At 43.4% G+C, this 71,384-nt stretch overlaps 5 protein-coding genes and 1 non-coding gene across 8 annotated transcripts in view; 3 read left to right on the top strand and 3 right to left on the bottom strand.

Moving 5' to 3' along the window:
* LOC133930877 (probable sulfate transporter 3.4) overlaps window positions 1–1,326 on the bottom strand; it is a 5,566-nt gene extending 4,240 nt beyond the window's left edge. The window contains exons 1-4 of the mRNA XM_062377646.1: window positions 797–1,326; window positions 569–617; window positions 245–452; window positions 1–149 (exon numbers count right to left, since the gene is read on the bottom strand). The exon at window positions 1–149 is cut by the window's left edge and continues 23 nt beyond it. Coding sequence (XP_062233630.1) covers window positions 1–149; window positions 245–452; window positions 569–617; window positions 797–1,171 — 781 coding nt within the window. The 5' untranslated portion in view covers window positions 1,172–1,326. The remainder of the gene's footprint in view (window positions 150–244; window positions 453–568; window positions 618–796) is intronic.
* A 39,446-nt stretch (window positions 1,327–40,772) lies between these two features.
* On the bottom strand, window positions 40,773–47,880 carry LOC133930876 (carboxypeptidase SOL1). Of its 3 annotated transcripts, none has more exons than XM_062377643.1 (15): window positions 47,620–47,880; window positions 46,784–46,844; window positions 46,587–46,682; window positions 46,022–46,052; window positions 45,877–45,933; window positions 45,047–45,142; window positions 44,555–44,677; window positions 44,339–44,443; window positions 44,206–44,252; window positions 43,335–43,460; window positions 43,116–43,218; window positions 42,956–43,018; window positions 41,801–41,884; window positions 41,600–41,663; window positions 40,773–41,201 (listed from the first exon to the last, which is right to left on the bottom strand). In XM_062377643.1, exons 1-15 carry the CDS (start codon window positions 47,720–47,722, stop codon window positions 40,900–40,902), a joined length of 1,461 nt encoding a protein of 486 aa, XP_062233627.1. In that variant the 5' UTR covers window positions 47,723–47,880; the 3' UTR covers window positions 40,773–40,899. The 3 variants fall into 3 exon arrangements, with proteins under 3 accessions (XP_062233627.1, XP_062233628.1, XP_062233629.1); XM_062377644.1 differs by having other exon boundaries at window positions 40,773–41,198; XM_062377645.1 differs by lacking the exon at window positions 46,784–46,844.
* A 38-nt stretch (window positions 47,881–47,918) lies between these two features.
* On the top strand, window positions 47,919–47,989 carry TRNAG-GCC (transfer RNA glycine (anticodon GCC)). The gene has a single exon. It is a non-coding gene; the product is annotated as a tRNA-Gly (tRNA).
* Window positions 47,990–48,483: 494 nt separating this feature from the next.
* LOC133930874 (translation factor GUF1 homolog, mitochondrial) lies at window positions 48,484–55,514 on the bottom strand. Its single transcript, XM_062377642.1, has 12 exons — window positions 55,105–55,514; window positions 52,449–53,187; window positions 52,118–52,274; window positions 51,953–52,007; window positions 51,424–51,491; window positions 51,239–51,343; window positions 51,074–51,145; window positions 50,874–50,987; window positions 50,252–50,392; window positions 49,855–49,914; window positions 49,069–49,337; window positions 48,484–48,977 (listed from the first exon to the last, which is right to left on the bottom strand). Exons 1-11 carry the CDS (start codon window positions 55,411–55,413, stop codon window positions 49,163–49,165), a joined length of 1,995 nt encoding a protein of 664 aa, XP_062233626.1. The 5' UTR covers window positions 55,414–55,514; the 3' UTR covers window positions 48,484–48,977; window positions 49,069–49,162.
* A 4,450-nt stretch (window positions 55,515–59,964) lies between these two features.
* Window positions 59,965–61,669, top strand: LOC133883254 (pectate lyase-like). The gene is made up of 3 exons (XM_062322527.1): window positions 59,965–60,217; window positions 60,324–60,969; window positions 61,077–61,669. The coding sequence occupies exons 1-3, from the start codon at window positions 60,018–60,020 to the stop codon at window positions 61,539–61,541; spliced, it is 1,311 nt and encodes a 436-aa protein (XP_062178511.1). The 5' UTR covers window positions 59,965–60,017; the 3' UTR covers window positions 61,542–61,669.
* Window positions 61,670–64,804: 3,135 nt separating this feature from the next.
* On the top strand, window positions 64,805–66,323 carry LOC133883335 (pectate lyase-like). The gene is made up of 2 exons (XM_062322631.1): window positions 64,805–65,129; window positions 65,225–66,323. Exons 1-2 carry the CDS (start codon window positions 64,918–64,920, stop codon window positions 66,321–66,323), a joined length of 1,311 nt encoding a protein of 436 aa, XP_062178615.1. The 5' UTR covers window positions 64,805–64,917.
* The last annotated feature ends 5,061 nt before the right edge of the window (window positions 66,324–71,384 follow it).

Here is a 71,384-nt window from a genome sequence, read left to right as displayed (position 1 = left end):
ATCGCATGACGTCAACGAAGCCCATGTGGGAGGTGAAGTGGACGATGCCCAGTAAGCCCTTGAGCTGCTGCAGCGACACGATGATGGCGGCGCCGCCCATGAACCCCGTCAGCGTCGCCTTGGACAGGAAATCCACGATGAAACCCAGCCTGCATGCATGCGTGCATGTGTAAGCCGGTGATCAAGATCAATATTGGAATGGAACATTGGGGAAAGATTTTTTTTGTTGTTGAAGAATTCATACCTCAGGAATCCGAGGGACGCCTGGAAGACGCCGGCGAAGAAGGTGGCGGTGAAGGCGAGCTGGAGGTAGAGGATGGGCTGGTCGTCCGGCGAGACGGCCTCCCGGAGCATGGACCCCATCACCAGCGACGCAATCGACACCGGCCCAACCGCCAGGTCTCGCGAGCTCCCCAGCAGCGAGTAGATCAGCGGCGGCACGAAGCTAGAATCTGTTTGCATGTGCACGCCGGCGAGCCAGTGAAGATTAATTCATCGACCGAACAATTAGCTTCCCAATTAATTCTGCTAGCGCACGAGATGACGAGACACGGCACGAGCAACTCACATAGGCCGATGATTGGAGGCAGGTTGGCGAGCTTGGCGTAGCTGATTCCCTGCACGGCAAGGACATGACTCGATCAATGGCAGCTAAAAGATTTACGCCGCCCATATTTGTGTACTGGGAGTAATTAGGATGGCTAAAAGTAGCTAGGAATGGAACGAAGGCAAGGGAGGGGGAAGATCGAAGCAGGGGAGGGAGAAGAGAACAGAGCACGTGCCTACTAGTCTATACCTGCGGGATGGCGAGGCTGGCAATGGTGAGCCCGGCGACGACGTCGGAGCGGAGGAGGCGGGCGTTGTACTCGGACCCCCACTGGAAGATGGGGAAGAAGTACTGCAGCGCCAGCACCAGCCGCCGCGCTGAGGACTGGTTCTTGAACTGATGCAGCGGGTCGTCGGGGAAGAACACCTCTGCGAGCCTCTGCCGCAGCGCCATAACCGTCGTCCGGCGCTCCGGCAGCGAGACCTTGCGCAGCTCCAGCACCACCGCCTCCTCCCGGCGCTGCATCACGGGCGCCGGGGCATGTGCCGGCGCCGGCAGAGGAGCGGAGGCCGGGGGCGCCTCGACGTCGTACGAGAGGCTCTCCACCTTGTTGTTCACCACCATGGTCACGACTCACGAGTACGACGAGCGACGCGGCTGTTGCTTGTATTTGTGGGCTTGTGCCCCCTCTGCAACGGCGGGAGCTGTAGGGGACTGAGGAAGGTGGGTTGCCTTGCTCGATGGATTCGGCGGAGGAGGAGGAGGAGCGACCTTTTATAGGGAGGGAGCGGAAGGGCGGGAGAACCAAGGGGGTTTGGCCGTTTGGATGAATGAAGAAGAGAAGAAGAGAGAGACTGGCGGTTAATTTGGGCGCGGCTATTACTGGGTGCCTTGCCTTTTGTAATTGGCCTAGTTGGATTAGTGGCACATCGCACATGGGGAATTAACTGGTCGGATTATTAGAGCTAAACTTTTTAATCTTTCAACAGGTCGACCACCTATATCTTGTCAGCTAGGTCGCGCACCGCGTCAAGAGGATATTGATCAGCGACGACCACTACTGTAGAAAAAGACATTTTATCATCTTTTTATTATCGGTTCGGTAATATATTATCATTATCGATAGTGATATATTATCACTGTCGATTCGTACGCTCTAGGTGTATATAAAAAATTAAGTAATAAGAATCAACTGTAATAATAATTATCATTGTTAGTTTGTATTATAAACAAGTAGTAGTGATATATTGGTAATAGTAAAAAAAAACACCTTAAAAACTAGTACTATTAAGAGTATAAACTCCTTATTAGTACACTAAGAGAACTAGTAGTAATGAGGAGTATAAACTCCTTATTACTTCTAATTATTACAGTTGGTTTTTAAAGAGATGTGTCTTTAATAACCGACAGTGATAATATTTAGCTCAATCGGTTCGTATTCTAAACTGGCAGTGATAATATTTATCACTATCGGTTCAATAATTCAAACTGATGGAATAATAATTGATGAAAACGAACCGATAGTGATAGTCAAATTATCATTGACGGTTAAAAAAGATGTGCATAAAAAAACGTGTTTTTAATAACTAACAGTGATAAATATTTAGCTTAATCGGTTTGTATTCCAAACCAGTAGTGATAATTCTTCTATAAGTAGTACTTGTCTCCCTCAGCCGCTCCTCAGAGGTAGTAACGGTCGAAGTGGTGTAGTGATCACCGTCTCCACTGAGGCCGCTTCTACCCCTTGTGCATGACTTCAATTAGTAGTGGACGTGCATTCCTAATAAACTAGAGCTACCTTAAACATGGGATACAAGAGGTTCTAATGTTCCTTTGTGTTTCCAGCCATCGCTGATGTGCGTAACTCATGTAACTAGCCTCTCTTACGTTGATGGCGCGGCTCATCCTGCCTTTTGTATTATGAACCCTCTTAATTTAACGACAGAGCTCATGCCCTTTTTGTTAAAAAAAATTGTTTGTTGGGTCGCCAATTATTCTTCCCCGATGATGAACTTTTTCCTGCTATGCCTTATCTGAAATTTGGGAATTTTTGTTACCAATTTCGGTGAGTTCGTGGTGAAATTCCTATTAGAAACTTCTACTTCTACGGTCTATATAAGGAGTTGTTTGGCAGAGTTTCAGCTTAGAAATTTTTGGAGCTAAATATTTGTGGTTCTAGAAATTCGTGAAGCCAGAGTTGAGTGTACACTAGGATATTTGGATTAGTCATCTTATTTACATTCTAGACTAAAAATATATACTTAAATTATTTTATATTTATATATAAATACCAGATCCAAGGTGAATCTGAAAACTGGATCTTTACCGAACAAAATCTAAATAAGAGGATATTTGAGGTAGCCTAATCTATTATGGCCAAAATTATCGATTTTTGTGGCTTGTGGTATATAGCAGTACCACCAATGCCGTACTTATAACCTGGACAGCAGTTCTATTTTTATTGAAGTTGTCCGAAAAGGATTCCATTCAAGGTTTATTGAATCTGATACTATATTAAGATGCATACATCTGCTATGTTACCCAACAACTTTACCGATGATGAAATATAGAGAACTCACCCAACGATGACGGAAACAAATTGGTTAGGGTGGCTAATTTTTGAACCTATATGACCATAAGATACATTTTTTACTTAGCCATAAAATTGGTCAATCAGCTTCACTAGGACATCTAGAGAGAGAGAGATAGACAAAAATATGCCAGGATTTTTAATCTCACCTTTGTAGGAATTATTGGGTGCTGGGCGGCTTCTTTTCTGAATTCGAATCTGCATGGTGAATTATAAAACATCTCTGCTCTGGAATCTATCATGAATCCACTGCCATCCCTAGTTTCAAAAGTAACCGAGAGGCAGATTCACCATCACTCGTGTAAAACTAAAAAAAGTGACACCTGGGTGGATGGTGGATATCTTTTTCCCTAGCTGGATGATGGCTGCTGCAGTGGTTGCACGTAATTGGTGGGATAAATTCTCTGCATCACTTGCACTCAGTGGAGTGTGCCCAATTTTAACGATGGAGATCCCTTAATTCTTCTGAGCTCAACTTTGATTAGTACTAGTACTAGTATTATCTAAGCGTGAGGGAAGGATTCTGACGGGCCATGTCTGTGCCACGTGTGCACTTGTAGGCCCAGGCAAGTAACATGTGTAGGCGTGCCGATTGGAGCACACCTCATCCATGGGAAGTGATACTAACCTAATTTTATCGTGACGTGAATGTAACCGTTAGTGGCTCTCGTGTATCAGCGATAAAGTCATCTTGTACAGTTAAAGTTATCTCATGCAGTTATCTCAGAAGAATCACTTATATCCCTAGGTATTGTGAGATATATAGGGTTTTCTTATTCAACAAAGCAAAATGAAGGCACTAGTTCTTCAAATCTGAATAAATAAATTGAAAATGGATGCTAAAATTATTGGCAGATCCAATCATTCATGAGAGCTCATTATTCTGTTATACTGCTTAATCAGAAGGTTTTTTTAGTAGGTTTATGGATGCATGCAAAGTTAGAAACTCTAGTAATTGTTTCATTTTACAGCTCCATTTTTGGTCATGTTAAATGATAATACTATGATACCATAATATTTACAGGTACAGTAGACATACATATTTATCGGAATCGTTGAGGCCTTGTAGATCTCAACTAGATTCCACGGCACACCGTGCCATACTCCACCATTTTTTTTTTGAAAAGATAGCACTAGTGATTCCGATGTTATTAAAGAAGAATAGAGTTAATTTTGTTTATAAGGAAAGCTAGGTTCAAAAACCTTGTAACCCAGAGACAACAAATGACATCAACTCAGAATGACACTCACACCAAATAGCACAACCAAGCAACAGACAAGTCCAACTTAACTCAACTCGTGCGCTAACCAATCAAAACAACCACCTCCCACACAACTTAGATCGGCGAAGCTCTACTCTCACGCCGCAACTCGGTCGGCAAGCCCTGCTCCCACACCGCACCTCTCAGACACACAAGTCGGCAGCATATCGCTTTGGAGGAGCGCACATTGGACCACATCACTGTCATGAAGCGCTAATCCAGAATAAAGAGCCGTTGCGAAAAGCGAACAAATAGGCCAATCTACAGGAGAGAGCAGGGCTTCTCGAAGCTACACCCTTAGGAAGGTAATGACATCAATATCACCATCGCCCATCTGGAGACCTGGATAGGGATTCCACCCTAAGAAGCAGCTAGGGCGGATGAGCCATGATAATGTCGTCTCCAAGGAGGGAATAACATCTAAAGGTGTCAACGACATTGGCACCAGTAAATCGGGTAGAGCTTTCGCTCGTAGCTCCCCGCCCTGGAAACCTGCATAAAAAGGTGGAAATGGGTAGCCCGCACAAGGGCCATGACCAAAGCAATAGCATCGCAGCCTCCTTGCAGCTGCGCCATCCCACGACCATTCCAGCATCATGAAGCTTCCCACAGGCCTAACCTGCAGACTAGGAGGATGCTGGGCAAGGGAAGGAGAAACTCAGAACATCAGGGGCTAGGACTAACATAGATGAAATGCCGAGGGAGCGCACAAGCAGCAGAGGCACCACGGTAGCACAGCACACGACAAGCACCACCGCAAGCATGACAGCACACAGCGGCAATGCAAATAGCAAGCGCGGCAAATGAGCGTAGCGCACAATAGCACGACACCACCACTAGCAGGAGCACGGTGAGCGCCACCACTAGCACGTTGAGCACCACCACCAGCACATAGAAGCACAGCGCATGGTGTGGCACACGACAAGCATCACCACCCATGACAACAATGGCACGACATAGCACGGAGATGACAGGGCGACAACACGGCAGGTGAAGACTGCAGCTGATGCGGGGTAAGGGACGGTGGCCAAAGGGGAGCAACAAGTCACCACACCACCGGGCAGCTGCGCCACACCATGTCACTGGGCAGAGATAGAGCAAGCCACCATCCACCCCTAGGCGCCACCCCGCTAGGCCACCGAGGAGCCAGAGTGAGTCCAGACGGAGAGCAGCACCAGTGTGGTGAATGTCCGCCTGCCACACTGGATGACAGCTGAGGAGAGGGAGCGCAACCGCCGACCATGCCAGACCACCGCACGGCAAGGTCGAGCAGTGGCAACATCGCGGAACCGGCCACACCGGGTTACATAGCATCATGGGCAGCAATAACCACGTCGGGCAGCATAGCACCACAAGCAACAATAGCCACAGCCCAGATGGAGCACAAAACCACGAGCAGCAACAGAGTTCACCACCCACGCTCGAAGTTCCAACCCGCCAAGATGCCACACAGAGCCACCCAGGCCAGAAGAAACCGGATTCGGCCATCACCAACCGGACCAGCCACCCTCGTGTAGAGAGGAGGCGACGTTGCGCCGTTGGACCATCGCCGTCCAAGACCCTGTGGAAACCCATAGATTCGGCCGCCACCAAAAAGAATACATCGAACGTTGAGTGCTAACATCGCGTTGGAGGCACAACTGCCATCGCAACTGCAGCCCGACATGTCCACGGCGGTGCAGAGCCCCACCGCCCAAATAGAGGCACAAGCCAAGATAGGCGCCGGTGACGGCACCCAAGACTCTACAGATGTAGCATGAGATCAGCATCGGGATCTGCGCTGAGCGGAGCATTGGCCCAATGGAGCTAGCCGGAGTGAGCAAGATACAAGCCCAACACGGTCGGATCTGGCTAGCAGCCAGCGTCCAACGCCCAAACAGAGGCAACACGGAAAAACGCAGACTGTCGCAAGAACCAGGAAAAGAGAGAAAGGAAGGAAGAGAGAGAAGAGAAGAGAGGGGGGAGGGAGCCACGACCAACACCACTTGGTGTGCCCACTGACCGCCACCGACGACGGCGGCGGCGGCCGACGAAGGGTGTGGACGGTGGTAGTTTGGCTCTGGTTTGTTGTCGCCCCGAGTCACCCGACGCGAGCGACTCTATATCCCCTCTTCTTCTTCTCTTGTAAAAAATGGAGGGGGCTGGGGCTCAAGCTGTCACTCCCCTGTGCTGCTTTGAATTCTTGGTGTAGCAGTTATACGAAGTCTGGAAAATTACATATACGAATGACTTTGACAATTTCCATTATCATGCATAACCAAGTCCAATACCTGCATCAGTATTGCAATTAGTTGGCTCAGCATATTTGCTCAGAGCCCACACTCCACCAAATGAGAGTGGTTATTTAGTGCAATAATGCATTCACATTCTTGACACATGTTGAGCTAGCAGCTTCTGAGCCGTCAGTTGTGACAGGAGCACCAAGAAGCTAGCCATGATACTAGAGCAGCTATATTTTCATGGTCATAAAGCAAGTCTAGCACTAACAACATAGAGTGGAACCTCCAAGTTCCCATGGAGTCAATAGCCTATGCATAGCTTCCTTCCAAAGGTGCCCTACTACGTTCTACATTTTCTTGCAGATCCTGAGAAACATTTTGAACAGATTGAAAGAAAGATGATCAACCGGATGGCCATGTGGTGCATGCATATATATAGCACCTATTGCCTGCCCTAATTGTGCAGATGATGTGATATTGGAGGCCAATTTGGCATCATGAAACTGTTGGCCAGCAAACGCACCCTCAAATAGATACAAGAGTGGAGCACCAAAACTAGCAAATGCTCATAGAGTAGCAGGCATTCTCCATGTGATGTGTTCCTTTGCTGAAATTTTCATCTGTGAAAAAAAGTCTATACAAATCAGATTTGTACAGACGGTTTTATTTGTACAAACGGCTCGTTAGACGGCTTGTTATTGGAATCGTATGTACAAATAATTTGCATAAACGGCTCGTTATTGGTACCGTCTGTACTGAATTTTCTGGAGCTAAAAAAAATCTAAAAAAGTAATTTTTCTACCCACAGCATCCCCCTATATTATTATGTAGGTATGGTCGCAAGTCTCACGATTTTTTACGCGAAATACCATGAGTACGTTTTCTAGAGTCGAAAAAACACAACCTCTAACTTCGCACGAAACTTCCTTACCGTCTTACCTGGCGGTCATTGCTAACCATTGTATGAAAATAATCCATATAAGATATATATACTCAAAATGAGTTGAACACTATTAGTACAAACGATTCTAAACTAGAACCGTCTGTATTGTTCCTTTTTGTCTAGACAGTTCTAATTTGGAACCATCTGTACTGTAGTATTAGTACAGACAATTGTAGTTAGTAACCGTCTGTACAGTAATGTTCCGCTTTGTTGTAACTATTCGTTATCATTTTTTCAGACGGTTTTAGTTTGGAGTCATCTATGGTATCCTTTATATTAGATGGTTTTATAGATCTATCTATACAATGATATTTTACTAAATAGATTTTGTAGTAGTAGTGAGTTGATATGTATGTTTCAGTAGCTAAACAGCCTTCCTAAATTCTAGTCTTTGCATTCACACGCGCACCATCTTGGTGCCTCGTTAGTTGCATTATTATGGCTGTCGTCACCTCATCGATCCCTCGTCTATGAAGAATTGAAGCTACAAACACACATAACGGCCGTCCATCATCATATATTATATTTGACTCGAAATTTGGAAGTTGCAGATTTCTCTTTGGTCAGTTGAAAGAAAAAAAAAATCAGGTCGATGTCTATGTCATTCAATTAAAAGTTTCGATTTCTGGTTAAAAGTCTCCCAGATGGAACTTGAAAGTTTTTTTTTTCTGTTTGAAAGTTTAAATCTTGGCTGAAGAAAGAAAGGAAGAATTCTGTTGTTTCAGTTCATAGCAGATAGCAATACTCGAACTTTGTCCTAGTCAGCAAATCAACTCTGAATTACACAGATCGTGGTGTACAAGCTATATATGTACCGATCGTTTCGGCTTCCTGGGATGGATTCTAAGATATGTATCAGCCTTAGCCAGTACGCCACGCGTGTCTCTGCACATGTACAACTTCAAAGTGATATTTCAGTGGGGGTTCTAAAAGCTACTATCATTGGCTCTTGCAGTTGATCTTAGTACCTGTTTGGGAAAGGATCAGGGATTTTAGCTATTAATTCCTCCGGCGGTATGGTCAACTCAGGTTCCTTGCTAATTTTGCAGCTACTATAACAGAAATAATTATTGGTATCACCCAATCAGTACCGGTTATGATAAAAACAGTATTGATAAAGTATTAGTGCCGGTTCAGAATTTCTTGTGCTTGATCAAACGATCGAACCAAGTTAAACCGATATTGATACTAAGTATCAATATCGACTCTTAGAATAAACCGGCATTGATATTTTAGTGTCGATTGGTAAAAAGCTAACACTGATAATAGGTATCAGTGCAAGTTCGTATTATGAGGCGGTACATAAGTCTACTGTCTATAAAATGCGTCATCCTCTTCCCCAAGTTTCCTCGACGTCTGGCATCCTTTTCTGTCCCTCTCTGAAGGTATATTTCTTGTACTATATGAAGATACTCTAGTTAATTTTTACTTTCTCCATATTTTACTGAAGCTTGAGTTTAAGCACTGAGATTTTGAACAATGATTCATTTCTTGAGTGGTTGTATGGTAGTTATAGATGTAATTCATATCTACTAAGAATATACAATAAATTATAGATGTAATTAATTTATATTAAGTAAAAAGCTTTAGTTACTTAATATATAATAAATTAAAAACCTAAATATACAATAAATTAATTCTTGCTAAAAATAATGATCAAGTACTACTTATATAGGTCTAATATAAACCTGAATATAAAATAAATTATAGACCTAGATATACAATAAAATATTTTGTCAAAAAAGAAAGACAATATCAGTATCGGTTCTTAAAAAAACCAATACTAATAGTCCAACTATCAGAGTCGGCTGAAGTTTAACACCGCCACTTGGTTGGGGGTTCAAAACCAGCATTGATAGTATAATTATAAGTGTCGGTTGGATTATACAAGCGGTACTAATTCTACTATCAGTGCTGATTGTAGACCACATTTGGCACTGATACTCTATCACTCTACAAGCAGGATTTAGCCGCAACCTCTTCATTCCTCCCTTGCACGCATGCTGATTCCCGCTGTCTCACCAACGTAGTCGTCCCCAAAGCTGACGTCATCCTTGGAGCCCCACTATCCTCATCCTTGTCACTATCCCCAGAGCTGATGCCGCTTCCCTGCCATCGTCATCCCCAGAGCCAACACCGCCTCCACGCCGTCGCTGTCCCTGGAGCATTAGTTTCATTGTGCCATTGAATTGTTGAAGAACGAGAGCGAGCATTTTTGATGTTGATGAACTCATTATTATATGTGGATGTGGATGAACTATTTGTGATCTATGTGTATATATCTTCTTGTGACAAATGCCTACATATATTTGAATACAAATTTGAAATCAAATTTTGAATATTGTATTATTGAATTCATAATTTATTTATGCCTATAAAAGTATTAGTGTCAGCTTATCACACTAGCCGGTACTAATACTCAGACTATCAGTGCCAGTTCGTTCTTATGGATAGGCATTGATAGTCTGAGCATCAGTGACACACTACTAAAGAACAACGCCCCCATCGGTATCGATTTAATAGTAACTGCAACAGAAAGTGTATCAGTGTCGGTTCTTAATCTCCCGAACGTGAAAAATGAGAAAGATGCTAAGAATAGGCACTGATAGTCACTATCAATGTCAATTCTTAACACAAACCGACACTAATAGTATCAGTGCCGATTGTTAATAAGAACCGGCACTGGTACTTGCTCTAGATCTGAAATTTAAATTAACTCCCATTTTGGCTCGTTCCCTTACGCCCGGCTCGAACTCCACTTCTCTCTTCGTTATCCTCAACCTCACCCGTCCAGACCTCACTTGACACCACTCGTCCAGAACTCTACTCATCCACTCCAGACCTCTCTCTTCCTCTCTCCCTCTCTCTTCTTCTCTCTTCCCATCCAAATCCTCAAGAGACCTCATTCGACTCCACTCGTCCAGCACTCCACTCGTCCAGACCTCTCTCTTCCTCTCTCTTCACGTCGGAGGGGAGCACCGGAGGGCGGCCGTGAGGAGCGCCAGAGGGCCGTGGCAGCTGCGATTGCGCTTGGGCGGTGGGATCTGTGGCGAGGTCACCGGATCCGCATCGGGGTGGGATTTTGTTTTGATTTTTGGACTGTAATGTCTCTTGTTTGTGTATGTGGAGCTCGGTGTGGTGGGTTTGAGCTTGGTAGAGAAGAAGAGGCATGAGGAGGTGTGGAGGAGGGCATTGAGGAAGAAGGGGAGCTCGACGGTGGCAGTGACGGCGAGAGTGGTATCCGAGCTGGCTCAAAGAAGGGGAGCTCGACGGTGACAGTGGCGGCGGGCGCGACATCTGAGCTGGCTCGATTCCGAGCCAGCTCGGATGCCACTCCCGCTACCGCCCATTTTCTCTTTTTTTTTTCTAGAAAACCACATCAGTACCGATTATGGTCTCCGACCATCAGTACCACTTATGGAGTCCCGGTTTTAAAATCGGCGTTGATGAGGTGTTTTAGTGTAGTGTTGATTATTTGTTATAGACCAACACTAATACTCACTATCGATGCCGATTCATAATGCAACATTGATAGCATGTACCTATGAGTGCTGGTTCAAAAATCGTTATTGATGACGTTTTTGAGCCGGCACTGATGACAATTTTGTAGCAGTGAGTATAAAGCAAATAAATCAAACTTACGATTTTATACTATTCGTTTGCAACATTCTATCATAAGTAGGATTTTAAAAATGAATGTTGCCCATATATATGTTTCTTAACAAACTAAATTGCGCACTTTAAAATTCACTTGCTACCCTTCTGGAGCTAGCGTAAGCCCTCGAGGCCTCTAAAGAAGTACAAACTTTCGCGGCGACAGCAAAATCCACTCTAGACAGATTCTTCTAGACAGGGCGCCTAACTAGCAAAATCCACTTGCAAAATTCAAAAGTTCTTACAGGGATTATGTATCTACTTTGTTTCCTTTCTGTTCTAGTCGTTTCCTTGACCATTTGAACACCCTTTTATTTATGTTACTTTGTAAAAAGATAACTAAAACGTCGGGAGAAAGAAGGATTGCACGCGGTGCTTACGTCTAAAGCTCACAGATTCTTCTATTTTCCATTTCTTTTTAGAACTCGCGCTCTTTTGCTTTCTCGTACTGACATGGCACGAGATCGAGTTCGTGACATGCATGCGAGATTGGACTACCGACTAACTATTCTGTATGATTTGGTACTGTTGGAGTGAGTGATGTGTATGGTGTTGTTGGTTTACATTGCACCAAGTGCGTTAAATATATGTCGAATATACGTATGATATTAAGATTTGGAGTTATAATTAGTAGTATAGGGTAGAATTGGTATTGGACTCTTATAACCGGTATTCTCATAAATATAAGGATGCGTTTGTTTCGACGGATGAAGCGAAGCGGGAGATGGCCATCGACAAAATGGTTCTATTTGGTTGAGAGTCTGAGTGGACGGGGTGACCAGGTTTCCATAATATTCGGTGAAGATGTTGGATGGCTTGGTCCGGCTAAATCGGCCGAACCTAGCCATCTAGCTGCGCTCTCGTCTCGGACGTGCGTTGTGATTTTTTATTTAAATCACAATTTTATTTGAAAATATAAAAGTAGTCTAATTTTTTTAAATATTTTTATGAGCAAACTAGACCTCACTAGCAACCTATTTTAATTAGTTTGATAAAAAAATAAGTCAATATTTAATTAAAATTCTTCAAAAAACCCCTACTTTTATAATTTCTAGCAATTTTTAATACCTCTAATAAATCCTAAAAATCTAGAAATATTCACTAATATTCTTCTCATGTGATGTATTGTAAATATGAATAGATCATTCTATCCACTCTAATCCCACCAGTCAAATAAAAAACTAGCTCAACCTATTCACTTTTATCCTACTAATCAAACAGAAAACTGATTTATCCTATTCATCCTAACCAAATAAAAAATTGAATCATTCTATCTAGAAAAACATAAATAACCCTATCCTATCCAACTTCACCTTCCAACCATACATACCATAGAGGATCACAGTTCTAACTGGCATGATGAGAGGCTCACAGGGTGAGGCAGTGATTCTGCTATGATCCTTGAGCATTTAGTATTACAATTATAAGGAGGAGCATTCATAATTATACTTTGAGAATGTAGATTTCGGGTAAACCTTGTTAATAAACATCTATCTCCGGTGTTATCTGTGGTTTTAATTACATGGTTCGCGCCGAGGTAGATCAAGTGGTTATGCGGGCTAAATTTTCTAACAAGGTGCGCGAAGAGAAGAACAATTAACTAGGTGTGCACAGCAGAAATGCGAGGCTGGATTAGCTGCGCGCGTGCAAAGATGAAGACCAGCCTCAAGTACGGTTTGGATAGGTATGCGATAAAGAGATAGTATAAAGTGCATAGAAGATTTGCGACTAAATGCATGCGGGTAGAGTCAAAAGCCAGCTTAATTATATATGTCGGAGTACCAGGGCACTAGCTCACGGTTTGGCAGTCCGATAGTCAGGGGCAGATACAGCCCAGATTTGAGCGGGGTCTGCTAGCTATTAAACTTCTATAGCTACAGTAAAAACAGTCTATAGTTTATTAAACAAATAAAAATGAGTAAGGGTCATGTCTCCGCTCAGTATATGCTGGATCCGCCCTTGCCGATAGTAGTTTGAGGAAATTAAGGAACGTATATAATCGCAAATTCCGTTTGTTTCTCTTACTTGGTTGCATTTGTCACAAAGTCGATCTTCTAGTCAGGAAAACAAAAAGAAAAGATGGCCTGAATTTTTTTTCCTACTAGGAAGGTACTCTCTCGAGTTTGTGCGTGCCCTCGTGCATGCATGCCTTTTTCCTTGGCACGAGCCAGGACATGTGTTGCCTTGCCCACTACTGTGCTGCCCACTCTCTTTGAAAAAATAAAATCTATAGAGCGGTGCTGCAGAGTGTGTCCGCATGTAGAGATCTCAAACCTAGCGAGCCGACTCAAACAAGTCGGGTGACCATTCCTAACTATATTTTCTTCATTTCTTTTATTTTCCAATTTTCTTCTATGTTCTTATTTACTTTATTTTCTCTTATCTCCAACAACTTTCCTTCGAAGAATTTGTGAAAAAAAAGAGAATCTCGTTTTGAAGAGAATAATCTTAGAAATCATTTCATGATAAAAATCATAAAAATAAATCCGTTAGAACGCTAAAGAAAATAAAATCTCTTCATGAAGGAATTTTAAATTCTGACAGAAATCAATTAGGGATGATCTTAACCTCCAAAGGTAGCAATTAGGGATGATCTTAACCTCCAAAGGTAGCGATGCGATGGGGCCATCACAGTCCAGCACTGTGTAAAGTGTAAACCTGTAATCCTGCGAGCCATGCAGACACGCAGGGTCAGGGTGCACCACACTCATGCATGGTCTTCAACTCCTTTTTACGTACCCTGCCTCTGAACCACCCAATGCAAAGCCCAAATCTGTCGGTTCTTAATTCTTCAACCCCATCAGATGTACCGGCCACAGAACATGCACAAACCATATTCGATCGTTCTGACTCGCCTCTTCCATCACCCTCCCCATGTCAACCATTCCGATCCATCGATCTCTTCCATAACTCCAGGTGAAATGGTTGAAAGGTTCTCTGGTGCGTCAATGCAATCAGCTGCCCGGCCACTACGGACCGGCTGACGATGATGGGTGAGGTCAACGACGGTGAATGATCATGGACGCAGCAGCGGCCTGGTGGTTGTGTGTACTTCTCGTTAGGATCAGCACCGGTTGATCACTGTGCACTGAGCTCAAATGATTGGAGCCACTCAGAGCACGCAGAGCGAGTCAAAAGGAATCAGCTCCGGTTTATCTATCGTGCATTGGAGTATTGTTTTTGGAAAAAGGAATGTCTTTATTCTTATCTCTGCATAAGTTATACATTTAACCATATATTATTATAAAGTCTAGCTGTGACAGTAGATGAAGGACCAACAAATAGCCCAAACTTTGGATGGCAAATGGATCGGCGTACTCGTGCCCCATGCGACTGTCGTTAATTCTATCTCTCACAAATTGTTTGCGTCCGAATGTTGACTGATTGTTCCAAAAAGCATGTGATGTGTGTGAGCGTCATATACAGACTATAATATAAAGTATAACTGATGCTTAACCATGAAGTGTCACGGGTGATGTATCATTTTCTTTTGAGAATACGGTTCTAGGAGGACAGCCCCCCACAGAACAAATAATCGCAGAATACGGTTCTAGGAGGACAGCCCCCCCCCCCCCCCCCACAGAACAAATAATCGCAGGTCATGATCCTGTGCCAGATTGCAGGTATTATCTGGATCCTTTCTCTTCCCTGAATCAGCGCACCACACATTAGCACTCAACATATATATGATATTCCTTTCGTCAGAAACAAGTGACAACTGTTACGCATCAATCATCATCTCGAGTCTTGTAGCAAAGCTCATCGTGTGAGGAGTAACGAAATGACTACAATGTTAGCTAGGCATGAGCAACTCTACAAGATCATTGATCTTCCACGGCCGGCCTTGACTTGGATGCATGGGAGGAAAACATCTTTGTTGGAGCGGTAGAAAAGGAGAGGCTGAGCGCGTTGACACATGCACCATGGACGCACTACCCCACATAAAGTATCATCTTTACCACTCTATCATTATCACTTTAGTAATAACTGATAATAATAAAGTATCAGTATCAGTTCTTAAACTACAGATATATATCAAAAGTAAAATTGATAAAAATCTATAGTGGTAGTATTTATCACTGTCGGTTCTTATTACAAACTAGTCGTGATAATCTTATTATTACTACTGATTCTTTAAAAGACGAGTATAAAAAGACATGTCATTAATAACTGGTGGTGGTAATTTTTATCTCTGCCAGTTCGTATTCTAAACCGATAGTGATAATAACTGGTGGTGGTAATTTTTATCTCTGCCAGTTCGTATTCTAAACCGATAGTGATAATATTTATCACTGCTGGTTTTTAAAAAGATGTGTATAAAAAGACGTGCCATTAATAATCGATTGTGATATAGCATCTATGTCTCTAGATAAGTGGTAAGCGTTTCGGTGATTAATAACAACTATATTATAGTGACTAATAAGTTTATTTTGAAGAGAAATTAAAACATTAGTTTATAATATTGTTAGGTGATCTTGATCTCTTAATTGAATAGTTGAGCGATCCAAGAATGTGAACATCAAGATTAAAGACCTTCTAGTTTTAAGTGTCACAAAGAGATAAATGACACTTAGATTAGCATATGTTCTCTTTTGTTCTTTAACTGTACTATAAAGAGTGGTTAAGAGTAGTAACTTGACTATTGGAGCAAGAGTACAGTGAGAGTTTCTTCTAAGGAGGAGACTCAAGCTTGGAGACGAAGTTTAAGAGGAAGGAACACCACGAATGTATTGATGGTAAAAAAAATAGATCGTTCTAGGAGGAGTATCATAGCGTGACTTGGTGTGTTTCCACCTTTGTGTCATTTTTAGCTATCTTGCCTGTCGTCATCTACCCAGAGGACCATGACCTCCTATTTATTTGGCCGTACGTAGCTTGACGTACAAGTTATCATAATGTACAAATATCTGGGATATGACCGAATTATTGGGCATTATCTCGGATAACTACCTTCTACCCTATCGGGGAGATAAATATCCACTGTGATAATTATCGTGGTACCTTTCAGGGGGCGAGCCGGTCGCCGATTGCAGCCCGACGCCGCACTATCAGGGGTGTCAGGATAGCCTCCATCACGCCGGGATGTTAGAGCAGCGTCTATAAGCCTAGGCTTCTAATGCCGGTCACTTCCTTGCAGGCAAAGCACGACCGGTGCTCCCCTTCCGGAAGATCTTTCCTGAGGGCTGATGACTCACCCAGTAGCCTCCAGGAAACCGGCCCGGGCAGCGGGAGGCCAATCCCTCGGGAGATCGAGCCTTTGGGAGGCTGAGCCTTCGAGAGGCGGGACTCCGGAAGGCGGGGGCTTCGGGAGGTTGAGGCTTTGGGAGACCGAGCTTTTGGGAGGCTGAGCCTTCGGGAGGCAGGGCTCCGAAAGGCCGGGGCTTCGGAAGGGGAAGGCTTTGGGAGACCGAGCCTTTGGGAGGCTGAGCCTTCGGGAGGCAGGGCTCCGGAAGGCCGGGGCTTCGAAAGGCGGAGGCTTCGAGAGGCCGAGCCTTAGGGAGGCCGGGCTGATTAAGCCAAGGGGCCATCGGGGGTCCTTGATAATGACCCACAATAGTAGCCCCTCGCGAGGGCGGCTAGCGGAGCGGTCGGGCCCGTGATTCCTTTAGAGCAGGGCCTCCGGCGGTCCCTGGCTTGTGGTTGATGGCTCGTGGTCCATGTATTGCTTGGCTTGCCTGGGATGGTTTGACCCGAGTGACTGAACGACATGCTAGATGATGTCGGCGACAGGGGGCATTGAATGCGCCCTGGGGAAAAGTGCGGTCCTGCCCTGTCAGGCGGGCGTGGGACGCATGTCGTCTTGTCGTTGGGGGGTCAAGGGAGTCGGTTTCGCTCCCCCATGATTTTGGCCTGGCAAGCGAAAGGACTGCGCGTGCGCCCACCGCCCGGGGGGGGGGGCAAGTTGCTCCCTATTTGTAGCAAGAGGGGGATTGCCCAGAGCGACCTTTTTGCCGACTCCTCGTTCTTATCTGCCTTTGTCTTCATCGCCTTTTGCTTTACGTGAGTCGTCCTTTGATTCCTGCTCTTCTTTCTCTTGTAATCCAACGCCTTTCACCATCCTCATGTGGTTCGTATGGCTGGCTTAAGTACCACGAGTGAAGCTGGAACTCGGGCGACGGGGGAGATTGCCAGAGTAGCCGCGGCAGGGGACCCTCAGGTGGCGCCGGCTATCCCGTCGCTGATGGGGCCGCCGCCAAGAGTGGGGCTCCAGCGCGTCAGCAAAAGTCACTCCCAGCAAACCATCGCGCTGGGGGCATCTGTCATCGATGACGGGGAGCTCGACCGGATGATTAGGGAGGAGAAGATTCCCTCCCGAGCTGTTGCTCGACCTCCGCTGGGTGAGGAGGTCCCGAAGCCCCTGGCCCATGAGGTCGTGGTGTTTGAGTCCTTCTTCGAGGCGGGCCTGGGTTTTCCCTCGGTGCCGTTGCTCGAGGAGGTGCTCCGCCACTTCTACGTGGAGCTTCCGTAGCTCCACACCAATGCTATTGCCCGCTTGGCCACCTTTGAGTGGGCCATGCGGGTGGAGTGGTGCGAAGGGAGGGCGGATTTCTTCGCGGCCCTCCACTTTGCTAGCTGCGAGCCGAAGCTGATTAAGGTCGGGGGGACGAATAGGCCCCTTAGCTTCGGGATGGTCTGGTGCTAAGGAGCTTGTACACGACGGAGTATTTGTTCAGAAGTGGGTCTCAATGCTTGTACATGCAGGATATCCGACAAGGTTAAGCTGGTTGTGCCAGAGTATTTTTCAGAAGAGAGATTTTAAGTTGTACATATCAGACGATCCGACAAGGTTAAGTTGGCTGCACTGGAGTATTTTTTTTTCAGAAGATAGATTTCAAGTTGTCGGATGGTCCGACGCGCACATCGGAGGTATTAACGGAGTGAAGTCCAAAGTATTTTCCTTCAGTTCAATGGAAATTTGACTCATACATGTCGGATGATCCGGCATATATATATCGGAGGCTTCACCAGAGGATTCAATGCTTGCAACGACTAGTAATATCTAGTTTTGGTGGACTGTTCACACTAGATGGTATGGAGTTTGGAGCCTGTACACACCGGATCATCCGATATTCATAAAAAATATGGGTGGTTGAGCAACGGCTAGTTTTGAACCTCTAGCCTATAGTCTAGGCTTGATTTAGGTCAAGTGAAGTTATTGGCGTGTTACTCTTGTTAGTTGGCAATACCTAGTCAGTCTTGACGATTGGAGGTGTCTTTATGAGCTTTTGAAGTTCTTGTGGGAGCCATAAGAAGAAGCTTTGTGCTTGGTTTGAAGCCTGCCAATCTGGAGATAGAGAAGTGGCTATCACTAGAGAGTACTTGAGACTTGGTAACTCGAGGGGGAGCGATATCCTTAGTGGATGCTCTAACGAGGATTAGAGGGGAGTGTCAAATCCTTGATACATTAGAAAGAAAATTCGGTGTCTTCTTGCATATCTCTTTATTTTCCATCATTTACTTTGAGCATTTACTTTCTTGCAAGCTTATATTTCACAATTCACCTTTTGTTATAGCTTGCATATTTCTTGCTTAGCATTCTATCAAATTTGGTGATTGTAGTTGCTTTACTATTTGTTTAGGATAAGGTTGTACTCTTGTTGTAGAGTTCAGTTAAAATAGTTTTAATTAGGACCCAATTCACGCCCCCTTGGACATTCGATCATTTCAATTGTTATCAGAGTCTCGTGCTCTTGTTAGAATTCACATCCTAGAGAAATGGCCGTTGAGATTGGTGGTAGCGTGCCAAGGTTCGAGGGAAAGAATTCTGCTTATTAAAAAGTTCGCATGGTGAGCTATCTTAAGGCTATTTTCCTCGAAGTTTGGCTAGCCACCTCTATTGGTTTGAAAAATATTTTACTGAACAAAAAGTTAGATGAAATGCTAAGTCTAGAAATACTTTTTTGAGGGAATTAGTAAAGAAATATTTTCTAAGTAAGAAGTAAGGAGTTAGCACATGATATTTGGACCGGTCTATGTGAAATTCATGAGGGCTCAAGGAAAATCCGGGAGAAAATATATAATGTGCTAATGAATAATTTTTAATCAAGTTATATTAAGATGCATCCTAATGAATTATACAATGATATATATTTTCGCATGAACATGCTTATTGAGAAAATTAACTCACTTGAGCTTACTCAATTGTCTCAAGGGGACATCATTCGTCATATCTTGATGGTGCTTCCTAAGTCATAATACAACATCGTCATCTCTCTACTTCATGAGAAAGACTTCAATAAGATGACTGTCACTGATGCCATGAGCAAGGTCCATGCTCATGAGATGTTCTTGTTTGGGGATCAAAATGAAGAATCTTACTCTCAAGACTAATATGGTTGAGAAAGACAAGAAGAAGAATAAGATGAAGCTTCCATCATCAAGTGAAAGGGATAAAGATGATGATAATGACTCTGACACCGAGCTTGCCCACCTCATGAGAAGAACCATAAAGATGATATCCAAGAGTTGCGCAAGAATGGCTACATCTATGGTCCCAAGAAGAACAAATTTTGCTCAACAAAATTTGACAAGTCCGATAATGGAGAACAAAATAAGTGTTACAATTACGGTGACTATGGTCACATATCATATGATTGCTCTCATCCCAACAAGAGAAACAAGAACAAGTCAAATAATTCAAGTAATGATGAGTGCTAACACAAGAAGAAGGGTCAAGACAAGAAGAAAAATAAGAAGCTTCTCAACAAAAGGGTGGAGGCCATAAAGCTTACATTGTTGGTGAATAGGTCTCTGATAAGAGCTCAAGTGATGATAAAGACAAGAAATTCATGGGCTTCACCATCATTAATGAACATCCACCACATATGTGCCTCATGACAAAAGATAACTACAAGGTGAGTAGCGAGGAAGATGATAGCAGTAGTGATGATGAGTGTCTTTAACCTAACGAACTATCCAAGCTCATAAATAATTATGCTACTATCGTCAAGAAGCAAAAAGCTAAACTCAAATCCTTTGAAAATGTGCATTCTAAACTTAGCTCTAGCAATAATAAGTTACTTGCTAAATACAATGATTTACTCAAAAAGCATGATGAAGTAGTTGTATTTAGCAAGTCACTTGAAGAAAAGCAAAAAGAAGTTTAAACTTGAACATGTAGATTTGAAGCACAAGTACCAAGAACTTGAGTTTTCTTATGATGCCACTGATTCTAGCTATAATAAGTTGGCTAACATTGATATTGTTAAAGTTTAAAGTCAATGCATCTACTTTGTGAAGATCTTCTAGATGTACCATGCTCTCCTTCATGTCATATTATGGCATCTTCTAAGGCAAACCATGCAAGAGAGCAAGAGCTCAAAGATGAGGTTGCACGACTCAATTTTTATGTGGATCGGTTGATCAAGGAGAATACAATCACAAGAAAATTCTCATGAAGAATGCGATGTACTTCAACAAGAGAGGCATTGAGTGCTTTCCTAACCCAGTGAAAAATACCACCAAGTTACCAGAAATTAAGAATTACTTTGTCAAGAAAGTTAGTTCATATTGCCAATATTGTGAGATTACCGACCATCACACAAGGGAGTGTATAATTCCTACTCAATCCCTCTCTACTTTGCCTCCTAACTACACATTACTTGTTGTATAATCTTAAGAGTGGCAAAGTTATGGCAAAGTTTATTAGCACTCAAGCTAAGGGCAAGCTTCTTAGGCTATTTTAGGTGTCTAAAGCTCTTATGTCTCACATCAAGGGTACTAAACTTGTTTGGATACCCAAACAACAAGCTTGATCTTTTATATGTAGGTGAGCTACATAGCTGGTGATAAGTATTAGGTGCTTGATAGTGGATGCACACAACATATGACCAGAAAATATAGTAGATTTGGGGAATTCGAGATGTCGATGATTGGCGAGTTCAACTACTACCTTGGGTTTCAAATCAAGAAATTGAAGAAAATGACATTCATCCATCAAGAAAAGTACACGAAGGGCATCCTTAATAATTTCATGATGGATGATATGATGGATGATTACAAACCAATCAAGACTCTTATGCCTACAAATAGACATCTCTACATGGATGAAAAGGGTGAACCGGTTGATCAATAGCTTTATTATTCTATATTAGGTTACTTCTTTATCTTACCGTATCTAGGCCCGATATTATATTTAGTGTGTTCATACGCCTTCGTTTTCAAGCTAATCCTATAGAGTCTCATCTTAGAGTAGTTAAGAAGATCCTTAGATACCTAAATCATACATCTAGCATAGGCGTTCTCGTCTAGAGAAGGTTCCACTCCTTTGGGATAGATGCTTCAAACGTCATATGATGCCTTGTCATATAGATGCATTTCATATAGGTGCTTGTCTAACCATCTTAAGATAGTGGTGAATATGAGTTTTGCTTGAGTTGGTGGCCCCTTCGTTTCACTTAAGGAATGTAGTTGGGCTCACCATGAATAAGCTTGAGAGGGAAGTAATATGACAAGATAGATTTGATTTGTGTTATGCATTTACTTGTCATATAGCTTGCACTTATGTCTACCTTTATGCATTTGTTTTGCATTGCATGTGCATTCGGTAGTAAGATCACAAAGGAGGATATCACTCTTTGAGAATATTGTTTGCCCTCAATGTGAACATACAACTCTAGAAGTGTGCTTAAATCAATGATTGTGCTTAATGCCAATTGAGTTATGTTCTAGCAAATTTAGAGCTTTGATCAAGCAATATGACTCGTATATTTCCTCGGAGTTTTCCCCTCCCCTCTAGTCCTAATTGCTTAGATGATTTCCTTTTTGGTGCTTTGATGCCAAAAGGGGAGAGAGTTAGGGGGAGTTGATTTAGGGGGAGTGGGAGTAGAGACAGGGGGGCTTGGGAGTATGTTGGATCTTTACGATTTTTGATGTAATGACAAGCCTTTTGGTTATCTCTTTTGGTATATTTTGCTTGCCATATCACTGTGGTTTAATTCATGCTTGGTTTAATTCTATTTCAAAGTAGCATGATAGATTGTTTTAGTGCTAGGCTTTCCCTTAATTATTTTTATATGTTGTTGTATGCCTAGTATGATATGATGTATTTTATTCCAATCTCTCTATTCATTTGTGTTGTCATCAATCACAAAAAATGAGGAGATTATACCATATGCCTAGGTAAGTGGTAAGTGTTTCGATGATTCATAACAATCATATCATTGTGACTAACAAGTTTGTTTTGAAGGGAAATTAAAAGATAGTTTACAATGTTGTTGAGTGATTTTGGTCCCTTAATTGAATGGTCTAGCGATCAAAGGATGTGAATGTCAAGATTAAGGACCTTCTAGTTCTAAGTGTCACAAGTAGATGAAAGACACTTAGAGTAGCATATGTTCTCTTTTATTCTTTGATTGTACTATAAAGGTGAGCTAAGAGTAATAGCTTGACCTAGTTACGTCTAGATTTGGTTGGATGCACACTCGTGAAATTTTTAGCACTACGTAGCTCACAGAAGCCCATGGATGAGTTGAAAAGAAGATTGAACTTAAATAAGTTTGAATTGGACAAGTTCTGAAAAACCTATATACACCGGATGTATTGGGGAACAGGTTGACTACGCTAGCCTAAAAATAAAAAATTTCTACCGTATTTACCCAGAAAATCATTCAAGTAGGAGATCTTAGATCGTTACCACTTGACGCGTAGTGTAGCGAAAGAAGAGTTGGAGTAGACCAATCTAATGTTATTCTTGTCAAACTCCTCCAGCAGCTTCTTGATCATATCTGTGACCAGCCCCGCGCAGGTGGTCACGCTTCTCGAACAGCTCCGAGCAAGTGGTTGTGCTTCTTGACCAGTTCCTCGAGCAGGTTTGTCACATCCTCGATAAGCTCCGAATGGTCATGTCGACCGGTCAAGTAGGTCCTCGACTAGCCGAACAGAAGCGTCGCAATCTTCACGCCAAGGAGATCAGCATCGCAATAGCAGCAGCGCCTCTACGATATCCACACGTACTAGGTAGGATCGCCAAGCACCGATGTGCTAGCACCGCGCACGCAGCTAGGGTTTTGGGAGATCGTGTGGAGAGTTGCAGCTATGGTTTTAGAGTGGATCACCTCTCCATGGCCCACCCCACATCTCTCCTTATATAGAACTCGCTAATGGGCTCTCATGTTAGAAGCCTTTTAGGACCTTAACGCCTTATGGATCATAATCCAATCAAACCCATATACGAATTCAATTCGTATGTTTTGTTCCAACCCGTTAAGAGTGTGACATGTTAAGTTCATGTATAAACAGTTACGACTCGGAAACCCTTTCCAAACCAAAATCAATAGCGGTCTCTAGCAGGACATGTTGACTCTGAGTATACACAATGATCATATCAGCTGAACCTTGATATACACATGTACTGATCCCTTTTCCTCACGATACCAGTCAAACTCAAGACGAGATACGTGTCACCCTTGGAATAGCTCGACCATTGACTCCATCAAGTAGTGTATTCATCATAATTAACTCTTTAATCATTTTGGCATGATCAATTCGCAAAAAAATTCATATTAGTATTGTCATACACTTTCTCAATCCAACTACCTCGATGGGACTAGAGATATCTCTCGTTATCAGGAGGGAAAATTCCATCTTGATCGCTCACACCCCACGACATATTTCATGACAAACCTAAAAACTACCTTTATAACTATATAGTTACGGAATAATGTTTGACAGCCCCAAATTATGTCCCTATACATTCTGAAAATCAATAACGATCTTACGTCTAAAGATCTTGCAGTTACACCATCTAACATAACAACTCATAGTACATCATAAATAACAATCACAACAGTATCTCAAGATGAGTCTATCCAACATCATATTCTCTAACGTAAATATCCATATTATTGACCTGTTATATCTATATATATGATCCATGAAATATGATCATCAATCAATACATGTCCTGGTCTTATAAATCATTACGATAATATGTGACCATGAATCAATTTTGACTAACGTAATGATACAAACAAAAGAGTTACACAAACAAGTCATATATTTGCCAATCAATATTAATGATAGTTATTTTTAGAATAGCACATTATTCAAAAGTACATAAACATATAAACGTGATACAATCATCTTTATGATCATCTCTAGTGTATATCACATTTAATTTACACTTTGGATCTAAGCACGGCCAGCGCTTTTCCTCAGTATCAAAATCTTAGCTTGTCGAGGAAAGAGAACCAAGAGAAATCGACATGCTAAAATCTTTCACTAACCAATTGTCACCGGCGCCACTTACATATGATTCTCTTCTATCTGTTTTGTACAACTGTGGGGTGGGTTCAAGACTAATAGAATCAGGAGAAGGTAACTTACTAAGAGTGTGAACACATAGGTTATCTCGATCATTTATCTTTCTCATCTGATACTTATTTATATGTTAATTCTATCACCTATCTTATTTTTTTCACGTACCTCTTTAACATAAATCTTAAAATAGATAAACAGTTTTCATAGGTTATATGTTCATATCACATAGTAAAATTTTCCGTTCCGATAGAACCGGTTCGGAACTCGAAATTTTTTCAGCCGAGTCCACGAGTGGGTGAATTCCCAAGGCACAGAAACCCTTTTTTGCTTCGAATGAGGCGCCGGCATCACGAGCTTCGATATAATCTTCGTGTAACAATGATGGAAACTGAAGAGATGAGACGGCACGTCCGTTGACGACGCGAGCAGCGCGCGTGCTCGACCGCCTGACCCGTCACGCTCACGCTCCGGCCCCGTGGCCCTCTTGTCCAGTGCTCACGCACGTTCGCGCTGCTCTCCTGTTCTCGCATGCGACGCACGGGTTTGTGCTCACGTACGCGCGTCCCCCGGCCCGATCCCACACGCGCTAACGCGGCGCGGTGGCTGCCTGCCTTTGACTCCGAATTGAAACCCCCCGCCGGAAAGGCGAGGACGGCACCACGAGAGCCAACGTCGGGGTGGAAGGCGCGCTGGCACTGGCCGCGCCACGCTATAGTGCTACGAGTCAAAAGCAGATAAGATCCTGTTCTATAAAAAATTATCTCTCATGATAATATATTTTTATTTTTTCTCTATTTTAGTTCAATTATTAAATCATATGATGAATAATGTGAATAAAATCTCACGAGAGTCTTTCTAATTAGAATCTTATAAAATTTGCTTCCATCGCTGACGCCTAATACGCTCCCGATAATAAATACGTTCATTCTAAATAGTACCTTATAAAATTTGCTTCTATCACTACCGCCTAATGCACTCTACGATGGATGCTGGACCATACAATCTAGAGAGAAGCATGCTCTCACTCTCACACACTCGGCTCTTTAACCTGTCACCTGTCGGCTGTCTATACCGCGGCAGCTAGCGCGTGGGAGGTCGACGGGTTTCTGATCTCATCTGATCTGACGCGATCTTCTCACGTGATGTAAATTAGGCCGGATTGCATGCCCTGCCCACTCGCAGGTTTCTTTCTATCCGGCACCCGACGGATGGACGGACATGCGACGGGCCACGCGCTCTCGCTTCTGCACTGCCGCGCGCGCTGCAATGCATCGCACTGACGTGTTGGGAGACCGGGAGGATTGGCATGGCATGTGCTTGCAGTAGTGTACCAGTTGATCGATCACCTTTTCGCAAAGCTTCGTTCGGCTCTGGCCGCAAGCTCCCGATCTCGCCGATCGCGGCAGGAGATTTCGCGTATGGGTATGAATAGTTTTGTTCTGGAGAATAATGTACCAAAATTCGGTACGCCGGGTCAACCAAATGTATGCAGTTACTTTTCTCAAAATGTAAGTATGTCGTCGTCCTAAGAGCTTTTGGGCATATTTTTCTTTTCTTTTTCCTTCCCTGCCATTGCTAAAAAAATACTATCATCTCTTCGACTCTTCCAAATGCGACATAAATAAAGAGCAACAAAGTTATTGGACCTACTTTCTTAATGCCTGTACTGCCGAACTCTCTAAAACTTCATACATTGGAATCAGATGTAGTATTGTCCGTTTTACCGTGCTTCGTGAGAAATCCAAGTCCAGCGCCAATCGGTCTATCGAACGGTTGGGTAAAAATGAGTCGTGCTTGAACATACAACATAAACACCACTCATTTTGTACGTGATGTATTCCTTAGATAGAACAAACACTGTCGGTTAGGGATGCAAGTTTCACTTCTTCTTTTTTTGTCATTGTGTCGACTCATCACAATTTACTGCATCCGATCCAAAATATAAGTCCATTTTGACTTAGGCAGAAGAAATAAGGTGACAGGTACCATCACTCTATTGCCCATCAGTTATTGCTAGAGTTAAAATAAGTCATAAATTTATTGTATTGATTAACGTGTATTTAAGTAGAGGTAGACAAAGAAGAATGGGGCAACTGGTTGTATTGGAGTTAGGATAGACTTATATTTAGTGCATTTGAGAGAATATTATATGGACTACTTTTTTAAAAGCTTTAATACTGGAGTATAAATTGTAGTATAAATACTATATGGACTTATATTTGGGATCGGAAGGAGTACTCAATTGAACTAAATATAACATGCCACCTAATTGCTATGTGGAGAGATATAAACTGAAGTCCAAACTAGCCATTGAGTTGCATCATATCGATCCCTACTGTCTGTTGATTAAACTCGTGGATATCTAGCTTGTTTGTGTTGGCTGCATGCATGCATTTTGTTACTCGCACCATAGCCGCCTATAATTGCCAATTGAGCGAATGCCGGACGAGAACATAAAATCATGACAGACCTCTAGCTTTCTTTTTGGTTCATGCATGGCGCATTTGTTCCATGAACAAGAGCCATCCAATTGGTGGGCCAATGATTACCCACATATGCAAGAGCTCCGACTTTTTTTGTGTGGTCTTGCTTGGTGAGTGATAAACCCTAGGCGCAGAGAATGTACCAAAGAACATTCCACACGATCGAGCCAAGTACTACTAACTACTGCTAGGCATAGCAATCCAATAAAGGCAAGATCTATCAGTCCATCAAGCACAGAGCATATATGTAGGCATATTTTGAAATAAAAAAGTCTTCAAAAATAGATTTTGATTTTCAATTTCTCTTTTGATATACTATCAATTGCTACAAAATTAACATTATATCAAAATTATTTTGAAATATGAATCTATTGATGTAACTTTTGTAAACTAAATATAAATGCGCCTTCCATAGGTGGATGGATAGAGTATTAGTTTACACATACATGCCATATTCGTTTGACCCGAGTTGAAGTGCTGACAACAAATGGGAATTCTATGGAGATAGCTGTACTTTAACAAGGTTCAATATATATAATGCTTCTTTTCATTAACAAATAGATTAATGGAGTTAGAGAATTAGCTAGCGGAAGAAGAAATATTCCATGGAGTATGCAATCACTGGAGTAAATATTCTTTTGGTCGTTCACAAAGTACGAACAAATATATACTTCCCGAGATCGAGCTAACTGCAGGTAGCTAGTTCAACTGGTGTGGCACCGTATCGTATTATATGTGACTGAAAGCTAAGTCTCAAAGGCACGCATGTGAGGACTTTCTTTTTCTAAATAACAACCAGACTTTCAAAATTCTTTTTTCACAAATACAGTTTTTGCACAATATATCTTCTACACGTTTTTGTTTAGATGAATTAATAGTCCACGAAAATGAAATGAACCCCGCCTTACCGTGCGGTGTCGGACAAGATGTATGTATGGTATATATATTGGTTCCTTTGGCCATTCTTGCCTAAGCCTTGCCGAGGTGAGTAAGTTTGAATTTAGGCGCGGACTTGATCATTTTGCTCTTTTGGTCCAGCAAGAGTTTCTCTAGACGTGCAAGGGAACCAGTTCAGCATGCACGTCGCCAATGAAAGTAGTAACCATCTCCAATCATATCTTCTTCATTTTATTCCCTTCCTAATTCCCTTTTTCGTTCCTATTCTCTTTATTTTCTCTCATCTCCAACAGCTTTCCTTTGAAGAGATTCGTGAAGAAAAAAAAGAGAATCCTGTCCTGAATGAAATAACCCTAAGAATCTTTTCATGACGAAAACCGTAAAAAAAAATCGTTGGAGCGCTGAATAGAACGAAAACCTCTTAATAAAAAAAATTTAGACTTTGAAAGAAACTGTTAAAGATAATCTTAAGAGTTGTCCCCTACTTTCAAATCGAAGGAGCTTTATGATATGCTTAGATGCTGCCACCTATGGGTTGTCGCGAGGACCAAGGAACATGCATGAGAAAGCTACCGTTTGTAAGGACGGCGTACGTCTCCACGGCGGACCTGTCACTCAGCTCGCGAGCCGAATATCCAACGCCGAACGAAGCGGTCAAGGCCACTCGCGTGCCTACCACTCGACTCGCGATCGCCGCTTCCCCCAAAAGCAAATTAAAGGGATTATTGGAACAGTAAAGGAGATTCTCCATTCCAGCACCATTGGTCGCCGCTGCACTGGCCTGCTCTTCTCGATCTGCACCGTCACATCGAATGGAACTCCACTGGCTAGCTCACTAGCTCCTTTGGTCTTCGTTAATACAGAAAATATCATCACTATCAATTTAAAATATATATTACTGCTAATTTAGAAACCAACAGTGATAGTATCACTGCTGATTCATGTCTTAAACTGATAGTAATAACTCAATGATCATAATCGGTTCATAACATAAATCAACACTGATAATCCTTTCGTGTTTGCAAAAATACTCAATCAAAAACTCTTTAGTATGGTGATCTATCTTAAGTTCGAGAAATTCAAACTTGAGACAGAAGACCCTATACCAAAATATTCCTGATAGAATATTTTATACCTATATCTAAATCTACATTCGTAGTGATAATAGTAAAGCCTAAATGAATGGTAAAAATATAATCCGTCTTTAACACATTTGTGTTTTTTCCATTCATTTAGATCTATATATTGCCATAATCATCTTCATACAAGATTCGCGTACGCAGTTGAGATGTCTCTAATTCTACATTCGCAGTGGAGACAGGAAAGGAGATAGAGAACACAGATGAGGTGACCGTGGGAGAGGAGATGAGGAAGGCGTGTAGCCACACGGGTTGCTCGAGAGATGGTGAGGTGGCTCGAAATTATGCACGAAGGACGAGTTGAAGCTCGGCACGAAGAGCGAAATGATATGGCTACAACTCGAAGCTTGGCGGACAGCGAGGTGGCTATGGTTGGGCAGACGGCAAGAATGCGTTGAAGCCAGGCACAAGGAACAGAGGCAGTCGCGGTGGAGACAGTGACCACTGCTCCACTGCGATCGCATCTGTCCCTCGGGAGCGGCTTCAGGAGAGGGAAATGAGATGGGGGAGTCCGTGGAAGATGGGTTCTACTTATAGAAGAATTATCATCGGTTCGTCTTCTTCAATTATTATAGGCATATCATTTTATGCACGTCTTTTTAAAAATTGATGGTGATAAATATTATCACTGTCAGTTTAGAATACGAATCGACAGAGATAAAAATTATCACTTGAAAGGATCAAATAGCTCAAGAGGAGGGGTGAAGTGGGCCCTAATTATAACTATTTCAACCAAACTCTACAACAAGTATACAACCTTATCCTAGATGAATAGTAAAGCAATTACAACAACCAAATTTAATAGAATGCTAAGCAAGAAACATGCAAGCTACAACAAGAAGTGAATTGCGGAACATAAGCTCGCAAAAAAGTAAATGCTCAAAGTAAATTCAAGAAAATAAAGAGATGGGCCGGAGCGTGACAGGGCAAGCGATCAAGCATGCGCGTTGTTCGCATCGTCAACGGACGTGCCATCTGATCTCTTCAATTCCCATCGTTGTTACACCAAGATCATATCAAAGCTCATGATGGCGGCGCCTCATTCGAAGCAAAAAGGGTTTATGTGCCTTGGGAATTCACTCACTTGCAGACTCGGCTGGAAAGTTTTTGAGTTCTGAATCGATTTTATCGAAATGGAAAATTTCACTAGGTCATATGAACGCATAACTTATGAGGACCGTTCATTCGTATTAAGATTCATGCTGAAGAGGTAGGTGAAAAAAATAAGAAATGTGATAGAATCAACAGATAGATAAGTATTGGGTGAGAAAGATGGATGACTGAGATAACCTATATGTCCACACCCTTATGAAGTTACCTTCCCCTGGCTCTATCAGTCTTGAACCCACCCCACAGTTGTACGAAACAGATCGAGGAGAATCATATGCAAGTGGCACCGGTGACAATTGGTTAGTGAAAGATTTTAGCATGTTGATCTCTCTTGGTTCTCTTTCCTCGACAAGCCAAGATTTTGACAACGAGGAAAAGCGTCGACCGTGCCTAGCTCCAAAGTGTAAACTGAAGGTGATATGCCCTAGAGGCAATCATAGAGATGATTGTATCACGCTTATGTTTATGTACTTTTGAATAATGTGTTATTCTATGAGGAATCATCCAAATAGCATTCTAATTAATCATTGAGTTGATCATTTACATAATCACGACCGCAATAATTAATCATAATACCATCCCGGTAGTCCCGACATGTGTTTTATGCCTAAGATCGGAACACACGCCTTTCCAACATATGTCATCACAATAAAGCTTAACAAAGAGTGAGTAATGAAATTATATTACAAGTCTTTAGAGGATTATGGGTGAAGTCATTTGTCTTGAGCCACCACTCTAAAACCTCGTCACTCGAGTAGTTTGCACTACTCCTCCCCGTCACCTACATCGGCGGGCGTGAAGTAACCAAACACTAGCTCCTCCTCACATGTAGCACGTGTAAAAGCAGCGTGAGTACAAAGGTACTCGCAAGACTTAATCCATAATGGATAAATATAATAACCCGACTCCAATGATTATGTATTTGGATGAGTTAGCAAGGAATCGATCACAAGGTTAAGTACATTCATATGAAAAAGCAATTTTTGGTACAAAAGTGTGAGCATCTACACTTAACCACATATACCCTTCTATTCTGAAATCCCTAACATAAAGATACTAGAACAGAATCATCTTGTCTCATCAATAGCCATCACCAACCATGTCCCAACATACCATACCATCATCCCACATCGGTACTCTACGACTGCTGCAAATGGACAGAAGAATGCTCATGATCGAGAGTGCGGCAATTCGAATTGTTCTTACACCTTGCAGGAGGGTACTCCTGTACCCACACAACACGAGACCACCGCCCACACAACCCGTTAGTTGCGAGTGATGATTCACGTATCAGTCATTCATGTACCCACCCCGAACCTTTGTTCCCATATCTAGCCATGTGGAGGCCACCTAGCTCCCGAGCGTACGATGACTTACCGGCACAATCTCAAGCACCTTTAACAACATTCTCACTCACATCTCGGCGCATGAGTCAAATGAATGTGGTGACTTACGATACTTAGTTTACCTATCCTATATCGGGTATGTAGTAAATACGGAAGTGCTAGAGCCAACTGCAATAATGGTTGATGCTTAAACGATGCAAGCGACCTATGTCATCCGGGTTCCTCTCCCGACCTACCCCTAACATCGCCCACATCTCGTCTTATTCTCACAACTCATACTTCCCAATATCGTAATTATCTTGATGAAAAATAAATAAGCTATAAGCTCACAAACAATGGTTAAACCACCACTCAACTTCTACCGATGACCTATGCATTGCTAAGCATATCGGAGAAAACTTTTAAATTAGACAACCACATTGTTAACCTATGTTACAAGGATACAGATCATCAACAATTCAAGGTAGAGGTACTGCATCAACATAGGTTCTACCCATATAACCCGACATTGGAACTCTAACATGCATATCTTACATAAGCCATAACTTATCAATTTAGACTCTACATGATCCAAATTATGAGGTAAAATATGCTTAGATGCTTGCCTTGATGCTTTGGCGCTTCACTCACGTGCAAATCCAGTTCAGCGTCGATCTCAACCACTTGGACCAACGGTGCATCACTCTCTAAACAAAACACGAATGCATCGAATAAACGAATGAACAATGGAATGCATGCAACATGTTTGATAAGAAAAGCGTCGTGTTTCAAAAGATTTGCGAAAGATCGACAAAGAATGGGGTTAGAAAAGGTTTGAACCTCAAATTGGACAACTAAGGACTACGATCCACTGTGTAGCTGGCGGTCAGACCGGAAGAAGTGGTGGTCAGACCGCTGGCTTGCAGAGAGTTTCATGCTATGGCGATCAGACCGAACCCCTGAGCGGTCAGACCGTGGGGTCTGGTGATCCGATCGGCCCTAGTGGCAGTCTGAATCCTATCTACGAAGTCTAACTTGAAACTAATTGGCTAGGTTTCATCCCAGTGGTCAAACCAACCATAATGGTAGTCAGACCATTGGGCCCTGCAGACGCCCCCTCGACGAGGTCACTGGCGAAAGCTCTAGTGTTGCCTTCGACCACAAAGGGTACCAAAACACTCTAGGAGAGTAGTAGAGTGCTTCTAGGGTGGTTTGAACAACATTCACCAAGCCAAACTTGAAAAGCTCCATGGATGAGATCTATGCTAGGGTGGAGCTCGGGTCTAAATGGAATGGGGACCGATTAGGGCTTGGGGACGACGGGAAAATTGTAGGAGATATCTCACCTTAGCGTATGAAAGCTTTCTATTAGAGGGAATCACTCCGAGGAAGCTCTAATTTGGAGATCGGGCTCCAGGGTAGTGTATGGGCTTGAGGTGAATGAACGCATGTAGAAACTCCTCCGACGAAGAGGAGGAAGAGGATGAGCCCGGGGAAGCCTTCGGGAAGCTTAGAGGATCCTCTCCCGTCGATCTCTGGTCATCAGGATCGTCCTCTCCCTTCTCTCCCTCGGTTCGTGTGAAGAGAGTGAGTGAGAGTGAGAAGGAAGTGAGAGAGAGAGACTGGCCAATGGCTTAAGTGGAAATTCATTGCGTGCTGGTGGTTAGACCGCGGGCTCGGACGGTTAGACTGCCACGAGACATAGGCCAAACTGGCTTTGCACGCCTCTAGCGGTCAGACCGACGGTGGTACGGTTGGACCACCAGGGAAGGGTCTTTTCCCAATTTCTTCCTAAGGGTCTAGGGTCTTCCTAACCATCTCCAAACTATTTCTACTCAAAATAAACGGTGGAAACACGCATAGACTCAAGACACATATTTTCAAGACGTTTTTAAATACTTAAAACATGATTTTAAGACGCTATGATGATTATACATACTTAATTATGTAATTATGAAAGGACAATGATATCGCCTAGAGGGGTGAATAGGAGATTTTACAAAAATTCGTCCCCTTTTACCGTTGACCTATACTTGCAGCGAAAAATAAACTAACGGATTTTTCACAAGTGAAAAAACTAAACATATTAGGCTCAACTAGTGCACAATCACCCTAAATAAATGTAAAAGTTACAATCCTAGGGTGACAAAGATTATTCAAAACTAACAACAGATATGCAAGAAAACTCTAGTTGAAAATCCTGAAAACACTGTTCACCGGATACTTTGGGTTGACCCAGATACTCTAGGTTCAGATCTGATTGTACAGTATCCCGATTATCCGGGTTAAATCCGGAACTTCCGGGTTCAGCAAAGAACGGACTCGAAACTGGAATTAAAGTATGCCTAAAGAGTTCTAGCTCAAACCAAATGAAATCGCATGTTCCAAGTGATGATTCCAAGTAGATTCACGGAGAACCTACAATCAATTTCACACGAGCAAGTAGATCGATCAATATACGTAAATATTGAGCAAGAACTCAAGAACAAGGATACAAGAGAAGAGACACAAAATTTATTTCCTGAAGTTCTCACCTCCTCTATAGGTTCCTACGTCTAGTTGAGCGGTTCGGTCACACTTGAGTCGGGTCTCTCTCAACCCTTTCCCTCTCCAAGCTCAGTCACACTTGAGCTTGGGTTTCCACTCTTGATTTCTTCCCCTCCGGAGGTGAAATTGAAGCATTCACAAATTTCTCGCGGTACACCATAAACTTAGGTGCTCGCCGATGACGCCTAGCTGTCTAGGAGCTCAAAGCTCCAAGAGTAACAAACACGACGATGAACTTCTCACCGATGAACTCAAGTGCTCAAGAATAGAGTTTAGCTCACTTGCACTTAATCTTTTAATTTCTCAACCTAACTCACTTTTCTTCTCAAATCACACACTAGATCAGAGTGGGAGATAATTCTTTTGGCTCTAAAGATGTTCTTTTTCATGCTCTTACAGCTGCAACAAAGGATAGGGTGAGAGGGTATATATGCCCAACCCCAAAAACTAGCCATTACACAGCTTTTTTACTGACCCGGAGTATCCAGGTCAACCCAGAAACTCTGGGTTGGAACTAGAATGTTTAACTGAGAACCCTGGCCAGAGCTCATCCCGAAGACTCCGGACAGAACACCAGAATCTGGAGTATCTGGGTCAACCCATAGACTCCAGGTGAACTAAAGAAGGCCCAAACCGAGATCCCAACCCGGAGCCTCATCCGGAGGGTCCAGAACCTGGAAAATCTAAATTCCACCAGGAACCTCCGAGTTCAATAGAACTAACCTTTGAAAAATGGCGATAATTTTTTATCTCGAAGTCCAATTTCGACAATTTTGGACTCTATCGAAAGCTTATTCAGAGGGCTACACATCTCAACTGAATTCATGACCTCAAACATATTGGATCAAACTAGGAACACTGCTAAACCCAATTCGTACACTTCCACATTTTCCGCACCGGGCTCCTTAAGCTAACTCTCACTTAGGGTTGGTTCTCTTGAGCACTGAGACACGACAAATAGCTCATGTTGCATCCCTTTTAATAGTGCAGCATATCTATACACAATTTCAGAGATAAAACACGTTTGAATTACATTGAGCCTTTAAATACCTTCAAGTACCGCTCCTTTCCTTCAAACTTATAGAGTTGCCAACTTTTATATCGTCATCACTCCATTTCTTCTTGATTCTTCATGTGATTGTTGTAAATCACCCGTAGATTCCCAAGGCCTCTCACGATATTGGCGTAAAGCCTTTACTCGCTCTTCACCACGTCTTAGTCCTTCGGTGCCAAGCTATTTGCTTGCCCCTCACCATGGATGGTCCATCGCAACCGAGTCTTGATTACCCTTCACCGTCTTGCTATAGAAAAAACACTTTGTATTCGACATCTTCAAGGAATTCACTTCATCATATATATGGAGTCCACTCTCGTTCTTCACTCTTGGCATATATAATTTCAATTCAACTTATATCTTCTTATGGATCCTGACCCCAACTCGCTCTCAAGTAGAAAGTACATGTGTTAGTCCATAAAACTCTATTAACAATGGCATACCTTTAGTTACTTGATCTCCACAAGTAACTTAGCATTCACACTTATCACCAATTTTTATGAGTTTTTTTCCTCTTGTGAGCATCATTGAGATCTCAATGACTTTGATGCAATTCTTTGAACTTATGGCAATTCTCAACGAATTCATGCTTCATTATTTATGCATCTCCTATGTAATAACCTAATAATAATTCTCAATATAATTGTTAGTACATAGGTATTGTCATTAATTTATTTGAGCATTACTAAGAGCTCATTCATCTTGATGCATATCTCTCATCCATGTATCACATATGGAACAACCTACTAAAAAACTCAATACCATTGTTAGTCCATAGGTACTGTCATTAATTTATGCACTTTCAAATTAACGCCTTAGGATGTGACATATTTCAAGAATGACTATCATTTACATTGATTGGTAAGTATGTGATTTATTCGTGAAACTCTTTTGTTTGTATCATGATGTTATTCTAAATTGGTCTATGGTCACGTATCATTGTGATGATTCATAAGACGAACAAATATATTGATTGATGATCACGTTTTATGGATCATAGGTATAGAGATACCAGGTCATTAATGTGGATATTTATGTTGGAGAACATGATATTGGATGGATCCACCTTGAGATATTTCTAGGATTATTATTTATGATGTACTATCAGTTGTTACCTCAGATGATGTACCTGTAGGATTCTTAAACCTAATATCATCATTAATTCTCAAAATGTATAGTGGCATACTTTGAGGCTGTCAAACACTATTCTGTAACTGGGTAGTCATAAAGGTAGTTTTCAGATTTTTCATGAAACATGTTGTGGGGTGTGAGTGATCAAGATGAAATTTGTCCCTCCTTGATAACAGGAGAGATATCTCTAGGCCCCTTGAGGTAGTTAGATTGAGAAAGTGCATTCTCATACCAATATAATTAAAGAGTTAATCATGATAAATCTACTACTTTATCGAGTGAATGGTCGAGCTATCACAAGGATAGCACGTATCTCGCCTTGAGCTTGACTAATATTGTGAGGCAAAGGGATCAGTGCATGTGTATATCAAGGTCCAGCAAATATGATCATTGTATATACTCGGGAGTCAACATGTCTTGCTAGGGACCGCTATTAATTTTGGTTTGGAAAAGGTTTTTAAGTCATAGCTATTTGTACATGAACCTAACAGGTCACACACTTAATGGTTTGGAACAAAATATACAAATTGGATTCATATATGAGTTTGATTGGATTGTGATCCATGAGGTGTTAGAGTTCTAAAGGGTTTCCAACGTGGGAGCCCATTAGCGAGCTCTATACAAGGAGAGGCGTGGGGTGGGGCATGGAGAGATGAGCTACTCTGAAACCTTAACCGCAACCCTCCACACGATCTCCTAAAAACCTAGCTACGTGTGCGGTGCTAGCACATCGGCGCTCGGTTATCCTGCCCAGTACATGTGGATACCGTAGAGACGCTACTGCTATTGCGACACTGATCTCCTCGGTGTGAAGATTGTGATGTTTCTGTCCGGCTGGTCGAGGACCTACTCGGCTGGTCGACATACCTGCTCACCTGGTCGTGGAGCACGACGCAACCACTCAGAGCTGATCGAGTACGCGATAGACCTGCTCGAGGAACTAGTCGAGAAGCATGACTACCTACTCGGAGCTGGTCGAGGAGCGTGACTACCTGTGTGGAGCTAGTCACGGATCTGATTGAGAAGCTGTTCAAGAAGTTTGACGCGCACGACGTTAGATCGGTCTACTCTAACTTTTTTTTTTCGCTATACTACGTATCAAGTGGTAACGATCTATGATCCCTATTGATATGATTTTTTTTAGTAAATACGGTAGAAATTTTTTATTTTTAAACTCGACAACCCGTTCTCCAACCTAAACAAGGCCTCGTTTCAGTTCAGACCGTACCGACCGGGCTACAACATTGTGATCGATCTTTAGTTACCACGATTGTGAACAAGCAGAGGTAAACTAGCATCAGTCATATACTATGTGCTCATGTGATCCAAGGTACTGCTAGACACTAGCCCCATCTACTACCGGAACCGCACGTCTTTGATTTGCCCCGACATTATATTGAACGCCGAGACCTGCTTCTTGTGGACCAAAGCGAAATGCCCTAGATCTGAGGAATCAAAAAAAAAAAAAAAAAAAAAGCGAAATGCCCTGCCTGCACTGCACAAATCGGTCATCAGATACCCGCATGCATGGCTACATCACGCGCCTATCTTTTCTTCCTTCTCGTTCCGGTCACGCCTTTACCGTTGGCGTTGCCATTGCCGTTGGGGCAAGCCGCCGAGGGGAGAGGATATTCGAGGCATAATCCCCCACTTCTCCGACACTGCATCGTCATCGTCCGATTGACCGGCCCCTCCTCCTCTTTCCCGTCCGTTTCTTCCTCCCTTCCTTTACCTTTGCTTTGCTTTGGTCTCACCATTCATTCTACGAGCCACCCACTCAACCTAAGCTACAACTATACCTAAAGCTTCGCCGGCCTCTTGTTCTGACCGTCATTGCATGTGTTGTGGGTTGTGCCAAGAAAAAGGCTATGGCCTAGCTTGAGGCCAGGTTAAGAACTAGTGTGAGCTACTGCTGCTCTCTCTCTCTCTTTTTACCTCTCGTAAGTGCTAATGGCCGTTGGTTTCTCTTACTATTAACGCATGCGTGACGGGATCACTCGGTCTACTAGTGCTCGATTAGCGTTTTTTTTTAACGAAGGAAGCTTTATGTCGAGATGAAAGAAGCTCGATTAGCATCTGACTGGTTACCAATGCTAGTTAAACATTGCAATTTCCAGGGGTCCTGGCTAGGCTAGCTTTGTGACGTGTCTGCCTCCTGAGTGCATAAATTATATGTTAGGAAGAAAATTTTATAAGATTTTTATGAGACTCTGATCTATACTTTCTCTGATTCAACGGTAGTTATATGTAATTGGGAGTAAATAAGGTAACCTGTAACATACATAAGAGTGAATCTTTCTGTAAGACTAAATCTCATATAATTTTCTTACACTTATCTAGCCCGTCAGCTAATGCATCTGTGCCTCGCTGCAATTTAGAAGAGATGGATGAGTAGACATAACCGTTTTCGGATCTCCGGCCTCCGGGACCAAAGGTGAGACAATACATGCACGATCGATTGCTGTTTGTGCTTAGCTAAAACTGTAGATGTTTTTGTTGCAGCTAGCAACTAAGGCGTGCAGTTGTCGTTGCCAACTTTTATTGGTATGTGATGCTTTCCTTGCGATCGGAGAATAAATCGCTGTGGCCTGTGGGGTAGTAGCTGTAGTGTTGTGACCAGTGATCCGGTCGCTTCTGTTGCCAGAGAGAATTGGCGTCGTTTCCGGCTAGACAGGGGCGAAGCCATGTTGGTCCATATAGGTGCAGATGCATTCACAGCAAAATAAAAAATTCAATTATTTCTATTTTATTTTCACCATACATACATTCTATGCCTTAAAATCATGCACCTACAGGTTCAGCTGTTCAAGATGGTAAACCCAGCAGCCAGCTAACAGGTGAAGCTAATAAAGTACTGCACCCTTCTATTTTACTCTAGCTTTGACATTGCGGCTAGAGCTGACCGGGGAATATGAGAAAGGAGGGAGTGATAAGGAAATGACAAAAGGATGGTACAACCCCAGATTCAACGCACAATCATAAGGGATACAATGATACATGAACTCGTTGATCGAGTGTAACACATAAATATCTCTAGGTAATGAAGATTTAAGACTTTCTTGTTCAACTTTAGAAATTAATTATATATTGTTAACTAAGTCTGTATAATTGCACGGCTAGTATCAAGAGTTCAACTGTATATGTATCTTTCCATCATCTTAGCTTTATTATTAATTTGTGTTTTACCTTAACGGCGCTCTTCTTTCTGTCACTACTATGCTTGCTCCTCAATACACACAATTCGAACATGGAGCTACCATAACAACATTTTCATCGTTTCAGGCAGTTTCCCTTCCTTTCGATAGAAATCAAAACGCTTATCATCATCATTTCTCTACTCTTTTTCACGTAGAGTCTGTGCCGTAGGCATTTATTCTTGTTTGTTGCTAGTCCACTCAAATAACTTTTGCTTAGGTTGGGAGGTCATGTTCCATCATCTGCGTGGAATGTGGACTACGCTTTTCTTTGTCGCCTTCCCAAGACGCAGCCTTGAGCTACACTGTTCAAACTTATTGCAATGGAACACATATCCTCCTGTACCGTTTCAGTCTCGTGTCTTGCTCTATAGATAGATGCTTCATCAGCGTTCCTTATCACCGCCAGAAGTTGCGATTCCACCATCAACGATCTGCGGGTTATGTCTTGCTCTGTCGCCTGGTTGACGTCGTGACCTTGATGTCCATCAATGTTGGTGGCCATAGGGGTCGATGAGCTTCTCTTTTTTGTTGCATATGCCTCGGTCACCTCCATTAGATATAATTTGAGCTCATCTACCATTTTAACACTACTAGCTTCGTGACATCCTGGAATTGCCAAACCTTCTACATCATCCGGGAGGGAGAAAGAACATGTTATATTTTTTTTTCTTTGAGTGGACGCTTGTTTTTTTTCTACGATCTGAATAGACTATTCAGATGACCTATTCAGATCGATCATCCTCTTGTATACAGACTTATTACCCATGTCGGGCCAGTCCGTCAAGCCCACTTAGGCAGAACTACATGCAATGAACTTATGCATTAATCAAATTATGTTGTTTTTTTGCTGGTATGTAGCTTTGTTTTTTATAATGACAAATGTGGGTAATAAAGAAGTAGGTACATGAGTATTTTGGGTTTAATTTTTTAGTGACAGTGGTAGGTAATTTATAAATATGTATATAGACATTTTGTTTTTTTTTCTCTGATTAACGTGATAATTTTTAGACCTTGAGAGGAAAGAGGATGCTTCTTTTATTGGCTAGTTACTAATATAATAGATTATATGCGCTTTCATCCATGCTACAACCTTTACAGATCCTAGGACATAAGGACCAAATGCTTCTGTAATTGGCACCATATTAGGCATGAACATGTTTGACTAGGTTGCTCCTAAAATTGCGTGACAGAGTGGGAGTTGAAGTGCATTTGCTCACGATGGCGCATTGTCTTGCCAACAGGTAGGAGCTACCTGGTAGTTGTACTTTGGTTGAAGCACAAGGTCAATGAACCAGCGGCTTCCTAGAGGCTGCAGCATCATCACCAAGGTAAACGGCTATATCCGCGAAAAAAGAAATCTAAGCCGGGCACTATATGCTCCCACACGGTATACCATATTCGTGCTATTCTTCCATGATGCAAAACTTTCCATCGATGCAAAACTTCCATGGTACATTGGCTATCCTTTAACTTGTACAACAACATACCGTTTTGGTGGGAGCCCGTGAGTTACAAAACTGAACTAGGCAACAAAATTCCTCCTATACAGCAATAGGCCGCCTGGGCGAGTATCTATATGTCAGCAACCTAGATGCAGTTTTTCTCTTGAAGAGCAAATAAAGGATCAGGAGAACGAACAAAACAAGAATATACAACCAGAGGTGAGCTTCTTGAACGTGGAACAGCTTGTCATTGTCGCAAGGGCAGCCACAGTCATTACGAGTCAGCTTCATCTGCCCATCAGGTTCGATTGGGTCCAAGATGAAATCCAAGTTCACGGCTTCCTGCTCCAGCACAATACGTGTAGATTTTGGTCGGAAGCCTTCCATTGATGCCACAACTGCTAGGAACACAAACAGAAATATCTTATGATACGATAAAACGTAGAGGGACAGCGAAGGGTCAACTTTACAATTTTCAGACAATAGGTTTCAGCCGTCTATTAAATGGATCACCTTGTCTTACTAGCTAACAAGGGCAATCATTGGGGACGGATGTTTTCATGCTGGTGGCTAAACTTCTATTGTTGATGCTAATCATAAATTTTGTTGTGTCCACTCGCCAGGGATTAAGAATACAAAAACTGAAGAAGATTGAAAAGTAAGAATAAAAACATGTCAAGTGAAGAGACATGCCAGTCTTACAATCCCCCATCCATGTTCTACAATTGCAGGCAATCTGATCATGTCCATAAATACTGATGTTGCCAATGATAAAAAAAACAATTAAAGGCAAACTGACCTTCATATTTCTCACCAGGCGCAAGCATTCGATGGTAATCTCCATAAGTCCTGCTAGCTCTCACCTGGAAACCAAGAAAGTCAAGGATTACAATCTCTTAAATGGTAAGCTTGAAAAGTGAAAACTTTATAATTTCTCTCAACTCAATTATCAGTTCATCCATTCCAAAGTAACAGTATAAATGCTACAAAATAAACTAACCTTGGAATCAATCCCCTTTATCATCACTGAGCCAGATATAGGCCTGCCAGTATCTGCTGCAAATATCCTTCCGTGAATTCCTGACTAAAACTAGAGTCAATATGGTGGGGCAGACTGATAAACTCTGGTAGCTCTTACATATAGAACAGCAAAAAGGAGTAAACCAAAAGGAGACAGGAGTAACTTTCATCATGCGGATAAGTGCTATTCCGTGGGGAGCACACCATTTGGTTAAGAATGATCATACATATAACAAGAACATCAACCCGGCACAACTCAATGAATTCCACCATTCAAGGATTCAAATACCAGGATATGTTTATGGCAGCTATTATTGTGGTATTTTGCAGGGTATAGAAAATTATAAAAATAGATATTTTTAGTATAACCACGATGCAGCATAGCTTCCACGATAGCTTCCGATGTCCGCTATATCCCGCAAAACCGCGATGGTGCTAGAATTGCGATTTAAACCATTGCCGCCATTCCAAACTCAAATTCCCTTTTTTGTTTAAAGACAATGATAAGGGTATCCTATATTGCAGACAAACAATAGGAATCGGAATAACTGCAACATCACTTGGTAAACGCTGTTTTTACCAAATAAGAGGAAATCCATACCACGAATCGGAATCCTGACTAAATACACTTGACAATCGGGAAGCTCTTTGGATACAGAACCCCAAAAATATAGTGATCAGAGCCAGAGATGATAGTGATTAAACCAATGTTATCCTAAGTGAATATACAGTAATGCATCGCCAACAGTGAAGGGTTTGTTGGAAGGAAAAAAGGATAAGCTTCCAAGTGTTCATGCCATTGTGGTGACAGCGAAAGCAACAAGAAATTCCGACAAAAATGGCTTGAACTTGTTCAGAACTCATAGCAACTAGCAAAAATGTGCTACCCTAAAGCAGCCTGCTTTTTGAAAATTTGGCGTGCCCAGGATTTTCAATTATAGGTAATTAATGGGTAGTTACAAGCATTACTATGAATCAGTTGCCAGTACATGATCCAGACCCTGGTATAAACCTGAACGGCTAGCCATGTGCCTCAACCCACTAACCAACTAAAACCATTTCATTTTAAGTAGTGCAAGAGTTACCCTTTGCAGTGCATAAAGAGACAAAATTGATTACTGTGGAAACATCTTACCTTTATTAGGCTTGCAACAAGATTAAGCATACTCATCCTATTGTGTTCCCAGATGACAGGTAGCTGTCAAAATGTTACAATAAACAACAAAACAAAAAATAATTATCAAATGGTCCGCAACAGCAGCAGCAGAACCATAGATAACTAGATGCAAAGGTACCTCAGCTGCTTTTGGCCACTTTGTGTCACTAATCTCCAGCGTTAACTCAAAGCAGCTTCCATGTATATAGTTCCAGTCTTGCATGCCGCCATATATTGGATACCTACATCATAAACAAGATTGCTATGTTGGTTCATGAAACGCCCATTCATACATAACTGGATAAAGAAAGTTTGATATGGAGTGTGAAGTATGAACACAATGCTATTGTTTATTTACCAGAATGCTCCATTCGTAATCCCTCCTTCAAATTCTTTGCTCAAAGACATGTTGTAGTGTGACTGACTATACACTGATGCCATGTACTGGAATGTCTTATCATCAGGACATCCATAATAATATTTGCTGTATTGTTGAGAATGTTAAAAGTGTCAAGCCAAGCAAGTAACATTGTGGCCCTAAAGATTAGAGGTGAAACACCAAAAACAAAGAAAGCAACTACAGATTATTCAGGAAATGGGCATATCATCACATCGCTAGTTATTGCTGGGCTTCTCTCTCTCTCTCTCTTGTGTGTGTGTGTGTGGAGAGAGAGAGAGAGAGAGAGAGAGAGAGAGAGAGAGAGAGAGAGAGAGCACAACCAAATGGCACGTGGAAAGTGCAATTAGCTTTCATTCTTAACAAAATATCAGGCAACATGCAAGTCATTCATCATTGCATTGCATGACATGTAAATCCGGTAATTTGTGACTACACAGAATCAAACTTCTACATTAATGGTTCACTTCATACATGACAATGTGTTAATCAGCTGCTTGTAAGACTAAATCAGCCATGCAGCTAATCTGTCCTGACACTTGGCAGTCCTTATAAAGAAAAAAGATACACTAGAACAGATGAAGGCGCCCACATGCGATCCAGACTTTAAATAAATCATCACAAAACATTAAAAAAAAAATAGAGTAACAGCGTTAAAAGGAGGCAAACACTTGATTGTACATCCTCTGCTCTGAGGCATACACTACCACACTGTTTTGGCAATGCTTGATCAAAAGCTTGTCAGATTTGCTGGTCTTTGAAATATTTAGAGAAATAAAAGCAACACTATTAGTTGAGATACTTGAAACTTAATGTAAGTAGAAGGAATCACTTTTTATCTCTAGTTCCATCCCATGGATAATTGGCAACAAGAGCACCCTGAAAATTCAAATCAGAGGAAATTATAGGACCTTGTTTCAACAAGATAAGCATATAAGATAACTGCGGTAGGTGAAAAAAGTTACCCCATGCAAACTAGCAGAGGCCGTGAAGTGTTCTTGTTTTACCCAATTCATAATAGCTCTAGTTTCAGGTTGTCTGTAGTTAATATCGTTGTTGAAGGGAGAAAACTGTCAATTTTGTCTATGTCAATTGAAATGCTACAAGAAAAAGGTATATTACAAAAAGGGACAGTAGAAGCTTCCATAAGGGAAAGAAGTGCAACAGAAACAAGTACTCACTTGGTCAGGAAAATCTCTGTTTAGATCAACATTGTTTGCATTACCACGCCATCTAAGAGCAAATCCATCTGGGTTCATTGTCGGGAGTATATGAAGGTGCATGTTCTCCACAATGAGAGTTGCCTACAGAAATTAGTTCAACTGCTAAGTTTACCATATACTGGTATCCGTATTCATAAATTGATGGAAATATGCCATTTCATAATTGATAGTTTAAAAAATATTGAACACGTTATATTAATGTTGAATAATATATTGGAAACTACATATCCATAGTACAGTTAAGAATTTAAATTTCATATCATATATTTTTTCTAAAAATACTTCATACATTATTCGATTTTTACTTTTTTACATAATAGCTTCTTATATTATGTGAGTGACAACTCAAAATACGAAATGTAGTTATCACAAAGCCAAATCGCAAGAGATAGACCAGTGGTAAGCTCCACGCTGAGCAAAGAGCAAGTACAACAGAGGAATCTTTCTTACCAACGGGTCCTTCAGGTAGTTATCACACAGCCAATTTGCAAAATGCATAAGAACCTCTCTTCCAACAGGCTCATCACCATGAACATTTCCAATGAACTGTAATTTGTAGCAAAAATTACATCACAGATATATTCTTGGTGCTATTAATGCTGATCTTAGAATAAACAGCCTAGACAATTCATCATCAATTGTAGATGTATAGGAACTGAAGTAAAAGGCTTGACTTGAGCAACAGAGAAAGTCAGCTGAATGATTGCCAATATGGCACTATGTCACTGCCAGTTTGCCACAGGAAAAACCATGTGTTTAGTATGATCCTAGTACAGAACATTCAGCTGATTAATTGCTAATATGGCATTGCATGGTTGCAAATTTGTCACTACATAAAACCATGTTTTTAGTATGGTCCTAGTACAGAACATTCAGCTGATTAATTGCTAATACGGCATTACATGGTTGCAAATTTGTCACTACAGAAAAACCATGTGTTATGCATGAGCCTACCATAGCTCACATCTCTGTTCTCAAGAAGAGGGTGGAAAGAGGTAATCCCCCATAAATTAATAAAGATTCCAGAAGGAAACTAAGGTTATGGTATCATGGAAGTCAAATGTAAGAATAGTAGAAACAGCATTGCATTGCCATTGAATAAATCCCACATGTGTGAATTTGATTCTGGCACAGCTACCCTTTTAGACCACAACGGTTAAACAAATAATAATAATACCGATGATCATCGCAGGAAATTTCCAACTTATAGTTTATTTGCATTCTCCAAATTTGGGAAAAGAACCCCACTTAAGAGTCTAAAAGAAAATGGTGCCACAAACCTTGAATGCTGGTTCAGCTTCTTTTTGCCTGGGCTTGTCTGATATTTCAATCACCCACTGCAAGAACAATCAGAACAGTTCTCCAGTATACAAATTTGAAACTAAGCAAAGCATAAGGAAAAGTACAATCGTTTAAGTTACATACCAATGGGAAATTATTCACACTCTTTCCAATGCTGATGACAGATTTATGTAGTCCCTCAAAGAGAAGAAATAATAGGTAAGTGAAGTGTGAACATATGAGAATACTGGGGAGAGAAAAAGAAAGGAAGAAAGAAAGAATACACTAAAAAACAGAGATGATCAAAGACAATATAGAGTTGCATAACAAACAAACAGAATAAGGAGTCAAACCAGAATATTCAGTTTTTTGGACAATGCTAAAGAAAAGGCTAACCTGGCCCATGAAAACATCGAACAATTCATAAATCTAGAGTCAGACACATATCTTTTGAACGGACTTCTGTTTTAAAAGTTGACATTTTATAATTGATTTTCTTTTGAAAGCTACCTATCAATGTGGCTACATATGGATCAATGATTCTTTCAGGGTCAGCAAAGACTCTGGATTCTACTGCATGCCATACACAAATACCCACCAATGATGACAGCATTTGCATGACTAAACAAACTGATGGTCTTAAAGATGGTTTAGATAGAAGCTCCAAATATACTGATCACCAAGAAGTAAAATATTATACATCATGCACCTGTATATCCTGGAGATATTAGGACACCGACTTCCAAAGGCATGTACAGCAACCTCAAGCTCAGGGTTGGTCATATATCCATAGACCATTTCTTCCCTAAATTTGTTCCAAACCCACATAGATAACATGGTCAACCAAAATTGTCATGCAAGGAGACACAGATGAAAAGAAAGTCAGAGCTCTGATTTAAAACATACGTGATACGGGGCTTATCCTCAAGCAAGTTACGTGAAAATGAACCATGATTTCCGACATAACCTGGTCAACAAATAAAATAACAGAAGTGTCTCTAACTGCATAAGTAAGCATAGGTATCACACTGAAAGTTGCAGAAAACTTAATGAAAGTACAGTATAGTTGAACAGATAAATGCTAAGTAACCTAAAAAGGAAAAATTATGTCCACAAAGCGGGCCGACTGATGAACCAAGCTGGGAGAGAAGATATTCCTTGGTCAATTTAAAGAGGCATACTAAACAGTAAGCTGACTAGACCAGATATCCTTATCCATATATAATCACATATTTGACATCAACACATCACATACAAAAAGCCATAAATATATTTGGTTAGTTCAGAAACAATTACACTTTTATCATGACTCCATCTGACGTCGAAGTACACCTATTTCTACCAGTGTTTCAATAAGCTAACAACATGATGTGCCGTTCAACTGACAACACGCTCATCATGTATTCCAATTTCCAGCGTATGCAAAATTTATGAATCTCCATCACCGTACATGCAACGACTCCGTTCAACCTTAGTCGGCAGTGGATTCTACCAAACGGATTAAATTCCAGGAGCCAGGTCCTTCTTCAATCACAGCGAAGAATCCTATGAATCCCACCAAAATGAAACGAACTGCTGGATCCGTATCCTCCGAAGCTAGCCAGATGAGACCGATCCCGCCGGTTCCACACGGATTGGCTTCAGCTCTATTGGAGTTCTAACACGGCATCATTGCCGCATTGGCACGCCAACCCAATCGACACCACACACACACGGAGAGAAGGGGAGGGAAGGGGTGAGACCTGACGGATCATGACCACCCCTCGCGGCGGCTTGCGTGGGGAGCGAGGAGAAGGCGCCGAGGAGGAGCAGGAGGAGGAGGAAGTGGAAGCTCAAGATTGCCATGGGCGTGCGAGGAGGCCGCCCGGTGGGGGCTGCGGGAGGGGAGGCGAGTGGTTGTTGGGTTTGACTCGTTCGGTTCAATCCCGCCGGTGTTGGGCCGGACGCCCCGGCGAGGGAACACGATCCGCTTCCGGCGGCGGAGGGGGCTCGGTCGTGTAAAATTTACTAGGTTATTTTACATTTCCAAATTCCATAACTAGCACCAGTGGTCTAGTGGTAGAATAGTACCCTGCCACGGTACAGACCCGGGTTCGATTCCCGGCTGGTGCAATGCTTTTTTTCTTTCGCTTTTTTTGTTCCTCAACGTTATTGTCCCGTCACACCGCAATCCATGTTTTTGTCATGTGGTCAACCAAACGAGCCTCTGTATGTGATTGTGATCCGGCATATGTCACCAAGAAAATTTCGTCTGTTCCAAGGAGAAACATGCACTAGTTTCAATGAAGGGAAAACTTTTTTGTTCTAACTTTTTTTTTCAATGACAAGCCACAGGCTCAGTTGGCTAGCTCTAGTGTGCAAATTGGTGAACCTAAAAATACCTAATACCCTCTTTAGTTCAAACAATAACAATAGTTTTCTAAAAATTTGCTCAATTTGAGAAAAATAATATTAATGATTGAACTGAAGAAAATCGATGAATATCTTTATGTTAATTAATTTGCACCCCTAGCTATGTGGTTCTTAGGTGTACATGTTGGCGAGTGCGTGTTGTGATGTGTCATCATACATGTTCGGATACTGCAACTGTACCCAGTTGAAGAGGCTTCCAAAAAAAAAACTTTCTTTCCCATGTATCACATCGGTTCATTGAACACGTGGGGTGTATAATTCAGTGTTTTGCTTAACGTATGTAAATAAAATGAAGTAATGCAACACAGCAGATGCTCGTACCAACTACCAAGCATCAAGTCAGAACTCGGGGGCAGCAGAAGAAACTGGGTTCGGCAGGCACTTCAGTATGCTACTATGCTCTCCAAATGGATCAGCAGTATAAACATGGCCGCAGTGCTTCAATGATTCTTCCACGCCAGTGAGACGAAGTGTGCATCACCACAAAAATGCTTTCAGCACAAGGCTGAGCAGCAGCAGCAGCAATAAAAGCTGAACTCAAGATCTGTGATGGTTGCCGTTGGACCCTCAGCTCAGCAAAATAAGGCTGTAGTGCATACAATATCGGGCAATGACTCGACCCTCAGCACTCCTGTAATATTTTGCAGGAACCATAATTATGTACTCAATGGAATAGTAGTGGCAGGGCCTGTAACAGAAAGACAATACATGAGTCTTTACTCTAGAGATTATCAACAATTTAGCACAACGATGTGCAAAAACATGTACTGAAAACTCACCTTTCATAAGATGACTAGAAGAGGATGCTAGCCACCACAATACAGCTATTCAAATTGGGACAGCTACGAAGATTACAGTAACAGTGTAACACATCTATTTTGAATTGGAGACCTTTAATAGCTCGTGGAATGCTTCTTGAGGAATGTCAACAGATCCCACACGTTTCATGCGCTTTTTGCCTTCCTTTTGCTTCTCTAGCAACTTCTTCTTCCGAGTAATATCACCGCCATAGCACTTGGCCAGAACATTCTTCCTCATTGCTGATAGACTGGAAATGGTGAAAGAGAGCATCTAAGCAAAATCCATGTGACCGCAATGTATATTCGACTTTTTACCTCCTAAATACATGGCTTTTTAAATACAGTTAGTTAAGATTGCAGAAGAAAGATGTTATTAAAACTAGGATACTAGTTCAAACCAGATCCTTTCAAATATGCTTCAACCAAATATGGCTAGACTGGAGCTGAATTTTCCAAGACTGTCAGATAGTAATGTTAAAGGAATATCTTTTAGGCCAACAGAAAGGTTTAGTTGGAATTTTTTTTAAAACCATTCAAGATGTTTTTAGTTGCTGGAAATTTGCATTACTTTCTAAAGAAATGCTAAATATTAATGACTAAAATATTCTGGACGAATGGATAGCAATGCTGTCGCAAATTCAGTGAAATGCACATAATAACTTCAAAGCACTTTGATAGAAAAAATAATCTTTAATCAAAGCACAATGTTAACAAATGTACTCATAAAAAACTTCAGATAACTAATAGCAGCTTTGGATATCTTACGTTTCCCTTGCAATAACCTTTGAACCAATTGCTGCTTGTATAGTGATCTCAAACATTTGCCTGCAGTAACACAGACAAAAAGCATGAAACAAATTATGGTAGGCAGAAGATATGTAAATTGTGTCGCCATTCAACAATAAATTATGGTATGCAGCAGAAATGTAAATTGTGTTGCCACTCAACATTAGCGCAACAGAAAATTCTGTTCTAAGCCTTGCAAAAACCACAAACAAACTGTGTGTTTTATTCTCACTTGTAAGTTTTTCCCTTTCCAGCCAATTGTACAATCATTATTAGTGTACTTAATATAATGTTCCAAAAGTAATGTGATCAGAGAAATATTTGCTCAAGCACAATTCATGCATCACATGTCCGAGAAAGGAGGGTTGATGAATACCTTTCTATAAACTTCTTGAGCTTCTCCACTAATTCCCTTCCAATCCGCTGAGCTTTCTGGTTATGCACTATAGTTGCCATAGCATCAACAGGTTGACCATTAAGAAGGATGTCCATCTTAACTAGATCAGATTGTAGGTATCTGTCAAAGAGAAATTGAGTAAGGAAATCTAAATCAAAAAGAGGGGGAAAAGGAAAGAATGAGCGACCTAAATTTCTGGCATTTATTTTCTTCCTCCTATCACCCATTTAACCATGGAACAGGTTTTTGTATAACATTTGGAGAGCAATTTACTCAAAATGTAAATTATTTCTGACAGTGATGATAAATACACCACTTAATAAGTCAAACAATCCCCAATCCGATGTATCAAAGTCAAAGAGATGTTTCCAAAACCTTGTATACTTCAGACAAGAGCGCTCTCTGTTTGTAGTCGCTAGTTAGTAGGCTAGTAGTTAGTAGGCTAGCTGGGAAGAGAAAGTGCGATCAAGGATCATATTGATCAGCAAGGTGTACTAACTCTTCCAGAATATAAAGGAGTGCAAATCAGAAAATAATAATCAAAGCATATTTGAAAGGAATTCTTTTTTTATGTAATTTTCGGATGAGAAAAATAACTTACTCAGAATCTTCATAGTCAAAAGTAGCATAACCAGACGTAATGCCTTTCAGCTCATTGTAAAAATCCACAATTATCTCCTTCAGTGGTAATCGATACTTCAACAGAGCCCTTTGGCTGCATCAAAGATAGCCATGAAAAAAAAGTAAAGAATAGAAGAACACTTACTAAAACAGTGAGATTTGGAAGGCAAAAAGGTTTACGCGTCAATAAATGTATATTCAAGCTGCTCGCCCCTCCTTTCTGAACAAAGCATAATGACAGGCCCAACATACCTGAAAAGGTGATTGAGCGTGATAAGAAATTTCTATTTGTAAGGCTCAAATATCACAAAAGTAGAAAACAAGCAAGGAAGGAGCATATCTTACTCACTAGGGATAATGATTGTTGCAATGACCGTAGGCTCCCAACAGGCTGTTACACGCTTTCCAGGATTCGAAGCCAAAGCAGCAGGGTTCTCAACTTGTACCTTGCTGGAAAAATAACCTAAGCTTAGTTTCCTAGCAGAAAACAACAACAACAAAAGATAATAAATACAATTGTGAATGCACACCTTCCATCACCATATTCAAATATATAAGGTACAGTTGGTATTGTCGATATGACTTGAGCTCCATATTCCTAAATAAACACAGTGAAAAAATCAGAATCTTGAGGCAATTATAGGTCACACAAATAATTTTCATTACATGACATCTGATAATTTCCATTTTTTCCATCATATTCCAACTTTTTACTCTTTATGAGTTCAAATGAAAGGAAGAGTTTTTAGCCTGTTCACACAGGTAGTCAATGTACTTAAAAAGTGAAGTCATGGACATAGGACCGTGAACCTGGTGACGAAAAGATGTTCTCTAGTTTTTTCTGCTAAAACATTACGTCTTATAAAGGCATTCACAAGCCTGCTGGCACTATCTCAAAATTACAAAGCAAGCATTGCCTTGAGATTCTGGCATAATAATTAATAACGAAGTTCTTTAACAATAATTTTCAGCATCAATTGATATATTATGTAACTTGCGTAAGGATTATGAAACTAACTGTGAATAGCCAATGAACAGAAACTATGGGAAAAACTATACTTGCTCAAGCCGTTGATGGAAGACATCCATGTGTAGCAATCCTAGGAAACCACATCTGTACGACAGACAGTCATGAAAAGATCAACGATAGATTACAGCACATCCCACACTCAGTGACATGAAAACAACAGAAAAGAGCTAGTTCACATGCAGAAAATCTGATACCTGAATCCCATGCCAAGTGCAGTGCTTGTCTCTTTTGTAACAGAGACACTGGCATCATTACATGTTAGTTTCTCAATCGCATGGCTAAGAGCTTCGAAGTCAGAACCGTCAGCAGGATAAAGACCAGAGAATACCATGTGTTTCACAGGCTTGAAACCTGAAAGGCTATTATGTATGATGTCACATGCAACCAAAAACTATAAAAATGATACAAAATGTGGCTATGGAACTGCAATACATCATGTATGTTGTTTTCAAGCTAAATCAGACTAAAGGAAAAATGAAAATACAGATGATGACATAAAAAAGTTTCAAGGATTAGATTCCATACCAGGAAGTGGCTCCACACTGCTCTTTGCCTGGTGAAGGGTATCACCAATGCGTGCTTCTTTAGTCGAACGCATTCCACTAATAACATATCCAACTTGTCCTGTGTAGAGCACTCCAGTAGCTGTAAGCTCAGGGTGCATAATACCAACATCCAGAACTTCATATGTGCGGCCAGTTGCAGCTGATGCAATCTTACCACCTTTATGCAGAGCGCCATCAACAACAGCAACATGACAAATTACTCCTCTGTACTCATCATAGTAGGAATCCAAAAGCAGCATCCGTACGGGTGAATCACATTTCCCAGGTGGGGAAGGTATGCGCTCGATAACAGCAGGTAATACCTGTTCAAGGCCTTTACCAGTCTTGGCAGAAGTAAGCAGAGCCTCACTTGGATCAATGTCAAATAACCTCTTCAATTGATCCTTTACATTATCTGGATCAGCAGTCGGCTGATCAATCTTGTTAATGACAGGAATGATGCTCAGGTTTGATTCAAACGCAAGGTAAAAGTTTGCGATTGTTTGTGCTTGTACGCCTTGTGCTGCATCAACTACTAAAAGAGCACCCTGGCAAGCTGCAAGGGACCTGGATACCTCATAGCTGAAATCCACATGGCCTGGTGTATCAATCAAATTAAGCAGATATCTTGGCGCATCTGAGACATGGGACGCAGAAGTGTGCCTGTAGAACATAGTTGCTGTTTGTGCTTTGACCGTAATTCCCCTTTCTCTCTCAACCTATTGGCACATATGTAAATGTCACAAGTAACAACAGAAGCAATGCAATATATTGACTACACATCAAGGTCTGATCCAATGTCAAAACAGTTTTCTAAAAGTAGATCAGAGCATAAGGAAAAAGGAGTTGATCTTGAGGAAATAAACACTCAGCACTGAATGTAGTTGAATCACGCAAAAATTACAATCTAAAAAGATGTATTGTTTCAAATTTTGAAAGTTAAAGATAAATCCACTAAGTCTATTTGCGTTCTTTAGAATGACTAATTTGCACATATCATTTCAATTTCTATACGCAGCGGTAGCATCCCTAGCCTTTTCTCTACGGGGTTTGATAACATATTGTTATAAGAGTTGCTATTATAGACAAGCTAAATACAGTAGAAGCCAAATAATGTGCATACCGTAGCCACATGATACTAAGTCATAACATGTGGATAACACATTGTAAAGTTTCAGTCCAGAAGCTAGCAGCAATATATGGCCCAATCGATATGGAACTAACGGAATAACTTTTCGGCTCTCGTGTCGTCTCTCTGAGGCTCCCCACCTCGTTGGCCTGCTCGGTGCGGCCGCCGTCACGGGTCCCTCCTCCTCCTCCTTTATCCCTCCTTTCCTTTTGCAGCTTGGGACCCTGAGGTCATCGGGCTTCGCCGTGCCTCTACCAGCCGGATCCGGCCTCTCTTGGCCCGGATCTAGCCCTGCCCGGTGGTCTTGGCGGCCTTTGAGGCCGAATCCGTGACGAGCGTCGCGTTGCACAAAACTGGGCGCTGGCGTTGGGGCGCGCAGAAGGCGGCCTCTTCTCTGCGCCGGTGCCCGTCGGTGCTGTGGTGCAACGGCGCAATTGTGCCCATCGGGTGCCTGGCGGCCGGTCTGCACTTCGATGGCGTGTGGTCGGCAAGGAGCTTTAGCCGCAAAATCACATTGCAGGGCTCGTGGCAGCATGCAGCGCAACTTCTTCCTTTCCCCTTCAAGGTCGGATCTGCCGGGATCCTCCTTGGATGCGCTGGGTCTGTTACCGGAGCCTCGGTTTCACGGAGCTACTTGTTGGTGGCTTCGTTGCAGACCTGTGTGATTGCACCTGTGTGATGCTCCTGTTGCTATGCTGCGTCGTGCTCCTGTTGCTGTGTTGCATCGTGCTCCAGTGGCTCCTGTTGTTTCTGTTGTTGATGCTGATGTTGTACTGCGCCGTGCTCCCGTTGCTGCTACTGTTGTTGTGCGTCCTGCTGCTGCCGCTCGCCTTGTCGTCGATGCGGTGGCGCGATGATGCGCGTGTGGCGGGTGTCTCGCGGGTGTCTTGGTGGCTGATGTGTGTCTGGGTGCGCCGATAAGGAGATAAAGGCTGAAGTCTGCCGTGGGAAGACGGAGCTACTTTGTCACTTTAGCGACAAGCTTGGTAACGATGAATCATGTCAGGCTCCGTCATTTATAGGTTGTAGGTGGGTGGTGGTGAGTCACCCTAGGTGTTCGTCCTGGCCATTCTCTACCGTTGATAGGGTTTTTGCTGGTTTTTCCTTCTAATAAACCGTGCGGTTGTAAGGTTTTTTGGTCCGATTTCCCTCATAAACCAGGTCAACTCTCTTCTTCTATGATAAAATCGGCAGAGCTTGTGCTGTCCTTTCGAAAAAATATGGAACTAACACACATCCTGCCTGCCAGTAGTCTTTGACACTTACTCGCAGTACAATATCACATTCTAAAGATTGGTGTGTAATGACTATTTGTGAAAGTCATGTAGTCATGAATACAGTTCCAGAATCTGTCGTGAAAACAGTAGGAAAATGGTGGCTTCAGCTTCGCCAATCGCCACTCACCATCTGATAATTGAGTGGTAAAGGTCCAACCTTTCGCTAATTTGTCTGAGTTACTTTTTTGTTAAAAGAAAAGGAGAGTAAGCGGGAAGATTCAGCGTCGCACTTGCAACTTGTCGAGGTACTGAGGCTGGCCATGGCCCTTCTGGATGGTGCCGGTGAGCTCCAGCAGGCGGTCGGCGAGCGTCGACTTGCCGTGGTCGACGTGCGCGATGATGGAGAAGTTCCGGACCCGCTCGGGCGGGTACAGCACGAGATCCGACCCCGAAACCGCGCCGCGCGCGCCGTGCTCCGGCGACGCCTGGGACGAGAGGAGGCGCTCGGGTTGTTGTAGCTTCCGGGATAAGGCTGTGGCTTCGGCGAGGGGCCGAACGATCCGGCGAGCGGATCGCCGGAGCGCGGCGGCGCCGGCCATTCGGAACCGCGGGCGTTCGGCGGCGGGAGCTAGGGTTCTGCGAGGGATTTGGCGGAAGAGGTGGATTGGTGGTGTGGAACTGGTCTATGGACTCCGAAGATGCCGACTGTGACGTGGAAACTTGGGTTCTGTCTTACCGTTGAATCGAGCATGGACGGCAAACTGAACATAGCCCCATTGATTAGGATCACTGTGGTGTAACCTATCCACCGGATTCTTAGTCACTTGGAGTGCTCCTAGTTTTTAATTTAATCCTAAGATAAATAGTAACTGAATATATAGGTATATTTAATGGTCAAAGTGTGTATCCACGTTACGTGATATAATATCTCTAATCTTATTTACACATAATATCTCTAATCTTATTTAGACGCATAAGAATTACTATGCTTATGGGGTCACGAGGATATGAGCATAGTTGTATGAGTGAGTGTATCCGATCTGTATTTAAAAAAAGTTGAGCGTAGATGATTCTGATACGTCCTTTAGCTTTTATAAAGGATGGTAAGATATCTGTCATTTTTATTAAAGTAAGAGGAAAAAATAAAATAGCAAAAAGATGTGCACAAGAATTACTATGCTTATGGATGGGGTGGGGGTGTGACAGCGCTACTAGGGAGTTAGACCATCTCCAACAGAAACTTAAAAACTCGTCTCCTATAACAATATTACAGCATCTACTATGTTTTATCTCCAACAGTTACCTTATTTTCTACCTTTCATTACTCTCTTTCTCCTTTCGAGCCCACACGCATACACCGTAAACAGTGATACGGGAGCCCGTATCGTTCGGCAAAAATGCCGCTGCCGTTTCCCTATGCACCAACTCATGTATCACTGTAGAGGTTGTTTCCGTCTCCGTTGGAGAGCCAGCCGAGGCATGCGAGCGGCAAATCTGCTGGCTACAGTATTTTACAGGTTCGATTTCGTCTCCCTTAGAGATGGCCTTATAGCAGGACAACAAAAGGTGGGGGGTGTGACAGCGCTACAAGGGAGTTACAGCAGGACAACAAAAGGCGCCAACTACCAACATAAATTAGGAGATTAGGAAGGTTCTCCTTCTTTATCAACATTTTCGTTGATTTTGAAAGTATAGGATCGAGAATGGTGATTAGATGGGTAAATAGATGTCTTAACAAATTTCTTGTAAAATTGATAGTTTTTTTTCTATTCGAACACCTAACGCACCTCTACAAGAGAATCACATCATAATGTAACATAAATACACAGCATAAAAACTACACGTGCATAGAAATTCTGGAAACTTTGGAGAAAGATCAACAACCAAACTAAAAGATTCAATAAAAAGTGGGTCTCATGATTGAAATCAAATACTAGGTTTCACAGCAAACCAATTCATGACTCATCCTCACACAAAGGTTGAATCTTAAGAAAATATCACTCAAGGAACAAGATATGAACACCGAGTAAAGAAGATCTCCAAGATGATAGTCTAAATGTAAGGAAATTTAAGACCCTATCACATATGTATGTGTATGTGAATTTTATGTCTTTAACATCAAGAAGAACAACATCCCAATATGTTAAAATTTTAGCTCAAAATAAAAATAAAATCAACACTGAAGAAAAAAAAAACTTGCACATAAGGCAAGTAAACTAAGAGAGAAACTAGGATGAGAGGAATTTAAGCATATGAAACAAAATAAATTTTATTACTTAAAGAGATCAACCTTATTTTAAGCGGATTACAAAAATTTTCCTTTCAAAACTCTCACTTATTACATAGGCTAAGCACATGTCCTCCTCTCCTCTAAAACCCTAGCACGGTGCTCTTATATGGATGGCACAAGGAGCTCAAATGGCTGGTTCATCCTCTTATATAGCCGTATCCCCTCTATTTATAGGCCTAAGAAAATTGACCCTCAAGTTTTCTAGCTTTTTTCTAAAATATTACTCTCTTGTAGTACATTTTTACCTATCATCGAGAGCATTTTAGTCTTTTTTCTTCTCCATTCATCAGACGGTCATGGTGCCTTTATGACTTAGCTCTGCCTCAACGCAAGCTTCACAATGGTGCGATATAATCCTCCCATGATTTTGAGACCAAATCGCGAAACCCTAGCACACTTCTCAAAGCGTGACTAGTCGCCACTTGCTTTCACCTGAAGCAAGCGTTCCGATGATGACGCATGTCTTCCGTCTTACGATCTTAACCGTCGGTAAGTCTCTCGATCCCTCGAGGCGCCTTGTCACTTGCATCGACATCTTATTTGCTTGACTTTGTCAACACGCCATCTTCATCCTTCGTTTCATGCTTTTCTTGACCTGCATGTGTATAACTAAGATCACCGTTGACTCCGCACGACCCTCCATGATTGTCCGACACCAAACAACCGCTTAGCCCCGATCACTCGTCGTCGATCACCAAGTTACATCTGTCAAGTCACCAAGTTGCTTTCGGTGATCTCATATCCATCACCGGATAATGCGGTGTGTGTCAATCCACCGAACCACCTTTCTGCAACCTCTCTGTAACAAAATATCCGGTGCATTCTCTGGTATTCACAATCTCAGCACTGGACTATCCGGCATATATAATCAAACTTGGCATCAAAAATGTCCTCTCTACATAAAATACTTCGGTGCTCTCAAGGTCAATCACCGAACCATCCGGTTTTGCTTTTATCTCTACTTCAACGCTGAAAATGCTCCGGTGCTACCCTCTCGTGTAGCCACCACACTCACCGGACCTTTCGGTGCATTGATATCCGATTTCACCAGAAAAATTGCTCTCTGCAAGAAATGGTCCAGCGAGTATAAACTGCCCACACCGGAACTTCCGTGAACACCAAAACATCCGACGTTCACATCAAAACTTCCGGTGTGTGTAATTTTTCTGCGTACAAATAAGAATTCGCAATCAAATACCGCCAACTTAGACATGAACAAGAACAAACATCCACAAACACATACTAACAAAATTTAAAGCACATTAACTATTGTCAATACTCATTATATACAAATTAAAGTACTTCTCTACTTAGTTTGTTAGAAAGCAAATTGGCGCTTTGATAATTGCTCGGTTTGGAAAGTTCTCCGTTCCTTTCCTCTTAAATATTCCAACAGAAATAAATGACTACCCCTTTGAATTCAGGATGAAGGCTTTTATCTATTTTCTTTGTTGCGGTATGCCACCAATCTTTGAGACTACGGTGCTGACAGAAATCTGGTAATTTTCTCAAGCTAAGACAATTGGATAATTCCTTCCAGACCTCCGCCGTGAACAACAAAGTGTATGGGAGTTTCATCTTCCTTTCTTCCTTTTCACATAGCTTACAAACTTGATCATGAAGTCATCCTCTTTTGTTCAAATTATTCGCTGTTAGTATTTTATTTTGTACGAGAACCCATACGAAAATTTTGCACTTAGATTCTGTTTTCACCTTCCAAATTGGATTATCTTTCATGTTGTACCTTTTGACTGCCCCGTCCTCCCACCCCCCAAATTGGATTTCTTTCATGTTGTACGCACTTTGTGTCGAGTATTCTTCATTGCTCGTCCAACGCCATTGGATTTTGTCAGCTACATTCGGTGCACTCGCATTTCAGTTTGGTGTTGAGTGCAACTGAATCTGAATTTCCGATCCAATCGCAGTGAAGCTACGCCAAGCTTGCTTAGCTCCTGGCACTTGAGCTCAGCGTTTGGCTGAGCAACTCGAGCTCTGCACCCCCGACTAATCACCATGGCGGAGTGATTTGGTGCCACTCCACATGAGAGCCACGACGCAGTAACGCATGAATTCCTCGGAATCTATTATCTTAATATTTGAGTGCTAAAAGTATACAAAAGGTTTCTTCGGAATTGATGAAAAAAGAGAAAAATCTAAATAGTTGATTTCTGGATTTTAATGATAACCATTAGATCTTCAATTGCTGTGATTTACCGAGTATAATTAGGAAAACAATAATACTACAATAACTCATCATACCATCTATATAAACTATTTTTCCCACATATATATATCAGGTCTTCCTACACAATCTAGCATATATGACACAATATACTATAATTACTCACGACATATCTAATAGTAAAATACCAGGTCTCTCCACAATCTGACAGACTCTACCTACAGATAGAATTTTGATTCTGTTTGACACAGTAGCTGTGACTGGTTTGGACGATTACACAGATGGATCCTGCAGACTAGTTGCCATCTTGAGCCATTTCAAAAGCTCTCCATTTGTGTCTGTCCATGTCCATCCATGCAACAGCCCAACGAGCGGCGCCCCCGGCCAGCGCTGCGCTGCCCGGTCGGGCCGAAACGGGCGAGCGGCTACGCGCGCGCGCGGCGCCACGGATCACGCCGGGACGCACGTACGCCTCCACTCCTCGTGCTATAAGAACGACGCCCCGAGCGCCCCCACGAGCACCTCACCGCGCCGGCTCGTTCCTTCCTTCCTCTCGCTGAAGTCCGTTCACCCGGGAGGGCTCAGAAACCGGAAGAATTAAACCTCTTCGGCCTGAGCCCCTTCCCGCGGCGAGCCGGCGCACGTCGACCATTCCCCGGGGCTATTCCAACTCCCGGCCCAATAACTAGGACCAGTGGTACTGTATACCCACCGATCTGAGGTGAGCAACAATGGCGGGCACCGTCGTGAGGAGCCCCCTGTCCATCCTCTTCTACGTCCTCGCCACCGCCGCGGCAGCGCAGGCGGCCAACGTCACCGCCGATGAGGAGTACTGGGCGAAGCGCGCCGTGGAGGCAGGCTCCTACAACCGCGGCGCCCACGTCAGCGACCCCATCGCCACCATGAACCGCTTCAACAACGACGTGCAGAAGTGAGTTCTTGCTTGCCCATTGCAATGCAACGACGCGTCGTTCACTCTTGGAATTTTTTAGCTGACGGTGTGAGCTGTGGCGTGGCGCGCGCGCGCGCGCATGCAGGTCCACGGCGGCGCGTCGATCCCTCCGGAGGAGGTACAAGGGCCCGTGCGTGGCGGCCAACCCCATCGACCAGTGCTGGCGGTGCCGCGGCAACTGGGCCAACAACCGCAAGCGGCTGGCGAGGTGTGCCATGGGCTTCGGGCACAAGGCCACGGGCGGGCTCGCCGGCAAGATCTACGTGGTGACCGACCCGAGCGACGACTTCCTGAACATGATCATACCCAAGAAGGGCACGCTCCGGTACGCCGTCATCCAGGACCGGCCGCTGTGGATCACGTTCGCGCGCGACATGATCATCCAGCTCAGCCAGGAGCTCATCGTCAGCAACGACAAGACTATCGACGGCCGCGGTGCGCAGGTGCACATCACCGGCGCGCAGATCACGCTGCAGAACGTGAACAACATCATCATCCACGACCTCCACATCCACAACTCGGTCCCTCACCTCGGCGGCCTCATCCGGGACTCGAAGCACCACTTTGGCTTCCGCGGACAGAGCGACGGCGACGGCATCTCCGTCATCGGCTCCAGCAACATCTGGATCGACCACGTCTCCATGTACAACTGCTCAGACGGGCTCATCGACGTCATCGACGGCTCCACCGCCATCACCATCTCCAATGGCCACTTCACCAAGCACGACCACGTACGCACGCACGGCTTTACACTGTGCAATCACCCTTGTACCATCTTGTCATGTTGACGCCATTGTTGATCGACGGAGTTCGTTGCTGTTGCTCCGGCAATCTTCAGGTGATGCTTTTCGGGGCAAGCGACGACAGCGTCAAGGACAAGATCATGCAGATCACCGTCGCCTTCAACCACTTTGGGAAGGGGCTCGTGCAGAGGATGCCAAGGTGCCGGTACGGATTCTTCCACGTGGTGAACAACGACTACACGCACTGGCTGATGTACGCCATCGGCGGCAACAAGAACCCGACCATCATCAGCCAGGGCAACCGGTTCAGGGCCGTCGATGACAGGAACTACAAGGAGGTGACCAAGCGGGAGTACACGCCGTACAACGAGTACAGAGACTGGGTGTGGAAGTCGCAGGACGACGTCTTCCTCAACGGCGCCTTCTTCAACCAGTCGGGCGGCCAGAACCAGCGCGTCTACGACATCCTCGACTTCATCGCGGCGAAGAGCGGCCAGTACGTCGAAGCGCTGACGCAGTTCGCCGGCACGCTCAACTGCCGCGTCGGCAAGAAGTGCTAGAGTGCCAGAGGACGGGACGAGACCAAGACAGATCGACGCAAGCGCATGTGTAAAATCCATGTCAGATTGGTGCTCGATACTTCGATTCAGGTGCAAGTAGGCATTACAAGGTTGTGTAACTCTTGTATATGGATGCCATCCGCGTGTAATGATCAACCACTGCTTGCCTGCCAGCATGGTCCTTGTGTGACACAAACGGCGTGGTTTTTGTGGTAACTGTGGCAGAACTTTTCACGGCCAAAACCATGTGTTCACCGATTTCATACCATGACATTTGAGCTCCGGCTAAGTTTTGGGGTTATACTACGGGGTTATAACTCTTTGTTCGTTGCCCGTCTGATTTTTTTCTAATTAATATAACGAGCAGTCCTTCTACCGATTTCATTAAAAAAAATAGTATGGGGTGCTTGATCTGAGGGGTCTACTAACGTTGGAATGGGGTGGCCGATGATTTTGAGATGACACATTCGTCATACTTATACTATGTGCTTAAGCGGAATGACACAGTGATGGACAAACCCATCCATTCCTTAAACCAAACAAGTTATTTTGGTTCAGAGTTAAATGGACCGGTTTATTCAACATCACATTCCTCAAACCAAATGCCCATTAGTGGATGGTGCCAGATGGCAGTCGACATTGGCACGATAATACTAAAGACTTTATTTTTTTAAAGAACCGGCAATGCCAGCTTATATATTAGTAAGGAGAAAGTAGATACATGCGCCAGGGCGTAAATACAACCAAGTCTCCTGCTCAGCAAGGATTGCCAAGCAATACAGAACAGTAAACGATTCTCACTACTAAGAGAGCAACCAAGAGAAGCTAAAAACTATTCCAGTAGCTGATTACTCGCCGGAGGGAAGATCAACTAAAGTGCTAACATGCGTCGTAGCAGCTAAATATGGCCAACTGAGCTATGTCTACTGGAGCGATCCGAGGTACGGCACTATAGGCACGGCTCAGGTACGAGGGTAGATGGGTCGAGCTGGCATGGCACGGCTAATCGGGTCGTGCTTGGACTGACACCTCGGCACGATGGGCCGGCACGGTATAGCTCGGTTTAGACGGGCTGACACGGACACGGCCTTCTTGATGAAAGTATGGAACCACTGCTCACGCGAGCTAGAGCCGCAATGGCCGCATACACCTTTGGAGGAAGCGGCGTCTTCTGCATCTTCAGGTAGACCTGAATGGCCTCATCTCCTGTTGGTTCGCCGAGGTTGATCAGGTCCTGCCGGGCTAAGCGGTGTTGCGCCCTTTGTGCCACCGGCACCAAGGATGGTCTGGCCGCCTGTCAAGAGCTGTGCCAGGCCCTCGGTTCTAAGCACCGAGGCGTCCCCAATCAAGGCCGTCCTGCAACTGGCTCGCCGCCAGAGTAGTCGGGCGTCATGGAGAGCAGCATTGGACCATATCGTGGCTTTTCGGCTGCTGACGTTGTCGCACCTGCTAATACTAAAGACTTGGTATTGAGTGGAGTTAGAGGAGGAATTTCAGTTACGGTTGGGAGGTATCCCACGGTGTCAGATCGCAGCATGCCATGCCACTGTCCGTGGAGATGGGCTGCCACGCTTGGCGCATACCTTTGTCATCGAGAATGTGAAATTCTAAGGCCCGAGTCTAGCTCAGTTGACAAATGATGTGAATGTATATAAGATCATCATTTAGTTTTTTTCGATGTGAATTTAGATACATATTTGTTTTAAATATAAAGCTGTCTAATTCTTTCTAAGTTGGTCTATTTTTTTTTTTAATGTGGAACCCTGCATCGCATATTGCATTGACCTGTTAGGTGAGACTTTCAATTTTGGATTTGAAAGTTTTATGTATCTCACCGGAAGTTATAAAATCTCAGCAAATATTTTTCAAATTCAAGTTGAAAGCACCAGTTCGCCTTGATTTTGTATTGAAGGTTAATAAATCGGCACAAAACATCAGAACAAAATTAAGATCAATTTTTTCCCTGAAATTCACAAAACATCATTTTTCCCAAGTTATAATTTCGGTGGAGTGGTTGTCATAATAGAAATAGCGAGGTTCTCACGAATGTACCATGTTTTTGTCAAAATACTTATATAATTTCGTATTTTATTAGGCTTTGATCATCTATTGCAATAGAAATGAATGTCAATCTTTTGTCTTAGAGACCATGTTTATTTCTTCAACATCACTTTACTTTACTAAAGGAGGTACTTTTCAGTATTTATACTCAATGCACGTAATTTTTTTTCTTTTTTGAGATGCAATGTATGTAGCTAGTACTAGACTACTGGTGTTGACTAGGCGTCACGGTGTTTTTCTAAGAACTTCAACTTTCTTTTAAAAGCGACTGCTTGAATTTGATCGGTTTAGGTACAAAATGCCAATTGAGTTATAATATTCAGATTAGTATTTTCTAAAACCAAATAAATCGAATTGAGAAAAGTTGGGGTGGTAAAGTACTTACACAATATTAATTTACAAAGAAATACATCATTTACCTGCATAATCATAAATTATATATGTGAATTATGATTTTGTACAGTATATTAGTCCGAGTTAAAACAATGCGTGTAGAGCTAAAATAGCCGAAATGGTCGAATTTATTGCTTGCTTCATCTCGGTTCAGTTTGGTTAATTAGCTTCACTTTGCTCACCCTACTTTATTTCTCTTCCATTATTACTCTAGTAAAATACTCGACAGTTTGGACAACACACGGTTCAACATGTAGTTTTGACCACTATAATATATCTATTAAATCTAATAAATTTATAAGATTATAAAAATATTTTTCAAGATAGATATACATGCAAACTAAATATTTTGAAATTATTGATAGTCAAAGTTTACAAAAGTTTGATTAGAACTTTATTCAAAATATTAAGTATTTGTGATTGGAGAGAGTAGTTTGTTACTACTGAAGAGACGCACGAGCGCTTATGTTCATTCCGTCTCTACAGTTTGGTTCAGCCATTGATAACTCAGATACAGAGCTTGAACACCCTGCGACGCACAACTCAGCTGCCCTTCATCCTCCTTGCCATCCCCTAATTCCAGGACCCAACCAAGCCTAGCTAGCTAACCCTGCACGCACCAAGCCACCAACCATGGCGTGCATGCGCGCGAGGCTAGTGGCTCGCCTTTCTCCTCGCCCCCAGATTCCATTCTGAGCAGCAATGGCGTCCAGCCATGACCCTCGAGGTCAAGCCGCTCTATATATGTACACCTGAAACCACCACAACACCGCACCGCGTGCACCTCGCCGCAGGGCCCAGAGGTGTCGTCGTCCGTCCGCTCACCCGGGAGAGCTCAGAAAACCTTCGAGAGCATACATCTCCTGAGCCCCTGCCCGCGGTGAGGCGCCGGACGGCCGGGCCGGCGTCTACACCAGCCACAATGGCGGGCTCCAAAGACGCGAGGAGCCCCCTCCTCATTCTCTTCTACGTCCTCGCCGTCGCCGCCACGGTGGCAGTGGCGCAGGCAACGAACGTCACCTCCGATGAGGAGTACTGGGCGAAGCGCGCCGAGGAAGCCCGCGCGTACAACAGCGCCGCCTTCGTTAGTGACCCCATCTCCACCATGAACCGCTTCAACAAGGACGTGCTGAGGTAGTGTATGGTTTAGCTGCCAAGGCAATGCCAATCGGTGCGCGCGCTGAAACTGATCTACAACGGTTGGCCTGTCCGTGCGCGCACGAATGCAGGGCCACGACGCGCCGCTCGCTGGCGAAGTACAAGGGTCCGTGCATGGCGATCAACCCCATCGACCGGTGCTGGCGCTGCCGCGACGACTGGGCCAAGGATCGCAAGCGGCTCGTGCAGTGCGCGCGGGGGTTCGGGCACAAGACCGTCGGCGGCGTGGACGGTAAGTTCTACGTGGTGACGGACGCGAGCGACGACGAGATGATCATCCCCAAGAAGGGCACGCTCCGGTACGGCATCATTCAGGACCGGCCGCTGTGGATCGTCTTCGCGCGCGACATGGTCATCCAGCTCCGGCAGGAGCTCATCGTGAACCGCAACAAGACCATCGACGGGCGCGGCGCGCAGGTGCACATCGTCGGCGCGCAGATCACGGTCCAGAACGTGGAGCACGTCATCATCCACAACGTCCACATCCACCACGCCGTGCAACACAGCGGCGGCATGATCCGCGACTCCAAGCACCACTACGGCCAGCGGTCCCGGAGCGACGGCGACGGCATCTCCATCATGGCCTCCAGCAACATCTGGATCGACCACGTCTCCATGTACAACTGCTCCGATGGGCTCATCGACGTCGTCAACGGGTCCACCGCCATCACCATCTCCAACGGCCACTTCACCAAGCACGATCACGTGATGCTGTTCGGGGCAAGCAACTCGAACCCGCAGGACAAGATCATGCAGATCACCGTCGCCTTCAACCACTTCGGGAAAGGGCTCGTGCAGAGGATGCCAAGGTGCCGGTTCGGGTTCTTCCACGTGGTGAACAACGACTACACGCACTGGATCATGTACGCCATCGGCGGGAACAAGAACCCGACCATCATCAGCCAGGGCAACCGGTTCATCGCCCCCGACGACGTCAACGCCAAGGAGGTGACGAAGCGGGAGTACACGCCGTACAGCGAGTATAAGGAGTGGGTGTGGAAGTCGCAGGGCGACGTGATGATGAACGGCGCCTTCTTCAACGAGTCCGGCGGCCAGAACGAGCGCAAGTACGACCAGCTCGACTTCATCCCTGCCAAGCACGGCCGATACGTCGGGCAGCTCACGCAGTTCGCCGGCACGCTCAAGTGCCTCGTCGGCAAGCCGTGCTAGGCGGGCTTCGTTCACATCGCGGGATCGAGGACAGAAGAGATGCTGAACCATAGCTTGTGGATGGGTAGTATATGTGTACCTGGCGTTACAGGCAATCACATATGCAAATGCAAGCGTGCAATGCAATGCGGCGCGAGTTATTGTACACTATGAAACATGGTGAAGTCTGTGCACGTACACTATGAAACGTTGCAAGTTACGGCCCCTCGGCCATCGACGGTGTCGCCACCCGCCTCGTTGCCGCCTCCGACTTCCACCGGCTGCGGCCGACGGCCAACTCGCCGCCTCGCCATGCCACCCTTCGACCCCCCCCCCCCCCGCCGCCGCCGCCGCCTCATCCCCCGCCCATGCTAACCTCTACAGCGCCTCCAAATTTGAGAAGAAGCGAGCCGTGGGGATTAGGGAGCGATGCTTTCTGAATCCAGCTATACCCACGTCTCGACTCATCATCCTACTGCTGGATAAGCAACGGACTCGGATCCTACCCCGACACGGACAGACACCTCGCGTCCCCCGACCACAAGTAGATACCCACGCGCGAAAACGAAGACACGGATGCTGCTCAGGAGCATAGGCTTCTTTCCACGAAAGAACTGGAACTCAGAAAACTCTTAAAGAATAGAGTAAAGGCGCTTGCGGTTCTTGAAAGGATGCATGCCAGGCAGCATTCTCGTTGCGTTCACATCAAGAAATCGGATGCCAATACTAAGTTTTTCCATATCAAAGCTAATGGAAGGAGGCGCAAGACCTATATTCAATCTCTTCAGGCCGAGGATGGAGTAGTGTGCGCACATCATGACAAAGAGGCCGCGGTGTATAAGTTCTTTATTGATCACCTGGGCAAAAGCTTTACGCGTCAACTCACTCTAAATTGGGAAGGCTTAGGGTACCACCAAAGAGACCTTTCAAGCCTTGAAGTCCCTTTTGTTGAGCAAGAAGTGTGGGACACCATTAAATCCATCCATCCAGAGAAAGCTCCAGGCCCCGACGGTTTCATTGGGATGTTCTATCGGAAATGCTGGGGGATCATAAAGGAGGATCTAATCGAAGCCATCCAAACCTTCTACTTGATGGGATCGGATAAATTCCATTTGATCAACAAGGCTAACATAGTTCTCCTTCCCAAAAAAGCCGATGCAATCACTGTGTCTGACTGCCGCCCCATTAGCCTTATAAGTAGCCTGACCAAAATCATCACTAAAGCGCTTGCAAACAGGCTTGCACCCCATCTTGACAAGCTAGTGCAAAAGGGTCAAAGCGCTTTCATAAAGAGAAGGTCCATTCATGATAACTTCCTTTTTGTGCAGAATGCGATTAGAGATTTGCACAAGCGCAAGCAGCCGGCATTGTTCATCAAGCTTGACATCTCGAAAGCTTTTGACTCTCTGAGCTGGCCGTATTTACTTGAAGTGCTCCAACATCTTGGGTTCGGACAAAGATGGAGAGATTGGATCTCTTACCTCCTGGCAACCTCCTCCTTGCAGGTCCTGTTAAATGGAATCCCGGGTAAAGCTTTCAATCATGCTAGAGGTCTCAGGCAGGGTGATCCACTCTCCCCGATGCTTTTCATCCTGGCCATAGACCCTCTTCAGATTATCATCTCCCGCACCATGCAACAGAACATTTTAATGCCTATTTCGCCTCGACTTGCAAGGTTCAGATGTTCGCTTTACGCGGATGACGCAGCGATTTTTGCAAATCCGGACGAGCAAGAGTTGTGTGCACTTCAGAGTATCCTTTTTGCTTTTGGGCAATGCTCAGGCTTGGTCACTAACTTATCCAAAACAGAGGTGCACCCAATTAGGTGCCAAGGATTACCACTACAATCCATCCTTCGAGGTTTTCCTGGGAAATTGGGAGAATTTCCTTGCAAATATTTAGGCCTACCTCTTCATACAAGAAATCTTCGCAAGGTAGATGTGCAGCCTCTCATAGATAAGATTGGAAGCAAACTCCCAGGATGGTAGGGCCGATTTTTCTCTCTCGCGGGCCGGGAGACTCTGGTCAAATCGGTCCTCTCTTCTCAACCAATCTATCACCTAACAATACTGCCTTTGCAGAAATGGCTCCAAAAGAAGATTGACAGAATTAGAAGAAGCTTTCTTTGAAGAGGAGAAATCCCGGAGAATGTGAAGGGGGGAAGCTGCCTGGTAAATTGGAAGACGGTTTCAAAACCAAAGAAGCTAGGAGGTTTAGGGATCTTAGAGTTGGAAAAGTTCGCAAGGGCACTTAGAATTCGGTGGCTCTGGCTGGACTGGCAGGATCAAGACCGCCCTTGGAAGGGTACACCAGTACCGTGCAATAATATAGATAGGGCGCTATTCTATGCCTCGACAATAGTCTCAGTGGGGAATGGAGAGAAGACAAATTTTTGGTTTTCTTCTTGGTTGAATGGGCAAGCCCCCCGAAATATCGCACCTCTCATTTCCAAGAAGTCCCTAAAGAAGAACTTCTCGGTAAAACTTGGCTTATCTAATCATCATTGGCTACGTCACATCCAATTCTTGGAAAATGAGGACGAGTTGCAACAGCTGATAGTTCTTTGGTGCATGGTGCGGGATATTGTGCTGCAACTTGATATTCCGGATTCTATTATTTGGAGATGGACAGCGAGTGGAAAGTACACTTCTAGGAGCGCATATGAGATCCAATTTGTGGGCTGCATTAAGAAGGGTCGATGGCACAAGTTGTGGACAGCCAGAGCAGAACAGAAAAGCAAAATGTTCTCTTGGATTCTTTTACAAAACAAAATACTTACCGCTGACAATTTGGCAAAAAGGAATTGGCCACACAACCAAAGCTGTCAATTGTGTGATCAAGAAGAAGAGACTGCTGTTCACTTGTGTAAGGATTGTGTCTACACTAAGGAGGTTTGGATGCATATCTCTTCTTAGATGCAATTTCTTACCTTGCCAAGGTTTCAAAGCTTCCAATCCATAAATGGATGGTGGAGTGTTGCCTCAAAAACAATTCCCAAAGAACGTCGGCGAGATTTCAACGGTGTTGTTATCTCCTTTTGGTGGAATATATGGAAAGAGAGAAATCGCAGAATCTTCCAATCCAAGAAGCTGGAAGCCTTCGTGTTAGCACAGAACATCAAGGATCAAATTGCAGAGTTTGCTCTTGCTTCCTCTGCTGCTCTTTAGCTTCGGTGCAGCTCTCCTTGTGGCGTTTTCGAGGCCCAATTGCAGACCCTCTAGGTGGTTGGTCCGGTAATTCATTCTTGTAGGGTGTTGTGTTGTAACCCTGTGGTTTCCCTGGGCTGACCTGCTGTCGCTGGTCTGGACACCCCTGTGACGGGTGGCTGTATTTGTGATGAACCTTTTTTTCTCCTTCTCTAATAAAATGGCAGAGCTCCTGCCTCCTTTCTAAAAACGAAGACACGAATCAACCAACCCGGGCTTCTGCACGTCCTCGATCTATGGCATCATACCTTCATCGCCATGGACGCAGACGACGATTTCCCCGACCTGTCGCCGGAGGAAGAAGACCTCTTGATCGCCCATCTGCTGCAAACGCCCCACAGCTTGTCTCGGGCCGATTTTCACGAGCCTAGCGAGGACGAGGAGTATTATCAACCCTCCTTCATCTTTGCAGATGAAGAGGACGAGGGCCCCTTCCCCGTCCAGTCGCAGCCAGAGGCGGAGTCCATGGCGGCGGTCGCGGCGCTCGAGACGGCGGAGGTGCCAGCCGACGACTGCTGCCCGGTCTGCCTGAATGACGAGGCGGTGGCGACAGCAACGGCCGCGTGGAAGCGGATCGCGGCGTGCGGGCACCGGTTCCACGGCGCGCGCGTGGAGCCGTGGCTAAGGGTGAAGTTGAGTTGCCCTGTGTGCCGGCGCCCGGCTGCGGTTGCTTCTCATCAGCGCCGGCGGAGCTCCCGATCGATATCCCGCCGATCGTTGAGGAGTTCCTTGAGATTGTGGATTACGAGGAGTCTAACAGGTATGAGAATTGTTCGCGGTGGAGCGAGTTCATGAATTCTTCGCGAGTGTCGCGGACGAAGGGTCAAACTTTCAGTCTCTATATCAATAGAATGTCCAAAGACGTTAATAATATATATAACTATTTTATAAATATGAGAACTTATATTAAGTCTTACTCGAATCCAGGTTTCACCAAAAGACTCTAACTGCTTAGTTCAAGAATAGGTCATGGAGAGTCTTTTTTATGAATCATGGAGAGTTTCTAGTCAAGGAGTTTAAACTGAATTTGCAAAAAACGGAGTTTAAACTGAAAAATTAAGCACATGTCAACTAGAAGAATCCTGGATCAGTTAGGAGTATTCACGATCAGTTAGGAGTACTTCGTGAATGCGATGGTCTAAAGACTTGCACACACCACCCTGAAGTGGTAGGAGTGGTTGTACACAAGTAAGTCCAAACATTTTGTTTTCTTGCAGATTGAATTCATCGTGGTAGGAGTGGTTGTGCACAAGTAGGTCCAATCTTCGTGTATAATTTTTCGAAGATATTCCTAAGCACTTTTTGATTGACATGTTTGCCGTTGGTTTTGTCTGTTTGCTTGAACATAGGGCACCATGCACTTGCATACGCCATAACTTGTTGAATATACATTTTTTGTTTTGAAAATGAACCTTTACTAGATAGTCAAGGATGGCCAGATGCGCTATTGCCTATTAGGTGTTTCGAAATTTCGGATTTGAAATTTATAATCCATTGTTCTATTGTAACACGACGCTAGAAGGTAGGAGCCACTTCCTTGGTGATTCTAACCCAATTTTCCGTGAGGTCTGAACCCATGAACTCCGCGCGCGCGCTGTAAGAGCTTCTAGTGATCCGAAGACACTCTAGAATGGGAAATGCAACTCTACTTGCTCTTATATACACACAGTCTATCTCGACCGTCTATTCCTCCCACCAGATATTCATCAGTCCATTGATTCAATCACATATCTTATTTTTTTCAACTACCCTCTAGCATGAATCTCAATGCAAATAAACAGACCTGATAAGCCGTGCATCTGCATGCCAGAATCTGACTCACCCTACCGAATAAGCTACGGACTTCAATTCGACTCTGACCCCAATACGACAGACG

The sequence above is a fragment of the Phragmites australis genome, chromosome 10 (assembly GCF_958298935.1).
Source record: "Phragmites australis chromosome 10, lpPhrAust1.1, whole genome shotgun sequence".
Taxonomy (NCBI): Eukaryota; Viridiplantae; Streptophyta; class Magnoliopsida; order Poales; family Poaceae; genus Phragmites; species Phragmites australis.
Note: the sequence above shows the minus strand (reverse complement) of the source record. Positions and strands in the feature narration are given on the sequence as shown.

Coding starts and splice junctions, on each gene's coding strand:
- LOC133930876 (XM_062377643.1), bottom strand. CDS start 47,722: ATGGCAATCTTGAGCTTCCACTTCCTCCTCCTCCTGCTCCTCCTCGGC. Junction 46,845..47,619: donor GGGTGGTCATGATCCGTCAG/GTCTCACCCCTT, acceptor TTTGTTGACCAG/GTTATGTCGGAAATCATGGT. Junction 45,143..45,876: donor AAGCTGAACCAGCATTCAAG/GTTTGTGGCACC, acceptor TACAAATTACAG/TTCATTGGAAATGTTCATGG.
- LOC133930874 (XM_062377642.1), bottom strand. CDS start 55,413: ATGGCCGGCGCCGCCGCGCTCCGGCGATCCGCTCGCCGGATCGTTCGG. Junction 53,188..55,104: donor AGTACCTCGACAAGTTGCAA/GTGCGACGCTGA, acceptor ATGTGCCAATAG/GTTGAGAGAGAAAGGGGAAT. Junction 52,275..52,448: donor CAGTGTGGAGCCACTTCCTG/GTATGGAATCTA, acceptor ATAGCCTTTCAG/GTTTCAAGCCTGTGAAACAC.
- LOC133883254 (XM_062322527.1), top strand. CDS start 60,018: ATGGCGGGCACCGTCGTGAGGAGCCCCCTGTCCATCCTCTTCTACGTC. Junction 60,218..60,323: donor TTCAACAACGACGTGCAGAA/GTGAGTTCTTGC, acceptor GCGCGCATGCAG/GTCCACGGCGGCGCGTCGAT. Junction 60,970..61,076: donor ACTTCACCAAGCACGACCAC/GTACGCACGCAC, acceptor GGCAATCTTCAG/GTGATGCTTTTCGGGGCAAG.
- LOC133883335 (XM_062322631.1), top strand. CDS start 64,918: ATGGCGGGCTCCAAAGACGCGAGGAGCCCCCTCCTCATTCTCTTCTAC. Junction 65,130..65,224: donor TTCAACAAGGACGTGCTGAG/GTAGTGTATGGT, acceptor GCACGAATGCAG/GGCCACGACGCGCCGCTCGC.